The sequence below is a fragment of the Bufo bufo genome, chromosome 7 (assembly GCF_905171765.1).
Source record: "Bufo bufo chromosome 7, aBufBuf1.1, whole genome shotgun sequence".
NCBI lineage: Eukaryota > Metazoa > Chordata > Amphibia > Anura > Bufonidae > Bufo > Bufo bufo.
The window spans coordinates 156,930,662-157,002,750 of record NC_053395.1 but is presented as its reverse complement, the minus strand read 5'-3'; the positions used below and the strand labels follow the sequence as shown (position 1 = coordinate 157,002,750).

General features: G+C 45.2%; 1 protein-coding gene across 1 annotated transcript; it reads left to right on the top strand.

Annotated features, from left to right (window-relative positions):
• Positions 1–28,297: 28,297 nt before the first annotated feature.
• ACADL (acyl-CoA dehydrogenase long chain) lies at positions 28,298–69,502 on the top strand. Its single transcript, XM_040440709.1, has 11 exons — positions 28,298–28,453; positions 52,222–52,392; positions 57,345–57,482; positions 57,559–57,723; positions 57,805–57,871; positions 59,005–59,169; positions 60,477–60,578; positions 62,706–62,819; positions 65,290–65,417; positions 67,900–67,986; positions 69,192–69,502. Exons 1-11 carry the CDS (start codon positions 28,353–28,355, stop codon positions 69,280–69,282), a joined length of 1,329 nt encoding a protein of 442 aa, XP_040296643.1. The 5' UTR covers positions 28,298–28,352; the 3' UTR covers positions 69,283–69,502.
• The last annotated feature ends 2,587 nt before the right edge of the window (positions 69,503–72,089 follow it).

Here is a 72,089-nt window from a genome sequence, read left to right as displayed (position 1 = left end):
CATAGCAAGTTTATTCCATCTGTGACCCTCGCGTTATACGCATTTTTACCAACACCGATTACTGGTTGTCTACCCTTCTCGACCCCCGCTACAAAGAGAACTTCTCATCTCTCATTCCTGTGGTGGAGAGGACTAGCAAAATGGTGCAATACCAGAAGGTCCTTGTGGAAAAATTGCTCCAAAAATTTCCAGCTCACAACGCTGGTGGCAGAGTACGTAGTTCCTTGGGCAACCGAGTAGGGGAGATGAGGGGAACACACAGCAGTTCCAAGAGAGGCAGGGCAACACTATCCAAGGCCTGGGACAGTTTCATAACACCCCGCCAGCACCCTCACCCTGATTCGTGACCTAGTGTCACAAGGAGGGAAAAGTTTTGGAAGATGGTGAAGGAGTACGTAGCAGACCGTGTCAGCGTCCTCAGTGATCCCTTTGTGCCTTACAGCTATTGGGTGTCCAAGCTGGACATGTGGCACGAACTGGCGCTCTACGCCTTGGAGGTGCTGGCCTGCCCTGCCGCCAGCGTTTTGACAGAGCTGCTATTTAGTGCTGCTGGGGGCATAATAACTGATCAGCGTATCCGCCTGTCAACTGAAAATTCTGACAGGTTGACTCTTATTAAAATGAACAAGGCCTGGATTGCCGCTGACTTCTCAACTCCACCAGAGGAAAGCGGCTCAACATAAAGGCACTTTAAATGTGGCTTTTATGGTGCATTGAATACACTGTATTCCCATGCACCCCATCTACCACAAAAAAGGGTATATGGTTCAATCTTCCTTTTCTCGTCCTCCTCCTCCATCATATCAACATGCTTATTAGCGTGCCCTCACTCCTAATGTTTTAGAGGGTCACCAGCAGGCCCTCGCCCATAATGTTTTAGATAGTCAGAACAGCAGCAGGCCCTCGCTCCTAATGTTTTAGATGGTCAGATCAGCAGCAGACACTCGTCCCTAATGTTTTAGAGGGTCAGCTCAGCAGCAGACCCTCACCCCTAATCTCTTAGAGGGTCACCAGCAGGCCCTCGCCCATGTTATAGATGGTCAGATGTGCAGCAGGCCCTCGCCCCTAATGTTTTAGATGGTCAGATCAGCAGCAGACCCTCGCCCCTAATGTTTTAGATGGTCAGATCAGTAGCAGGCCCTCGCCCCTAATGTTTTAGAGGGTCACCAGCAGGCCCTTGCTCCTAATGCTTTTGAGGGTCACCAGCAGGCCAGCAATCATAATTTTTTTAAGGGTGTGTATGATGCCCTCCTTTATGTGTAATAAAGGGTGTATTGGAGTGTCGGTTCCTTGTAATTTTTGGCAGCCCTTTCACTTAGTGCATAGGCTTTATAAGTGTAGGAGTCCCACTACCTGAACAATTCTACCACAATGTGAATGAGGCCCTCCTTTACGTGATATACAGGTTGTATCGGAGTGCCTCTTCCTTGTAATTTTTGGCAGCACTTGCACTTTATATACAAGTAAATATACAGAAAAAGAATGTTTCCTAACAATTTTTCCTCTAAAATCGATTTTATCTTCGGTTTTGTGCGTATTATTGTCAGTCTGTAAAAGTGGCGTACTACTCGGACAACATCGTTCTCAGCAGCGACCTGGGAGTCCAAGATGCATCCATACATTCTCCCCATGCCTTTCCCGAACCATTTCAGTGGGGTTTCCATCAATTTCTGACCTTTTCCTGTGAACCAGAAGCCCTCCCCTCTTCAGAGCAGGGGGTGCCTGGTTTAATGCTTGGGTTCTCCCACTGACTTCCATTGTGCTCTGGTGCTCTGTAGAGCACCCGAGCATACCAAAGTGTTCTACTCGAGCACCCGAGCACTTTGGTGCTCGATAAACACTAGTGCTCACATATGTTTCCTCTGATTCCTAATCTTAGAGACTTGACCTTGCACAGGAGCCCTGTTAGCAAGTCATTAATGGAATGGTCAAAATGTTCAGAAGATCTTTCGGTTTTGGACCATGTCAATGACTTTTGCAATTACAGGTTTGCCAGTCTGCCGGTGACTAAACCATTATTACAACAAGATATTATCGGCTTTCAAATCTTTGTGAATTATGCTATTGGAATGGAGGAACTATATTGCACATACTGTACCATCTCTGCAACTAGAAATCCTATGGTGCAGAGGCTTAAAGAGGACCTTTCACCGATCCTGACATTGTGAACTAAGTATCATGACATATACAGCAGCGCCCAGGGATCTTACTGCACTTACTATTATCCCTGGGCGCCGCTCCGTTCTCCCGTTATGTCCTCCGGTATGTTCGGGGACTTGGTTATAGTAGGTGGAGTCTGCCCTTGTTCTGCGGGCGTCTCCTTCTCCTAGGCTGTAGCGCTGGCCAATCGCAGCGCAGAGCTCACAGCCTGGGAGAAAATAACCTCCCAGGCTGTGAGCTCTGCGCTGCGATTGGCCAGCGCTACAGCCTAGGAGAAGGAGACGCCCACAGAACAAGGGCAGACTCTGCCTACTATAACCAAGTCCCCGAACATACCGGAGGACATAACGGGAGAACGGAGCGGCGCCCAGGGATAATAGTAAGTGCAGTGAGATCCCTGGGCGCCGCTGTATATGTCATGATACTTAGTTCACAATGTCAGGATCGGTGAAAGGTCCTCTTTAAGCTTGTATTACAGTAGCAGATTTTTCAGGCGATTGTCGGGAAGGAAGCGTTCCTTCCTGGCAATCGCCTGCTCATTAGTGGAGGAGACCGCTGCAATTTCATACAGCGATTTCATCCACAGCATGGGGGCGAGTGATCGCTAATGCCATTGCTCATCCCTATACTGACTAGTTGTTTGGGTCTCTTTTTTACTGCTTTGATGGCAATGTGTTCTTGCAGATGTGTTCTTTTCTAATGGAGTCTGTTGCCAGCATCACTATCCCAAAGCCACCTTCTCCCAGAACATGATGAAATGTAAATGTGTCCACAGTCATTGTGGTCTTTTCACCTTCTTCTGTGCTCTCTTTATGAGAGTAATCACTGTCTATAGTAACCCTCTTCCTTGGCTCCAGATTTTCATTTATTTTAATTTTGGATACACTTTCTTTAAAGAATTTTTTTTATTTCCATTTTGGTGCTTCTCTGTTGTTTTCTCCTCTTCAAATGCAATAACAAGCACAGCCACAGTACTATGTACGACGTTGCGCTTGTTAACCACTTCAGCCCCCATAGCTTAAACACCCTTAATGACCAGGCCACTTTTTACACTTCTGACCTACCCTACTTTCACCGTTTATTGCTCGGTCATGCAACTTACCACCCAAATGAATTTTACCTCCTTTTCTTCTCACTAATAGAGCTTTCATTTGGTGGTATTTCATTGCTGCTGACATTTTTACTTTTTTTGTTATTAATCAAAATTTAAAGATTTTTTTTGCAAAAAAATGACATTTTTCACTTTCAGGTGTAAAATTTTGCAAAAAAAACGACATCCATATATAAATTTTTCTCTAAATCTATTGTTCTACATGTCTTTGATTAAAAAAAAATGTTTGGGTAAAAAAAAAAAATGGTTTGGGTAAAAGTTATAGCGTTTACAAAATATGGTACAAAAATGTGAATTTCCGCTTTTTGAAGCAGCTCTGACTTTCTGAGCACCTGTCATGTTTCCTGAGGTTCTACAATGCCCAGACAGTACAAACACCCCACAAATGACCCCATTTCGGAAAGTAGACACCCTAAGGTATTCGCTGATGGGCATAGTGAGTTCATAGAACTTTTTATTTTTTGTCACAAGTTAGCGGAAAATGATGATTTTTTTTTTTTTCTTACAAAGTCTCATATTCCACTAACTTGTGACAAAAAATAAAAACTTCTATGAACTCACTATGCCCATCAGCGAATACCTTGGGGTGTCTTCTTTCCAAAATGGGGTTACTTGTGGGGTAGTTATACTGCCCTGGCATTCTAGGGGCCCTAATGTGTGGTAAGTAGTTTGAAATCAAAATGTGTAAAAAATGGCCGGTGAAATCCGAAAGGTGCTCTTTGGAATGTGGGCCCCTTTGCCCACCTAGGCTGCAAAAAAGTGTCACACATCTGGCATTGCCGTACTCAGGAGAAGTTGGGCAATGTGTTTTGGGGTGTCATTTTACATATACCCATGCTGGGTGAGAGAAATATCTTGGCAAAAGACAACTTTTCCCATTTTTTTATACATAGTTGGCATTTGACCAAGATATTTATCTCACCCAGCAAGGGTATATGTAAAATGACACCACAAAACACATTGCCCAACTTCTCCTGAGTACGGCGATACCACATGTGTGACACTTTTTTGCAGCCTAGGTGGGCAAAGGGGCCCACATTCCAAAGAGCACCTTTAGGATTTCACCGGCCATTTTTTACAGATTCTGATTTCAAACTACTTACCACACATTAGGGCCCCTAGAATGCCAGGGCAGTATAACTACCCCACAAGTGACCCCATTTTGGAAAGAAGACACCCCAAGGTATTCCGTGAGGGGCATGGCGAGTTCCTAGAATTTTTTCTTTTTTGTCACAAGTTAGCGGAAAATGATGATTTTTTTTAATTTATTTTTTCTTACAAAGTCTCATATTCCACTAACTTGTAACAAAAAATAAAAACTTCCATGAACTCACTATGCCCATCAGCGAAATACCTGGGGGTGTCTTCTTTCCAAAATGGGGTCACTTGTGGGGTAGTTATACTGCCCTGGCATTTTAGGGGCCCGAATGCGTGAGAAGTAGTTTGAAATCAAAATCTGTAAAAAATGGCCGGTGAAATCCGAAAGGTGCTCTTTGGAATGTGGGCCCCTTTGACCACCTAGGCTGCAAAAAAGTGTCACACATCTGGCATTGCCGTACTCAGGAGAAGTTGGGCAATGTGTTTTGGGGTGTCATTTTACATATACCCATGCTGGGTGAGAGAAATATCTTGGCAAAAGACAACTTTTCCCATTTTTTTATACATAGTTGGCATTTGACCAAGATATTTATCTCACCCAGCAAGGGTATATGTAAAATGACACCACAAAACACATTGCCCAACTTCTCCTGAGTACGGCGATACCACATGTGTGACACTTTTTTGCAGCCTAGGTGGGCAAAGGGGCCCACATTCCAAAGAGCACCTTTAGGATTTCACCGGCCATTTTTTACAGATTCTGATTTCAAACTACTTACCACACATTAGGGCCCCTAGAATGCCAGGGCAGTATAACTACCCCACAAGTGACCCCATTTTGGAAAGAAGACACCCCAAGGTATTCCGTGAGGGGCATGGCGAGTTCCTAGAATTTTTTCTTTTTTGTCACAAGTTAGCGGAAAATGATGATTTTTTTTAATTTATTTTTTCTTACAAAGTCTCATATTCCACTAACTTGTAACAAAAAATAAAAACTTCCATGAACTCACTATGCCCATCAGCGAAATACCTGGAGGTGTCTTATTTCCAAAATGGGGTCACTTGTGGGGTAGTTATACTGCCCTGGCATTTTAGGGGCCCGAATGCGTGAGAAGTAGTTTGAAATCAAAATCTGTAAAAAATGGCCGGTGAAATCCGAAAGGTGCTCTTTGGAATGTGGGCCCCTTTGCCCACCTAGGCTGCAAAAAAGTGTCACACATCTGGTATTGCCGTACTCAGGAGAAGTTGGGCAATGTGTTTTGGGGTGTCATTTTACATATACCCATGCTGGGTGAGATAAATATCTCGGTCAAATGCCAACTTTGTATAAAAAAATGGGAAAAGTTGTCTTTTGCCAAGATATTTCTCTCACCCAGCATGGGTATATGTAAAAAGACACCCCAAAACACATTGCCCAACTTCTCCTGAGTACGGGGATACCAGATGTGTGACACTTTTTTGCAGCCTAGGTGGGCAAAGGGGCCCACATTCCAAAGAGCACCTTTCGGATTTCACCGGCCATTTTTTTTACAGATTTTGATTTCAAACCACTTCTCACGCATTCGGGCCCCTAAAATGCCAGGGCAGTATAACTACCCCACAAGTGACCCCATTTTGGAAAGAAGACACCCCAAGGTATTTCGAGATGGGCATAGTGAGTTCATGGAAGTTTTTATTTTTTGTCACAAGTTAGTGGAATATGAGACTTTGTAAGAAAAAAAAAAATCATAATTTTCCGCTAATTTGTGACAAAAAATAAAAAATTCTAGGAACTCGCCATGCCCCTCACGGAATACCTTGGGGTGTCTTCTTTTCAAAATGGGGTCACTTGTGGGGTACTTATACTGCCCTGGCATTCTAGGGGCCCTAATGTATGGTAAGTAGGTAAATGTCCTGTGAAATCCTAAAGGTGCACTTTGGAATGTGGGCCCCTTTGCCCACCTAGGCTGCAAAAAAGTGTCACACATGTGGTATCGCCGTATTCAGGAGAAGTTGGGCAATGTGTTTTAGGGTGTCTTTTTACATATACTCATGCTGGGTGAGAGAAATATGTCGGCAAAAGACAACTTTTCCCATTTTTTATACAAAGTTGGCATTTGACCAAAATATTTATCTCACCCAGCATGGGTATATGTAAAATGACACCCCAAAACACATTGCCCAACTTCTCCTGAGTACGGCGATACCAGATGTGTGACACTTTTTTGCAGCCTAGATGCGCAAAGGGGCCCACATTCCTTTTATGAGGGCATTTTTAGACATTTGGATCCCAGACTTCTTCTCACGCTTTAGGGCCCCTAAAATGCCAGGGCAGTATAAATACCCCACATGTGACCCCATTTTGGAAAGAAGACACCCCAAGTTATTCAATGAGGGACATGGCGAGTTCATAGCATTTATTTATTTTTGGCACAAGTTAGCGGAAATTTTTTTTACATTTTTTTTTCTCACAAAGTCTCCCTTTCCGCTAACTTGGGACAAAAATTTCAATCTTTCATGGACTCAATATGCCCCTCACGGAATACAAAATAATAGCAAAGACAGGTGCACGCTGCAATCTTACTAAACCCTACGTCAGTCTTGAGTGGGACTCGCAGACTCCTCCCTCCTCCCACTGCAAGCATGGTTTTATGCTGGAGGTAACTGGTGAGTTGTTTGTGAGTCGGCCTCATGCTCCTGTAATTTGCCCACTGGCTCCTGGTATAGCCCATACAGCTCAGTTATGAGAGTGTTAGGTCCCGGGCTACTTGAGAAACCTTGGCCTTGCCCGGGGTTAGACATGTCCTACACCGTAGGATATGTTGACTAATCTCTCAATTTTAAAATCAGTTTGAGGGTTTAGTAAGATTGCAGCGTGCACCTGTCTTTGCTATTATTTTGTTATATTGTTATATTAATTATCACATCCGCACTTGTTACCTTGTGTAGGATGTCTATTGTGGTACTTGTGGTTCGCCGCGGGCATCCTCCACCGTATGCATTTTGCTGGGGATTGCCATTAGCAACGGGCCACAAGTGCAGGATTTGCTCCCCTATATATACACTGCGTGCAGAATTATTAGGCAAATGAGTATTTTGACCACATCATCCTCTTTATGCATGTTGTCTTACTCCAAGCTGTATAGGCTCGAAAGCCTACTACCAATTAAGCATATTAGGTGATGTGCATCTCTGTAATGAGAAGGGGTGTGGTCTAATGACATCAACACCCTATATTAGGTGTGCATAATTATTAGGCAACTTCCTTTCCTTTGGCAAAATGGGTCAAAAGAAGGACTTGACAGGCTCAGAAAAGTAAAAAATAGTGAGATATCTTGCAGAGGGATGCAGCACTCTTAAAATTGCAAAGCTTCTGAAGCGTGATCATCGAACAATCAAGCGTTTCATTCAAAATAGTCAACAGGGTCACAAGAAGCGTGTGGAAAAACCAAGGCGCAAAATAACTGCCCATGAACTGAGAAAAGTCAAGCGTGCAGCTGCCAAGATGCCACTTGCCACCAGTTTGGCCATATTTCAGAGCTGCAACATCACTGGAGTGCCCAAAAGCACAAGGTGTGCAATACTCAGAGACATGGCCAAGGTAAGAAAGGCTGAAAGACGACCACCACTGAACAAGACACACAAGCTGAAACGTCAAGACTGGGCCAAGAAATATCTCAAGACTGATTTTTCTAAGGTTTTATGGACTGATGAAATGAGAGTGAGTCTTGATGGGCCAGATGGATGGGCCCGTGGCTGGATTGGTAAAGGGCAGAGAGCTCCAGTCCGACTCAGATGCCAGCAAGGTGGAGGTGGAGTACTGGTTTGGGATGGTATCATCAAAGATGAGCTTGTGGGGCCTTTTCGGGTTGAGGATGGAGTCAAGCTCAACTCCCAGTCCTACTGCCAGTTTCTGGAAGACACCTTCTTCAAGCAGTGGTACAGGAAGAAGTCTGCATCCTTCAAGAAAAACATGATTTTCATGCAGGACAATGCTCCATCACACGCGTCCAAGTACTCCACAGCGTGGCTGGCAAGAAAGGGTATAAAAGAAGAAAATCTAATGACATGGCCTCCTTGTTCACCTGATCTGAACCCCATTGAGAACCTGTGGTCCATCATCAAATGTGAGATTTACAAGGAGGGAAAACAGTACACCTCTCTGAACAGTGTCTGGGAGGCTGTGGTTGCTGCTGCACGCAATGTTGATGGTAAACAGATCAAAACACTGACAGAATCCATGGATGGCAGGCTTTTGAGTGTCCTTGCAAAGAAAGGTGGCTATATTGGTCACTGATTTGTTTTGTTTTGTTTTTGAATGTCAGAAATGTATATTTGTGAATGTTGAGATGTTATATTGGTTTCACTGGTAAAAATTAATAATTGAAATGGGTATATATTTGTTTTTTGTTAAGTTGCCTAATAATTATGCACAGTAATAGTCACCTGCAAACACAGATATCCCCCTAAAATAGCTAAAACTAAAAACAAACTAAAAACTACTTCCAAAAATATTCAGCTTTGATATAAATGAGTTTTTTGGGTTCATTGAGAACATGGTTGTTGTTCAATAATAAAATTAATCCTCAAAAATACAACTTGCCTAATAATTCTGCACTCCCTGTATGCACGACTGCATGTGGGTTTGAGCACCTCCTGCTAATACCACGCTAGTCTTTTCAGTTTCCCTCACGGAATACCTTGGGGTGTCTTCTTTCCGAAATGGGGTCACATGTGGGGTATTTATACTGCCCTGGCGTTCTAGGGGCCCTAAAGCGTGAGAAGAAGTCTGGAATATAAATGTCTAAAATTTTTTACGCATTTGGATTCCGTGAGAGGTATGGTGAGTTCATGTGAGATTTTATTTTTTGATACAAGTTAGTGGAATATGAGACTTTGTAAGAAAAAAAAATAATAATTTCCGCTAACTTGGGCCAAAAAAATGTCTGAATGGAGCCTTACAGGGGGGTGATCAATGACAGGGGGGAGATCAATGACAGGGGGGTGATCAATGACAGGGGGGTGATCAGGGAGTCTATATGGGGTGATCACCCCCCTGTCATTGATCACCCCCCTATAAGGCTCCATTCAGATGTCCGTATGTGTTTTGCGGATCCGATCCATGTATCCGTGGATTTGTAAAAATCATACGGACGTCTGAATGGAGCCTTACAGGGGGGTGATCAATGACAGGGGGGTGATCAATCACAGGGGGGTGATCAATCACAGGGGGGTGATCAATCACAGGGGGGTGATCAGGGAGTCTATATGGGTGATCACCCCCCTGTAAGGCTCCATTCAGACGTCCGTATGTGTTTTGCGGATCCGATCCATGTATCCGTGGATCCGTAAAAATCATACGGACGTCTGAATGGAGCCTTACAGGGGGGTGATCAATGACAGGGGGGTTATCAATGACAGGGGGGTGATCAGGGAGTCTATATGGGTGATCACCCCCCTGTAAGGCTCCATTCAGACGTCCGTATGTGTTTTGCGGATCCGATCCATGTATTCGTGGATCCGTAAAAATCATACGGACGTCTGGAGCCTTACAGGGGGGTGATCAATGACAGGGGGTGATCAGGGAGTGTATATGAGGTGATCACCCCCCTGTCATTGATCACCCCCCTGTAAGGCTCCATTCAGATGTCGCAAAGTCGCAATCCTGCGTACAGCGGTCCTGAGGAGGTTAAGGGCTTCTGTCACCCCACTAAACTCAGTTTTTTTTTTTTTGTGTACTTATAATCCCTATCCTGCCATATTGCCATACATTATGCTATTCATAATTTTCGTTCAGTAGATTTAGCAAAAAACTTACTTTTATAAAATGCTAATTACCTGTCTACCAGCAAGTAGGGCGTCTACTTGCTGGTAGCAGCCGCAGAAAACCGCCCCCTCCTCTTGTTGATTGACAGGGCCAGCCGCGATCTTCTCCTCCGGCCAGCCCTGTCAGCATTTAAAAAATCGCGCACCTGTGTTGATTCGGCGCCGGCGCTCTAAGATAAGGAGGCTCGCCTCCTCAGCACTCCCTCAGTGCGCCTGCGCTGATGACGTCACCGAAAGAGAAAAAAAATAGTAGTGTAGAAGCAGCACTATGCGGTCACAGGATAATGCGTCTGTATCAATGCAGCAGCCTAACCGTAGGCCCTTGATCCATCAGGCCAAATAGTATACATATAAGAAAGAAGATGGCTTCGGCAGCATGTCGCAATATCAAAAAGATTCTTTAATCGTACCTCCAGACACAAATGGCAACGTTTCGACTGTACACCAGTCTTTGTCAAGCCTAATGACATACATTCTGGTAGGCATATATATACCCCCCACATAAAATACACACCCCATTACATCATCAGTGCACATCACTGGGTAATAGAATACACATGTTCATACTATAACTCACAGTCAATGACGTGTGCCAGGTCCATGTTGTTCGTCTCGGCGTTCCCCTGTCTGTAATGCGCAGCCGCATCTCGATGTATTTGCATACCGGAAGTATCATGCGTCGCCATGGCTACCGGCGGCGCCCGTGTCTCTAGCCAATGTACTGCAAGAAGCACTCACTGTCGTCATAGCCTGCGCGTCCATCCCGAGACACTCATTCTAGTGCGCGCCTCAGTGCGTCGATAGTATTGGTCACATGGGGTACGCGGCCAATTATAACACTGCGCACACATCGGCGCCATGGCAACGATGACGCCACGGTCACTGCTATTTACTATAAAGCAAATATGTGCAATCCGTATCAAAAAGTGAGCAGGTCTATACACTATAGAACCCCTGCCCACACCGATGATCACCTGTATATATAGGGATATCACTCCGGATTGCACATATTTGCACACATGACAGACATGGAAAAATACCTATCATAATAAGTGTGGTACACAATAGTCACACATAACCATCATCTGGATCGTGTATCCCATATATACATCACATATGGATCATCACCATGGCACTTTGACATATGGATCGGGAACCGATCCACCGGGGATGCGTCACATATAATTTAAAAACATAATGTCACTATACTGATAGGACACAACAGCAACAACTATCAATCGATGGATGCGACATTAAACTCTAGATTCAAGCCAAAAGGTTGAAGGGACCTAAGGGTATGGATCCATTTAAGTTCCTTTTTCCTCAGGATCCCCTTCCTGTCACCACCCCTTCTCAAGTATCCTACGCTATCGATAACTCGAAATCTCAATTGATTGATGGAATGTTTGCAATCTGCGCATTACAGACAGGGGAACGCCGAGACGAACAACATGGACCTGGCACACGTCATTGACTGTGAGTTATAGTATGAACATGTGTATTCTATTACCCAGTGATGTGCACTGATGATGTAATGGGGTGTGTATTTTATGTGGGGGGTATATATATACCTACCAGAATGTATGTCATTAGGCTTGACAAAGACTGGTGTACAGTCGAAACGTTGCCATTTGTGTCTGGAGGTACGATTAAAGAATCTTTTTGATATTGCGACATGCTGCCGAAGCCATCTTCTTTCTTATATGTATACTATTTGGCCTGATGGATCAAGGGCCTACGGTTAGGCTGCTGCATTGATACAGACGCATTATCCTGAGACCGCATAGTGCTGCTTCTACACTACTATTTTGTTTCCATATCTGATCCGAGAGGCGTGCACTAGGGAGTCGGACGCAGTGGTGATTCACATCATGGAGGGTCCCCCAGGTCCAAGTAAGAATATGGATACCTCGCTAAGACACATGTATGTATATACTGATGAGGACATACAGCGACTTATCAATGTAGATGGATGCGATGTGGCCTTTTTAAGTTCACCCTCTGCTGATATCCTGAAACGCAAAGCGGAGCAAGATCTCAAAAGATTAAATACCATGGAACTTCACTTAATTACCTTAAGAGAATATTATAAGCAACAAAGGATACCAAGGGGACTTAGATCTAACCTTCGCCCCAATTTATTCCCTACTAATGGTGATTTTTGTAAAGCCTTTGAAGCAATCAACAATCAATATTCTTTTGAATTAATGCTATTAAACATAGACTTTTTGCAGAAAGAGGTTGACAACCTGAAGAAAACTACAACCGAGTTGGAAATCCAGATCCGGGACCTTGTGAGTGCTGAGGATTTTACAACTTACAAAGAAAAGATCACTCAACATATATCACGACATAAGCTGGAAGTGGAACACATCAAGAGAGATAAGTGGCATAGAGACTTAGATGATTACCAGTCTGGTAAAATATATAACTGGCAGTCATCTCAACCACAAAGATCCAATAGGCGTAGACGCGGTAAACGCTTTGATCAAGGCAAATTTGGCTTTAGCACTGGTGAATCAGATTCCGCTGATGAATCAGGTGCGTCCAATTTTTTAGGCCCAGGCAGAAAAAGAGGGGAGGGCGATATAGAAGGGGCGGTAGGAAACACCACCGATCCAACAAGAACCCTTCCACCAATATCGATAGAGGCCTCCACCCATACTCAGGGGAGAGTAACGAGACGCGGACAGCGGAAATGATGAACTTGGTAGTGAACATCTCCTCTTTTCAGCTTGACAAAGCACAGACCAGTGTGCTAAGCCGTGGCCTGACATTTTGCCCTACTACCATACGGGACTGGTTCGAGTTTGAGCTCGACCTACAAAAGTTCTTTAGACGCCTGAGATTAAAAGCTTTCTTTTCAGCTAGAATTACTGATGTACCTGTCAGTCAGCCTGTGGTATCCACTGATACCTTGATGTGTAAAAACTTCGAATTACGTAATAAAAGTCATTTTGTTCCACCGCAAAACAACCATGTGGTTGAAACTTATATCAGTTTTGTCAGAAAACGTATCGATCAATTGAGGGTGGAGGGAACCCACCAGTTCAAACACAACCTGTCTCAAGATGAAAGACGGGCTGTTCTTGAACTGGAACACAACAAACAATTGACGATCAAGCCAGCTGACAAGGGGGGTGCCGTGGTCGTGATGGACACATGCAAATACGTCCATGAGATCAAAAGACAGGTAGGAGATGATAATGTCTATGAGATGTTGAATAAGGATCCAAGGTGGGATATAGCAGATATCATAGGGGTGTTATTGGATGAGGCTCTCAGCCAAGGAATCATTGATGATGAACTAAATAGCTTTTTGCGCGTGAGCCATCCGATCACCCCTGTGATATATATATTACCAAAGATCCACAAGAGTCTTGTGGATCCCCCTGGCCGACCCATCGTGTCGGGCAGGGGCTCCATCTTTAATCCTGTGTCCATCTTTTTGGACAAAGTATTGCGGATCCACGCGACCACGGCCCCCTCCTATATCAGGGACACTGGCCATTTCTTGACCAAACTGAATTCACTTGTTTTGCCGGCGGAATTTCTACTTGTGAGTTTTGATGTTGTATCCCTGTATACATCCATTGATCACTCCTATGGCTTAAATGTCGTCGATGTGGCCCTGGCCAGCACAGGGCTCTCTCCCGGGGCGCGCCGGCTGATCCTCGCCCTCCTGGAGGTTGTCCTGAGGAGAAATTATTTTCTCTTCGGGGACACCTTCTACCAGCAAAAGCGGGGTGTGGCGATGGGGTCCAATGTGGCCCCCACCTACGCAAACATCTTCATGGCGGAGGTTGAGGATCGGCTGGTGTATCGCTCCATATTTTTTGAGAGAGTTCTGTGCTGGTGGCGCTACATCGACGACATTTTCCTGATTTGGACGGGCACTGTGCCTGAGTTGGATGAGTTTCATGTGCACCTGAATTCTGGGGTCCGGGACCTGCAGTTCACCGTGATGCATTCTGCCCGTGAGCTGCAGTTCCTTGACGTCCGAATTCAGGTGCACAATGGAAGGATCTGTACTGATCTCTTCCAAAAACCTACAGACAGGAATACTTTGTTAATGTATGACAGCAGTCACCCTCAGAACATGGTAAGCTCCCTCCCGTGGAGTCAGCTACTTAGGGTACGTCGTATCGTATCTGACGACACTCTCTTTGGTTTTAGGGTAGATGAGATGTGTAACAAATTTAGCAAGAGAGGTTATCCCACTAAATTGATCAACCGTACCAAGCATAGGATTACATCTATGGAACGTAGTTCCACTCTAGTGAGGAAACCCCAAAAACAGGGGACCCCCCGCATTCCATTTGTATCCATCTTTGGGAGTGATAGCGGCAATATTGCCAACATCCTACGACAGGAATGGCAGATCCTGCAGAAAGGATTGCCTACAGTCACTGAATTTTCAGTTCCCCCAATGATGGCATACAAACGGAGCCCTAACCTACGAGATAGATTGGTGAAGGCGGATATAGGGGGGAAGGATATCGAAAGGCAGAAAAGACTAGCACCACTGAAGAATGGTAATTTCCCTTGCCTTTCCTGTTGCAACTGCGGTGGCATCATGAAAGGTGACGGTTTTACACATCCTTACAGCGGCAAACGGTTCAAGATCAAAGGACACTATACATGTAAATCCACAGATGTGGTTTACATGATACAGTGCCCATGTAGTTTGATCTACGTGGGGGAGACCACGATGGAATTGAGGGAAAGAATTAACAAACACAAAAGCACAATAAGAACAGGTGCTCTTGACAAACCGGTTGCAAAACACTTCATTGATTGCAAACATTCCATCAATCAATTGAGATTTCGAGTTATCGATAGCGTAGGATACTTGAGAAGGGGTGGTGACAGGAAGGGGATCCTGAGGAAAAAGGAACTTAAATGGATCCATACCCTTAGGTCCCTTCAACCTTTTGGCTTGAATCTAGAGTTTAATGTCGCATCCATCGATTGATAGTTGTTGCTGTTGTGTCCTATCAGTATAGTGACATTATGTTTTTAAATTATATGTGACGCATCCCCGGTGGATCGGTTCCCGATCCATATGTCAAAGTGCCATGGTGATGATCCATATGTGATGTATATATGGGATACACGATCCAGATGATGGTTATGTGTGACTATTGTGTACCACACTTATTATGATAGGTATTTTTCCATGTCTGTCATGTGTGCAAATATGTGCAATCCGGAGTGATATCCCTATATATACAGGTGATCATCGGTGTGGGCAGGGGTTCTATAGTGTATAGACCTGCTCACTTTTTGATACGGATTGCACATATTTGCTTTATAGTAAATAGCAGTGACCGTGGCGTCATCGTTGCCATGGCGCCGATGTGTGCGCAGTGTTATCATTGGCCGCGTACCCCATGTGACCAATACTATCGACGCACTGAGGCGCGCACTAGAATGAGTGTCACGGGATGGAGTACATTGGCTAGAGACACGGGCGCTGCCGGTAGCCATGGCGACGCATGATACTTCCGGTATGCAAATACATCGAGATGCGGCTGCGCATTACAGACAGGGGAACGCCGAGACGAACAACATGGACCTGGCACACGTCATTGACTGTGAGTTATAGTATGAACATGTGTATTCTATTACCCAGTGATGTGCACTGATGATGTAATGGGGTGTGTATTTTATGTGGGGGGTATATATATACCTACCAGAATGTATGTCATTAGGCTTGACAAAGACTGGTGTACAGTCGAAACGTTGCCATTTGTGTCTGGAGGTACGATTAAAGAATCTTTTTGATATTGCGACATGCTGCCGAAGCTGTCACCGAAAGAGAAGACGTCATCGGCGCATGGTGCACTGAGGGAGTGCTGAGGAGGCGAGCCTCCTTATCTCAGAGTGCCTGCGCCGAATCAACACAGGCGCACGATTTTTGAAATGCTGACAGGGCTGGCCGGAGGAGGAGATCGCGGCTGGCCCTGTCAATCAACAAGAGGAGAGGGCGGTTTTCTGCGGCTGCTACCAGCAAGTAGACGCCCTACTTGCTGGTAGAAAGGTAATTAGCATATCATAAAAGTAAGTTTTTTGCTAAATCTACTGAACGAAAATTATTAATAACATAATGTATGGCAATATGGCAGGATAGGGATTATAAGTACACAAAAAAAAAAAAAGAGTTTAGTGGGGTGACAGAAGCCCTTTAACAGCCTCCGGACCGCCTTCGGATCGCGTTCCGGAGGCGGCAGCGCTGCGCAGAGTCAAGCATATACGCGTCATCTCGCGAGACGTGAGATTTCCTGTGAACGCGCGCACACAGGCGCGCGCGTTCACAGGATCGGAAGGTAAGCGAGTGGATCTCCAGCCTGCCATCGGCGATCGTTCGCTGGCAGGCTGGAGATGTGATTTTTTTAACCCCTAACAGGTATATTAGACGCTGTTTTGATAACAGCGTCTAATATACCTGCTACCTGGTCCTCTGGTGGTCCCTTTTGCTTGGATCGACCACCAGAGGACACAGGTAGCTCAGTAAAGTAGCACCAAACACCACTACACTACACTACACCCCCCCCTGTCACTTATTAACCCCTTATGAACCCCTGATCACCCCTGATCACCCCATATAGACTCCCTGATCACCCCCCTGTCATTGATCACCCCCCTGTCATTGATCACCCCCCTGTAAGGCTCCATTCAGATGTCCGTATGATTTTTAAGGATCCACTGATACATGGATCGGATCCGCAAAACGCATACGGACGTCTGAATGGAGCCTTACAGGGGGGTGATCAATGACGGGGGTGATCACCCCATATAGACTCCCTGATCACCCCCCTGTCATTGATCACCCCCCTGTCATTGATCACCCCCCTGTAAGGCTGCATTCAGATGTCCGTATGTTTTTTACGGATCCACGGATACATGGATCGGATCCGCAAAACACATACAGGTGTCTGAATGGAGCCTTACAGGGGGGTGATCACCCCATATAGACTCCCTGATCACCCCCCTGTCATTGATCACCCCCTTGTAAGGCTCCATTCAGACGTCCGTATGATTTTTACGGATCCACTGATACATGGATCGGATCCGCAAAACACATACGGATATCTGAATGGAGCCTTATAGGGGGGTGATCAATGACAGGGGGGTGATCACCCCATATTAGACTACCTGATCACCCCCCTGTCATTGATCACCCCCCTTTCATTGATCACCCCCCTGTAAGGCTGCATTTAGATGTCCGTATGATTTTTACGGATCCACTGATACATGGATCGGATCCCGCAAAACACATACGGACATCTGAATGGAGCCTTACAGGGGGGTGATCAATGACAGGGGGGTGATCACCCCATATAGACTCCCTGATCACCCCCCTGTCATTGATCACCCCCCTGTAATGCTGCATTCAGATGTCCGTATGATTTTTACGGATCCACTGATACATGGATCGGATCCGCAAAACACATACGGACATCTGAATGGAGCCTTACAGGGGGGTGATCACCCCATATAGACTCCCTGATCACCCCCCTGTCATTGATCACCCCCCTGTCATTGATCACCCCCCTGTCATTGATCACCCCCCTGTAAGGCTGCATTCAGCTTTCCGTATGATTTTTACGGATCCACTGATACATGGATCGGATCCGCAAAACACATACGGACGTCTGAATGGAGCCTTACAGGGGGGTGATCAATGACAGAGGGGTGATCAGGGAGTCTATATGGGGTGATCACCCCCCTGTCATTGATCACCCCCCTGTAAGGCTCCATTCAGACGTCTGTATGTGTTTTGCGGATCTGATCCATGTATCAGTGGATCCGTAAAAATCATTGATCACCCCCCTGTCACTGATCACCCCCCTGTCATTGATCACCCCCCTGTAAGGCTCCATTCAGACATTTTTTTGGCCCAAGTTAGCGGAAATTATTATTATTTTTCTTACAAAGTCTCATATTCCACTAACTTGTGTCAAAAAATAAAATCTCACATGAACTCACCATACCCCTCACGGAATCCAAATGCGTAAAAATTTTTAGACATTTATATTCCAGACTTCTTCTCACGCTTTAGGGCTCCTAGAATGCCAGGGCAGTATAAATACCCCACATGTGACCCCATTTCGGAAAGAAGAAACCCAAGGTATTCCGTGAGGGGCATATTGAGTCCATGAAAGATTGAAATTTTTGTCCCAAGTTAGCGGAAAGGGAGACTTTGTGAGAAAAATAAATAAATAATCAATTTCCGCTAACTTGTGCCAAAAAAAAAAAAATTATATGAACTCGCCATGCCCCTCATTGAATACCTTGGGGTGTCTTCTTTCCAAAATGGGGTCACATGTGGGGTATTTATACTGCCCTGGCATTCTAGGGGCCCTAAAGCGTGAGAAGAAGTCTGGGATCCAAATGTCTAAAAATGCCCTCATAAAAGGAACGTGGGCCCCTTTGCGCATCTAGGCTGCAAAAAAGTGTCACACATCTGGTATCGCCGTACTCAGGAGAAGTTGGGCAATGTGTTTTGGGGTGTCATTTTACATATACCCATGCTGGGTGAGATAAATATCTTGGTCAAATGCCAACTTTGTATAAAAAATGGGAAAAGTTGTCTTTTGCCAAGATATTTCTCTCACCCAGCATGAGTATATGTAAAAAGACACCCCAAAACACATTTCCCAACTTCTCCTGAATACGGCGATACCACATGTGTGACACTTTTTTGCAGCCTAGGTGGGCAAAGGGGCCCACATTCCAAAGAGCACCTTTCGGATTTCACAGGTCATTTACCTACTTACCACACATTAGGGCCCCTAGAATGCCAGGGCAGTATAACTACCCCACAAGTGACCCCATTTTGGAAAGAAGACACCCCAAGGTATTCCGTGAGGGGCATGGCGAGTTCCTAGAATTTTATATTTTTTGTCACAAGTTAGCGTAAAATGATGATTTTTTATTTATTTTTTTCTTACAAAGTCTCATATTCCACTAACTTGTGACAAAAAATAAAAACTTCCATGAACTCACTATGCCCATCTCGAAATACCTTGGGGTGTCTTCTTTCCAAAATGGGGTCACTTGTGGGGTAGTTATACTGCCCTGGCATTTTAGGGGCCGAATGCGTGAGAAGTGGTTTGAAATCAAAATCTGTAAAAAATGGCCGGTGAAATCCGAAAGGTGCTCTTTGGAATGTAGGCCCCTTTGCCCACCTAGGCTGCAAAAAAGTGTCACACATCTGGTATCCCCGTACTCAGGAGAAGTTGGGCAATGTGTTTTGGGGTGTCTTTTTACATATACCCATGCTGTGTGAGAGAAATATCTTGGCAAAAGACAACTTTTCCCATTTTTTTATACAAAGTTGGCATTTGACCGAGATATTTATCTCACCCAGCATGGGTATATGTAAAATGACACCCCAAAACACATTGCCCAACTTCTCCTGAGTACGGAGATACCACATGTGTGACACTTTTTTGCAGCCTAGGTGGGCAAAGGGGCCCACATTCCAAAGAGCACCTTTAGGATTTCACCGGCCATTTTTTACACATTTTGATTTCAAACTACTTACCACACATTTGGGCCCCTAGAATGCCAGGGCAGTATAACTACCCCACAAGTGACCCAATTTTGGAAAGAAGACACCCCAAGGTATTCGCTGATGGGCATAGTGAGTTCATAGAAGTTTTTATTTTTTGTCACAAGTTAGTGGAATATGAGACTTTGTAAGAAAAAAAAAAATCATTTTCCACTAACTTGTGACAAAAAATAAAAAGTTCTATGAACTCACTATGCCCATCAGCGAATACCTTAGGGTGTCTACTTTCCGAAATGGGGTCATTTGTGGGGTGTTTGTACTGTCTGGGCATTGTAGAACCTCAGGAAACATGACAGGTGCTCAGAAAGTCAGAGCTGCTTCAAAAAGCAGAAATTCACATTTTTGTACCATAGTTTGTAAACGCTATAACTTTTACCCAAAGCATTTTTTTTTTTTACCCAAACATTTTTTTTTTATCAAAGACATGTAGAACAATAAATTTAGAGAAAAATTTATATATGGATGTCGTTTTTTTTGCAAAATTTTACACCTGAAAGTGAAAAATGTCATTTTTTTGCAAAAAAAACGTTAAATTTCGATTAATAACAAAAAAAAGTAAAAATGTCAGCAGCAATGAAATACCACCAAATGAAAGCTCTATTAGTGAGAAGAAAAGGAGGTAAAATTCATTTGGGTGGTAAGTTGCATGACCGAGCAATAAACAGTGAAAGTACTGTAGGTCAGAAGTGTAAAAAGTGGCCTGGTCATTAAGGGTGTTTAAGCTATAGGGGCTGAGGTGGTTAAGCTGCTGGGAGGCTCCCTAAGGGCTCATGCACCAGGCTGTAGCTGTTTTTGTGGTCCGCTAATTGTGGATCTGCAAAACATGGATAATGGCCACGTGTGTTCCGCATTTTGTGGAACGGAATGTCCTGCCCTCTAAAGAACTGTGCTATCCTTGTCCGTAATACAGACAAGAATGGGACGTGTGCTGTCCGCACCTTTGCCGGCCCCATTGAAGTGAATGGGTCTGCATCCGAACCGCAAAAATTGCAGATCGAATGTGAACAAAAACAAGGGTTGCGTGCATGAGCCATAAAGCAGCTGATCGGCGGAGGTGCCAGGACTCAGACCCCAGCAAATATCCTAATGATAACCTATCCTGAGGATAGGCCATCATCACCATTTCCTGGATAAACCCTTTAAGGCATTGTATCCATGCTGCACAATGCACCAATGTTGGTCTGTTGCGCTACTTCATACAGAGACACGCGGTAAACAAATATATATATACCACGCAGTATACTTTTTTTTAAACATGAGAATGTATGGCGCTCCTATTAGCATAGGGGAGATGAAGGTCCCTGTCCTCTCGCACAGGTCACCATCTCTGAGGCTGGGCCACCTCAAGTAAATGGGATGAGTAGTTGTAATTACACACAAAGGAGATGGAGCACAGAAAATCTTTGAAGAGGAAGAAACGCGTGCAGGAGTGCTGGGACCACTTTATAACTGATGATTGTTGGGGACGCTGGGTGTCGGACATCTGCCGATTTGGTATAAAGAACTTATCCTGATGATAGGTCATATACAGTATATTAAGCCACTGCACAACCCCTTTAATTATTACGATGAGACCCTCGCACTGTTATCCACACTACTGGATATAACCCCATTTGGCCTTGACTCAGCTCTGCTTAGCCTATGGCCTCTAGTGATAAGCGTCCTTTGTGGTTAGCGTTGAATCCAAAGGTTTCAGGCAGGTCTAAGTCTAAGAGCTCAGTCATTTCTCTGATAGATCAGATTAGTTGCATTTACATTTTTCAAGGACTTATGCATAACGTTCAACCAACTGTACAGAAATTGTCATTGTAAAAAATGGGTCCAATGTACATATTACTGTGTATGTGACCCAAGCCAGTGTCTCTGTATGAAGTAGCGCAACAGACCAACATTGGTGCATTGTGCAGCATGGATACAATGCCTTAAAGGGTTTATCCAGGAAATGGTGATGATGGCCTATCCTCAGGATAGGTTATCATTAGGATATTTGCTGGGGTCTGAGTCCTGGCACCTCCGCCGATCAGCTGCTTTATGGCTCATGCACGCAACCCTTGTTTTTGTTCACATTCGATCTGCCATTTTTGCGGTTCGGATGCAGACCCATTCACTTCAATAGGGCCGGCAAAGGTGCGGACAGCACACGTCCCATTCTTGTCTGTATTACGGACAAGGATAGCACAGTTCTTTAGAGGGCAGGACATTCCGTTCCACAAAATGCGGAACACACGTGGCCATTATCCATGTTTTACAGATCCACAATTAGCGGACCACAAAAACAGCTACAGCCTGGTGCATGAGCCCTTAGGGAGCCTCCCAGCAGCTTAACCACCTCAGCCCCTATAGCTTAAACACCCTTAATGACCAGGCCACTTTTTACACTTCTGACCTACAGTACTTTCACCGTTTATTGCTCGGTCATGCAACTTACCACCCAAATGAATTTTACCTCCTTTTCTTCTCACTAATAGAGCTTTCATTTGGTGGTATTTCATTGTTGCTGACATTTTTACTTTTTTTTTGTTATTAATCGAAATTTAACGTTTTTTTTGCAAAAAAATGACATTTTTCACTTTCAGGTGTAAAATTTTGCAAAAAAAACGACATCCATATATAAACTTTTCTCTAAATTTATTGTTCTACATGTCTTTGATAAAAAAAAAATAACACTGAACCAGAGGAAATTCTGATACAAAGGACAGATTTACTAATAATGTCCTAAAGATGGACACAATGAAAATAGACTAGACAGACAGAGACTGAGCCAGATTCCTCTCATTGGTGCTCAGTGCTCTGACACCCCTTTCTCTAGACATTTTTCAAAACTGTTGAAGGAGGAGTAAAAAAGTGTTTAAAACTCCTAGGGGAAGATTTATCAAACTGGTGTAATGGAAAACTGGCTTAGGTGCCCATAGCAACCAATCAGATTCCACCTTTAATTTTCCGAAGGAGCAGTGAAAAATGAAAGGTGGAATCTGATTGGTTGCTATGGGCAACTCAGCCCGTTTTACTTTACACCAGTTTTGATAAATCTGCCCCATAATATATTTAGCATACTTTAAATGTACACCACTTTTTTGGCTCAATTTTTGTTCCAGAATTCTGTCCATTTTTTTTAAAGTAAATCTCACCCTATGGGGGAATATGTCACATTGACATTTTTAAAAGTAGTTTTTTTCCAGAGTCTGTATTGCCATAATATGCACCAAAGTTATCGAAAGTTGCATTTTCTTTGATAAATCTGGCACATCTGTACATGGCTGTGTGGTTCCTGCATCTCAGATATGTCACTTAAGGGTGCATTTACATGGGATATCAGTTCACCCAAAAAGACGCAGAGCCATTACATTCAGCTACGCAGTTTTGGATGGATCAGGGGGACGTATCCACGCAACTGGGGACATACTCCAAGAATTCCGCTCTTACTACGAGGAGTTGTATAACCTGAGAGGGAAGTTTGCAGATTTATCCAATGATTCCAAAATCAAGAAGATTAGGGACTATATGGCTGGATAACTCGGCCCTAAATTGTCCTCTGATCATAGAGAGGAATTAGAGTGAGAGATAACGGAATTGGAGGTTCACAAAACGATCAGAGGATTAATAGTTGGTAAAAGTCCAGGCCCAGACGGCTTTACGCCTCGTTTTTACAAACATTTTCTGGAAGAGATAGCCCCTCCTTTTACCAGAATGTGTAACTCCCTAGCAGATGGCTCGTCTTTCCCTCCCCAGGCACTAATGGCCCACATATGTGTTATACCAAAACCGGGGAAAGACCCGTTAGCATGTAGCAATTATCGCCCTATATCCCTGATCAACGTAGATGTGAAGATATACGCAAAAATTCTTGCAGACAGAATGAAACCGTTTATATCATCATTGATTCACGTAGATCAGGCGGGCTTTGTCCCGGGGAGGGAAACACGCGATAACACCATTCGATCTATGGCCATCATTTACAGAGCTAACAGATTGGGGTCTCCTCTGTGTCTCTTATCGATCGACGCAGAGAAAGCGTTCGATCGCGTGGACTGGTCCTTTCTACATGAGTCCCTGAAGGCGTTTGGGTTTGGCCCCGGTATGATTGATAGAATTTTAGCACTTTACCGTGACCCTAGCGCCCAGGTCCGAGTTAATGGATCTCTTTCGACTCCTTTCCGTATCCATAATGGCACCAGACAAGGGTGCCCTCTTTCCCCTCTGTTGTACATTATGGTCATGGAATTTTTAGCTAGAGCTCTCAGGGCTAATGAGTCTATCAAAGGCCTTAAGATGGGAGACCTGGAGTCGAAAATAGCCATATACGCAGATGACCTCCTTATCTACTGCACAGACCCGTTAATTGGCTTCCCAAATATATTGAGGGAGTTCTCGACCTTCGGAGACCTCAGCAATTTTAAAGTTAATCTCCATAAGTCGGAGGTCCTTAATATCACCTTACCCCAAGATCTGGTCAACAACTTACAAACCTCTTTTCCTTTCCGGTGGGCGCGTGGGCATATATCTTACTTGGGCACGGCTATTCCTTCGGACCCGGCAGATTTATTTCTCCTGAACTTTACCCCCCTTATAGAGGACATCAAAAAGGACTTAAGGGGCTGGAAGGGGCTCCCACGATCCTGGTTTGGTAGGATTCACACGCTCAAAATGAATATTCTCCCTCGCATCTTGTACCTCTTCCGCACTATCCCCATACCTCTTCCGGGCACCTTCTTCAGAACCCTTAGATCTATGCTCCTTAAATTTATCTGGGCAGGCCCTTCTCCTAGGATAGGGATGAGATTTTTGGTGAGATGCAGATCAAGGGGGGGCGCGGGGGTCCCAGACCTGCCAAATTACCACAAAGCGTCCATCCTCTCATACATCCTGGATTGGTTTCATAACGGTCAATCTAAGAGGTGGATCCAGTTTGAGAAACACGAGGTTGGGTTCCCAGTCCATAATCTGCTATGGATTTCTCGGTCTAAAAGACCCCCGCGTCTCCCCCTCTTGACCTCGGGTGTTCTGAAGATTTGGGATAAAATTGCAATACCACTTGGCCTTACCCAACTCCCTAGCCCCCTAATCCCTCTTTTTAATAACCCTGATTTCCCTCTGGGCATGAAGAGTAAGTCGTTTCTGGGTTTGGAACGGGCAGGTAATCCTACTTTATCCTCAGTTATGGAGAAGGGAACTTTACGGCCGCTATCCTTCTTTGCGGAGGGTTCGTCGCAAGGGGCGTGGTTTCGGTACAATAGTCTTAAAAATTACATATCCTCTTTAGGCCCCAAGACAGCTCTAGCTAGAGATCTTACCTCTTTTGAATCATTGTGCACTCAAACGTCCCCTCCTACACATTTAGTGTCTCTGACTTTCGGGCTACTCCAGGGGAAAGACGACACCATCTCCACTTTACCCTATGTAAAGGTATGGGAGAGAGAACTGGGGAAGACATTTCCTGCTGACCAGTGGGAGAAGGCATTTGAGCTATCTTATAAGTCTTCTATTAGCTGCGGACTCCAGGAAAAGAATTTTAAAGTGTTATCTAGGTGGTACAGGACCCCGGCCTTGTTGCATTCCTTCCTTCCCACATGCCCCAACACTTGTTGGAGATGTGGTAGTGAGGAGGGCAATATGTCCCATATTTTGTGGTTTTGTAACAGAATTACACCGTTCTGGGAAGCTATCAACGACCTCTATGATTTGGTTTGTGGCAGTTCTACTAGGTGGACGCCTGAGGGTGCTTTACTTTCCATGTTCCCTAGCTCTGTTTCCACCCTGAGAAAAGGCCTATTGAGATTCTTTGTCCAAGCCACTCGCCTGGTCATACCTAGATTCTGGAAATCCACATCCGCTCCTCTCCTTAGGGACTGGCTAATAACCTTTGAGAAAATTTATAGAATGGAGGAACTCTGGGCGGAGGACTTGGGTAATTCCACCAAATTCTTGAAAATTTGGACTCCCTGGATTTTGTTTAAGGGTTCTAGCGAATTTATCAACTGGCTGAATAGAGACGGTGCCAGTCCCTGAGGAGATATCGGCCCCTTCCCTAGATATCCACTATCCTATATCTAGATGTTAATCCCATCTGAACTGGGTATATTTTTATTTTATTCTCTTAGACTGGCTCACTTCAGCTGTAATTTATTTTATTTTATTTTTTCTCTATGTTTGTGGTCAGGAGTCCTCTTCCCCTTCCCCCCTCATTTGTTTCTCTGTTTATGTCCTCGTCTATGTAATTTGTTTCTTTTGTATGTATACATCAGAGCGCTCACTCCTAGGCATCGGATATTCAGACTATGTTGTGCCACTTATCTGTAAGGAATGATTACTGGATTCGCCCTCCTGTGCATCTTATTATTCTTCGTATCTATGACCATCTGATTGTATGCATTTACTTGTACACTGCTAAGACTTGATAACGAGCTGTTTACGTCTCTTGATGTATTGTTCTCTTTTTGGCTCTTTGGAATAAAAGAAATTGAACAACAGCTACTCAGTTTTGCAGGTAATTCGGCTGTCTACTGGGAGACTGAAGCATCCACTTAGCATTCAGTTTCCAGACTGCATAGCAGCCACATCAGTGCCACCCTGGTTGGCTTTACACTCAAGCCAGGTTTACATATTGCAGCTACTGCTTACAGGTTAACTCTGCCCATGCAGGGAGGCTAGAATGGTGGCTGGAGCCTGACCTTAATGGGGGTTATCCTTTTCAAGTGATGGCCTATCCCAAGGTGGGGGTCCGACACCCTCGCCTTGTAGCTGTTCTGCAGTAGCTCCGGCGCTGCAGTAACCAGATCTGTCTAATGCAAAATGGACGGAGCTGTCTAGTTTCAGCTCGCCTTCCAGTGCAGGAGTTACTGCAAAACTGCTGATTGGCAGGGGTGTAGGGTGTCGGACTCTAGCCAATCAGATAGTGATGGCCTATCCTGGAAGTATTTTTGCCTCTTCTGTATTTTTCGCTTGCAAATGTTGACCACGTGTGGCCTAAGGACTTACCACTGAGAAACACATGTGCCAATCATTGGTTTAGTGCAACTAATGAAATCACATCTGCAATAAAAATGAAATCCTCAAGGCATGTCCTGTTAGGGTGACTTGACATGCAGTTTTGATGCAGAAGTGTCTGCAACCGTCTCATTCATGTTTATTACCGTATTTATTTTAAAGGGGTTGTGTCACTTCAGCAAATGGTATTTAACATGTAGACAAAGTTAATACAAGGCACCTACTAATGTATTGTGATTGTCCATATTGCCTCCGTTGCTGGCTTCATTCATTTTTCCATCGCATTATACGCTGCTCATTTCCATGGTTAAACTACTGTAGATTGTAAGCTCTCGTGGGCAGGGTCCTCAATCTTCTGTACCAATTTGTAACTCATCTTGTTCATGCTTATAGCCATTGCTTTGCATGTTATGTATTTACATCTCTTTTCATATGTACAGTGCCACAGAATGAATGGGGGTTTAATAATAAATAATAATAGTATCCAAATCAATACTAGATAAAAATAATAATAAAAGGAAATGAGATTCCTCAGTGGTTGATACATATTAATGGCTAACTAAAAAGATGATGACAAAATTGCAAGCTTTCGAGGTTACTTGGGCCTCCTTGTCAGAGACACTTGATGAAGAGGTCCAAGTAACCTCGAAAGCTTGCCATTTTCAGTTAGGCTACTTTCACACTAGCGTTGTTTGAATCCGGCGTGCAATTCCGTCGCCGGAACTGCCCGCCTGGATCCGGAAAAATGTGTGAAAACTGATTACATTTGAATCCTGATCAGGATTTTGATCACAATGAAAAAATGCATTGGAAAAAACGGATCCGCCATTTATGGACTTTAACTTTTTTTTTCACATTTTTCGGGTTTAACATGCAAAAGCTGGATCCGGTTTAACAGAACACACGGCGCCGGATCCGGCATTAATGCAAGTCAATGGGAAAAAGGCCGGATCCGGCGTTCAGTCAAAGTGTTCCGGATTTTTGGCCGGAAGTAAAAATACAACACAAGACTGAACTGAAGACATCCTGATGCATCCTGAACGGATTGCTCTCCATTCAGAATGCATGGGGATAAAACTGACCAGTTCTTTTCCGGATTTGAGCCCCTAGAACGGAACTCGGCGCCGGAAAAGAAAAACGCTAGTGTGAAAGTACCCTTAGCCATTAATAGGAATCAACCACTGAGGAATCTCATTTCCTTTTTATTTACCTTCTATTTACTAATAGTGTTGAGCGAACTTGTGTTTCAAGTTCGGCATACAAAGTTCGGGTTATTCAAGAATTTTCTTATGGATTCCTCTACCACGAACCATAAGTTATGGTCTGTGGTAGTGGAATCCATAACGGAATTCTTAGATAATTTGAAACACAAGTTCGCTCATCCCTTACACTGTACAAACATACAGTATATATTTTTTACTTTAGCAAATTAATAGTAATAAGAATTGCTGCTGGTAATTGTTACATGCCACTAGAGGGCAGTCTTGTGTTTCAATAAACAAGCTCACTACACAGGCTACAGGACACAGTCATTGATACCACCCATTCTGTTTTTTTTCTTTTTTCTACTTCCTGCTTGTGGCTTCTGCAGTGGGCATCACACACGTCTTTACAATGGCTGCAGGTCTGAGACTCCTTGGGAGATCCCTCCAACAACTTGGCAACATCTCCAATGTCTCCTCCAATGCCAGAGTCCCTGTCTGCGCCAGCATCAGGTAAACCTGCACTAACAGGGCATTGCAATATTGTCAGCTGTGTCTGTGTGGTGTATACCTCTATGAATCCTTTGTTATGTCAGAGGTACATGGTCTAGGACACGCCTGACCTTGAAACATTAAGGTCAATGTTCTTAAATGGACAATGCATGTAATAAATGGTTCATGTTATGTAAATATATATATATCGTTATGTAAACATTTCATAGAACGTCCTATTCCCCTTCATCAATGTTGAAGTCTTTCTATTGGTCACCACAGACGACGTGATATAATTATCTAAACTGCTTTATTATATTAATGTTTAGTTATATAAATCTGTGTATAGTTAAAGGGACAGGAGCAGTCACTCACATTACGCTTTTATCGCTATAGACTGCTATGCTGTATGAAGGTCGAATTGTCTAATGGGTGCACAAAGTGCGTTCCTTTTGTAATTCTGTGAAATAGTATGTTCTATTTTTCTCCAAATGTGACCAATGTCAAAGAAGAGAAAGTAGGTTCTAAAGCCTGTGTACACTATGTCCTGCACGGTGTCTCCTGTGAACTTTGCTCTACTTCTGACTGTAATAAGAGTAGATTTGTAATCGCACCTTAACCCTTTGCCTGCTCTACTTTAAAGGCTCAGGGCAGCAGTCAACACACTATTCATGTACATGTCTTTGAGGACACCTTGATTTTATAACCTACCATTATCTCGGCTTATGTACGTACACCTCAGTAATTAGGCTTTGTTATACATTGGGCTTAGAAACAGAAACATAGAGAGAGATTTACCAAGAGTGGTGCAAAGGAAAACTGGCTTGCTTGCACATAGCAACCAATCAGATTCCACCTTTCGTTTTCAAAAGGAGCTCTGAAAAATGAAAGGTGAAATCTGATTGATTTCTGTAGGAGATAAATCTCCCTCATGATGCCATGAGTACCGTGCAGTCTGCAGTAGACCTGTGGCTAGGCAGGAACTCACAGCACCATAAGTCACTATGATGCTATGAGTTCAGGTCAGAAGAGCAGTGTTCGGTCTGGGAAATGCAGCCGTCACACAGAGCGTTTCCTGGACCATACATGCTCGTGTGAAAGAAGGGTTTGTCCAGTTGGGAAAGCCCTTCAAGTTATAATAGGTGACATGCCATGAAAAATGTGATTAGTAATCTAAGAAACAGGCTTATCTACTTAAATAAAAAGGTGCTTACACATAAATAAATGTGTTATTGCAAAGTTGACCAGCTGCCTCCTTAGAATTGGCACACTATCCTGGTAACGTCAGCCCTTGGTCATTCTTCATTGGTGACCTTGGGGATGCTGCCAGTGCTCAAACAGTGCAGGGAGTCATCACCAAGTTGAATGGGCCTTGGGCATATACAGTATGTTATCATACAGTATGTTGTCGAGCTGAACTTATCACTCATAATACACTGAACAAAAATATAAACGCAACACTTTCGGTTTTGCTCCCATTTTGCATGAGCTGAACTCAAAGATCTGAAGCATTTTGTACATACACAAAAGACCCATTACTCTCAAATATTGTTCACAAATCTGTCTGAATCTGTGTTAGTGAGCACTTCTCCTTTGCCGAGATAATCCATCCCACCTCACAGGTGTGGCATATCAAGGTGCTGATTAGACAGCATGAATATTGCACAGGTGTGCCTTAGACTGCCCACAATAAAAGGCCACTCTGAAATGTGCAGTTTGATCACACAGCACAATGCCACAGATGTTGCAACGTTTGAGTGAGCGTGCAATTGGCATGCTGACTGCAGGAATGTCTACCAGAGCTGTTGCCCGTGCAATGAATGTTCATTTCTCTAGCATAAGCCGCCTCCAAAGGCGTTTCAGAGAATTTGGCATGAGATGAGAGGATTGCCAGCTAGACCGTTGGTCCAAATATAATGCGTTTCGGGCTTATGCCCCTTCTTCAGAAAATGGATTGATTTTCTGAATGGCATAGTCCCGAAACGTGTTACATTTGGCCCACACTGGTTTTATGCTTTTTTGTTTTCGCTATTGTGATTTTACTTCCAATAAAGTGTGTAAAACTTTGGAGGAAGTGCTGGACATAGGTGCTTCTACTGCACTTCTGCTCTGCATCACGTCTACACGGCAGGGTCCAGGAGAATAAGCAGAATACAGCCCTGAAAGGCAAGGTCACTGATGATGTCATCAAGATAGGGAACCAAGATGGTGGAAAATGCCACATGACCATGATGGAGTGCAGGAAAACGGGGCATTACAGATAAACTATCACTATACGTATGTGATAGTATGTGAAAATTGCAAAACTGGAATATGCCTTTAAGACTTTTGGGACTCAAAAAAAACATTCTTGTCCATTTTGCAGACAAGGATAGACATTTCTACAGTAGTTTGAAATAAATGTTGGCATGCACACTGCTAGGATCTGTGTTTTGCGGATCCGCGAGCCCTAATAGTAAGAACAATATACAATACAGATGTCGGACAAGTTAGTGGTAGTGAAGTCCGACCCTCATCCCCTGTAGAAATGGTAGCATTCACAAATTTAACGATAGTGGGGGGGGGGGGGGGATTTAAGTGATTCGCAAAGGTTTTAAGAGATTAAATATAGATTTGTTTTTAGAACGTGTATACAGAAATTACATTTATATATATAAATAGGGTTATTGGTAGCCAAAGGCCACTTTTAAAGGTGTTCTCCGGGCTTTTAATATTGATGACTTATGCTCAGGATAGGTCATCAATATCAGAACGGCGGGGGTCCAACACCTGGCACACCTGCTGATCACCTGTATGAAAGGAAGGGGCTTGCAGTGCGCGTGTGCCGTCTCCCTTCTCTCTTCCTGCTCGCCATAGACATAGCAGCAGTGAGCAGGAAGAAAGAAGGGAGAAGGTACGTGCACGCTTTCCCTTCATACAGCTGATCAACAGGGGTGCTGGGTGTCGGACCACTCTGATCTGATATTGATGACCTATCCTGAGGAAATGTTTCTGGCGCAGGCACAAGTCGCAGCAGAGTAAGGGGGCATGGCAGCAGAAGTTACTTCAAGAGGCCTGAGCTCCCAGTGTCAGCTAGCAGTCGTGTCTTGACCAGCAACCCAGCGGTTCTTGAATGGTTGACTCGGTTACCCACTTCGTCCCAAGTGACATCAGACACCCCCAGCCAAGAGTCAGTGGGTTCATCAGACACAACCCTTAGTTGGCATGGCCCGGGAGCAGCCCCTGTGCCCTCACCTGTCCTCAACCTGCCTCTGTCCTTCTCTGTTTCCTCAGCCAGACAAGTATTATATGCTGTGGGCTCAGCTCCACTATACAGTGAGGACGAGCTACTGGAGGACAGTCAGAAGATACTGCCCAGCCAAGATCTGGAGGAGACATCTGCCGCTTCCTCCGGTAGGCGGGCAAGTAGTGATGAGGAGAGTGGCGTGGAGCTGGTGTTGCAAGCGGTCAGACTCCTGGCTCAGAGACCGTTAAGAAGGACATCAGTGACGTGCAGACAGTACTCAATGATGATGTAGCCTATCGCAATTGGGAGATGGGTGATGAAGGGGCCTCATCATCATCAGGAGGGGAGGGTGGCAGCTTGCCCATGAGCCAGCTGTGGAGCCAGCAAGTGGGTAGCGTGGCCGGGTGGCAGCAGTGGAAGGTTGGGAGCCAAACATGCGTGGGGTAGAACACCCGCTTTGCAGGAGACTATCTGCCCGGAAAGTAGTGGTGCAGGGGTTCACAGAGGCAGCGGCAGTAGCTGTCACGGCAGGGAGTGGGGAAAACCCCCCACCGTGCAAAGGCAGAGACTGCAATGCCAGATAGGAAAGAACAGGGAGCAGGTCACCACCTAGCGCAACCCTGAACTCACCTTAGACTCCTACTGCATGAGCCGCCTCAGAAGGTAAGGGGGCTCATGCTCACCAACCTTTGACCCTACTATCCCTACAAAGCCCTAGGCCTAATGCAGGGCTTGACAAATTTCCTTGGAATCTAGGAGCCAGCTAAAAAAGTTAGGAGCCAGGCGGAGCCGCGTCATAAAATCTATATTGCGATATAATTTTAAGCATGTATATCGCAATATAGCGTTTTCTATATTTGGGGGGGGGGGGGGGGGGGGGTGTTCAAACTTTTTTATTTTTTTTTACTTTATTTAATAACTATTAGCCTCCTTAAGGGCTAGAACCCTTGTCATATTCACCCTAATAGAGCTCTATTAGGGTGAATAGGACTTTACACTCTCCCTGCTGTCCTGTGCTTTGTGCACACAACAGCAGGGAGCTGACCATGGCAGCCAGCCTCTGATCAGCCCCCCTCCAGCCTCTGATCAGCCCCCCTCCAGCCTCTGATCAGCCCCTCCAGCCTCTGATCAGCCCCCCCAGCCTCTGATCAGCCCCCCCCAGCCTCTGATCAGCCCCCCTCCAGCCTCTGATCAGCCCCCCTCCAGCCTCTGATTAGCCCCTCCAGCCTCTGATCAGCCCCCCCCAGCCTCTGATCAGCCCCCCCCCCCAGCCTCTGATCAGCCCCTCCAGCCTCCCTCTTATCAGCCCCTCCAGCCTCCCTCTTATCAGCCCCTCCAGCCTCCCTCTTATCAGCCCCTCCAGCCTCCCTCTTATCAGCCCCTCCAGCCTCTCTCTTATCAGCCCCTCTAGCCTCCCTCTTATCAGCCCCTCCAGCCTCCCTCTTATCAGCCCCTCCAGCCTCCCTCTTATCAGCCCCTCCAGCCTCCCTCTTATCAGCCCCTCCAGCCTCCCTCTTATCAGCCCCTCCAGCCTCCCTCTTATCAGCCCCTCCAGCCTCCCTCTTATCAGCCCCTCCAGCCTCCCTCTTATCAACCCCTCCAGCCTCCCTCTTATCAGCCCCTCCAGCCTCCCTCTTATCAGCCCCCCCCCTCTCTTATCAGCCCCCTCTGGTAACAAACCCACCCTGCCTCCCTCCCCAGTATTAATCATTGGTGGCAGTGGCCACAGGGTCCCCCTCCTCCTCCTCCCCCCATCATTGGTGGCACTGGCAGTGGGCAGTTCCGATCGGAGTCCCAGCAGTGTAATGCTGGGGCTCCGATCGGTTACCATGGCAGCCAGGAGTCACGCTACTGAAGTCCTGGCTGCGATGGTATGTTAGTGAGCAGCATTATACTCACGTGCGCCGTGATCGCCGGGAGCTCCTTCTTCTCATAGGTCTGTGCGGCGCATTGCTAATGCTATAAGCATAGCAATGAGCCGCACAGACAGAAGAAAGAGCGCCCGGCGGCCACGGCGCACGTGAGTATAATGCTGCTCACTAACATACCATCGCAGCCAGGACTTCAGTAGCGTGACTCCTGGCTGCCATGGTAACCGATAGGAGCCCCAGCATTACACTGCTGGGACTCCGATCGGAACTGCCCACTGCCACCAATGCAGAGAGTCGAGACTGAAGAACCCGGCCCCCGGCCTCTGACAGGGCGCTGTGATCCGCGCGGATCACAGTGTGCAGTCATAGGGGCCGGGATATGGCCGGCACATTCATTGGTGGCGCAGTGGCCACAGTCCCTCCCCTCCTCCTCCTCCTACCCTGTTCTTAGTGGCCAGCGGCAGCCGCGCACAGTGGGGAGGGAGGGACTCCTCTCCTCCACTGTGCCGCTCAGGAAACCATGGTGCGCGCCGAGGGCGCATCTTTGAAAACGGGCTGACAAATACCCAAGCGCCAGGACCAAATTCCTGGTCGCCATGGCGACCTGGCGCCCGGGATTTGTCGAGCCCTGGCCTAATGGCAGGGCAGAGACCAACCATTCATCCAACACCACGGATGAATGGTGTCTCAAACGGCCCAGTGGCAAGCAGGAAAAGAAGGCCATGGGCTAAACAGTACAGCAGGTAAGTTACACAGTAACATAACTATGCAATCCTCACTTACCTGCCGTAGCCATGGCTGGAGGTGGCTCCAAGCTGGAAACGCCCACAGGCGAGTCTTCGCTTAACCACCTCAGCCCCCAGTGCTTAAACACCCTGAAAGACCAGGCCACTTTTTACACTTCTGACCTACACTACTTTCACCGTTTATTGCTCGGTCATGCAACTTACCACCCAAATGAATTTTACCTCCTTTTCTTCTCACTAATAGAGCTTTCATTTGGTGGTATTTCATTGCTGCTGACATTTTTACTTTTTTTGTTATTAATCGAAATTTAACGATTTTTTTGCAAAAAAATGACATTTTTCACTTTCAGTTGTAAAATTTTGCAAAAAAAACGACATCCATATAGAAATTTTGCTCTAAATTTATAGTTCTACATGTCTTTGATAAAAAAAAAATGTTTGGGTAAAAAAAAAATGGTTTGGGTAAAAGTTATAGCGTTTACAAACTATGGTACAAAAATGTGAATTTCCGCTTTTTGAAGCAGCTCTGACTTTCTGAGCACCTGTCATGTTTCCTAAGGTTCTACAATGCCCAGACAGTACAAACACCCCACAAATGACCCCATTTCTGAAAGTACACACCCTAAGGTATTCGCTGATGGGCATAGTGAGTTCATAGAACTTTTTATTTTTTGTCACAAGTTAGCGGAAAATTATGATTTTTTTTTTTTTTTTTTTTTTCTTACAAAGTCTCATATTCCACTAACTTGTGACAAAAAATAAAAAGTTCTATGAACTCACTATGCCCATCAGCGAATACCTTGGGGTCTCTTCTTTCCAAAATGGGGTCACTTGTGGGGTAGTTATACTGCCCTGGCATTCTAGGGGCCCAAATGTGTGGTAAGGAGTTTGAAATCAAATTCTGTAAAAAATGACCAGTGAAATCCGAAAGGTGCTCTTTGGAATATGGGCCCCTTTGCCCACCTAGGCTGCAAAAAAGTGTCACACATCTGGTATCTCCGTACTCAGGAGAAGGTGGGGAATGTGTTTTGGGGTGTCATTTTATATATACCCATGCTGGGTGAGAGAAATATCTTGGCAAAAGACAACTTTTCCCATTTTTTTATACAAAGTTGTCATTTGACCAAGATATTTATCTCACCCAGCATGGGTATATGTAAAAAGACACCCCAAAACACATTCCTCAACTTCTCCTGAGTACGGGGATACCAGATGTGTGACACTTTTTTGCAGCCTAGGTGGGCAAAGGGGCCCATATTCCAAAGAGCACCTTTCGGATTTCACTCCTCATTTTTTCCTGAATTTGATTTCAAACTCCTTACCACACATTTGGGCCCCTAGAATACCAGGGCAGTATAACTACCCCACAAGTGACCCCATTTTGGAAAGAAGACACCCCAAGGTATTCCGTGAGGGGCATGGCGAGTTCCTAGAATTTTTTATTTTTTGTCACAAGTTAGTGGAAAATTATGATTTTTTTTTTTTTTTTTTTTTTCATACAAAGTCTCATATTCCACAAACTTGTGACAAAAAATAAAAACTTCCATGAACTCACTATGCCCATCAGCGAATACCTTGGGGTCTCTTCTTTCCAAAATGGGGTCACTTGTGGGGTAGTTATACTGCCCTGGCATTCTAGGGGCCCAAATGTGTGGTAAGTAGGTAAATGACCTGTGAAATCCGAAAGGTGCTCTTTGGAATGTGGGCCCCTTTGCCCACCTAGGCTGCAAAAAAGTGTCACACATCTGGTATCTCTGTATTCAGGAGAAGTTGAGGAATGTGTTTTGGGGTGTCTTTTTACATATACCCATGCTGGGTGAGATAAATATCTTGGTCAAATGCCAACTTTGTATAAAAAAATGGGAAAAGTTGTCTTTTGCCAAGATATTTCTCTCACCCAGCATGGGTATATGTAAAATGACACCCCAAAACACATTCCCCAACTTCTCCCGATTACGGAGATACCAGATGTGTGACACTTTTTTGCAGCCTAGGTGGGCAAAGGGGCCCATATTCAAAAGAGCACCTTTCGGATTTCACAGGTCATTTTTTACAGAATTTGATTTCAAACTCCTTACCACACATTTGGGCCCCTAGAATGCCAGGGCAGTATAACTACCCCACAAGTGACCCCATTTTGGAAAGAAGAGACCCCAAGGTATTCGCTGATGGGCATAGTGAGTTCATGGAACTTTTTATTTTTTGTCACAAGTTAGTGGAATATGAGACTTTGTATGAAAAAAAAAATCATCATTTTCCACTAACTTGTGACAAAAAATAAAAAATTCTAGGAACTCGCCATGCCCCTCACGGAATACCTTGGGGTGTCTTCTTTCCAAAATGGGGTCACTTGTGGGGTAGTTATACTGCCCTGGCATTTTCCAGGGGCCCTAATGTGTGGTAAGTAGGTAAATGACCTGTGAAATCCTAAAGGTGCTCTTTGGAATATGGGCCCCTTTGCCCACCTAGGCTGCAAAAAAGTGTCACACATGTGGTATCGCCGTATTCAGGAGAAGTTGGGGAATGTGTTTTGGGGTGTCATTTTACATATACCCATGCTGGGTGAGAGAAATATCTTGGCAAAAGACAACTTTTCCCATTTTTTTATACAAAGTTGGCATTTGACCAAGATATTTCTCTCACCCAGCATGGGTATATGTAAAATGACACCCCAAAACACATTCCCCAACTTCTCCTGAGTACGGCGATACCAGATGTGTGACACTTTTTTGCAGCCTAGATGCGCAAAGGTGCCCAAATTCCTTTTAGGAGGGCATTTTTAGACATTTGGATACCAGACTTCTTCTCACGCTTTGGGGCCCCTAGAATGCCAGAGCAGTATAAATACCCCACATGTGACCCCATTTTGGAAAGAAGACCCCCCAAGGTATTCAATGAGGGGCATGGCGAGTTCATAGAAATTTTTTTTTTTTGGCACAAGTTAGCGGAAATTGATATTTTTAATTTTTTTCTCACAAAGTCTCCCGTTCCGCTAACTTGGGACAAAAGTTTCAATCTTTCATGGACTCAATATGCCCCTCACGGAATACCTGGGGGTGTCTTCTTTCCGAAATGGGGTCACATGTGGGGTATTTATACTGCCCTGGCATTCTAGGGGCCCTAAAGCGTGAGAAGAAGTCTGGAATATAAATGTCTAAAAAATTTTACGCATTTGGATTCCGTGAGGGGTAGGGTGAGTTCATGTGAGATTTTATTTTTTGACACAAGTTAGTGGAATATGAGACTTTGTAAGAAAAAAATAAAATAATTCTGCTAACTTGGGCCAAAAAAATATCTGAATGGAGCCTTACAGAGGGGTGATCAATGACAGGGGGGTGATCAATGACAGGGGGGTGATCAATGACAGGGGGGTTGATCAATGACAGGGGGGTTGATCAATGACAGGGGGGTTGATCAATGACAGGGGGGTTGATCAGGGAGTCTATATGGGGTGATCACCACAGTCATTGATCATGCCCCTGTAAGGCTTCATTCAGACGTCCGGATGCGTTTTGCGGATCCGATCCATCTATCAGTGCATCCGTAAAAATCATGCGGACATCTGAATGGAGCTTTACAGGGGGGTAATCAATGACAGGGGGGTAATCAATGACAGGGGGGTGATCAGGGAGTCTATATGGGGTGATCACCACAGTCATTGATCACTCCCCTGTAAGGCTTCATTCAGACGTCCGGATGCGTTTTGCGGATCCGATCCATCTATCAGTGGATCCGTAAAAATCATGCGGACATCTGAATGGAGCTTTACAGGGGGGTAATCAATGACAGGGGGGTGATCAGGGAGTCTATATGGGGTGATCACCACAGTCATTGATCACTCCCCTGTAAGGCTTCATTCAGACGTCCGGATGCGTTTTGCGGATCCGATCCATCTATCAGTGGATCCGTAAAAATCATGCGGACATCTGAATGGAGCTTTACAGGGGGGTGATCAATGACAGGGGGGTGATCAGGGAGTCTATATGGGGTGATCACCACAGTCATTGATCATGCCCCTGTAAGGCTTCATTCAGACGTCCGGATGCGTTTTGCGGATCGGATCCATCTATCAGTGCATCCGTAAAAATCATGCGGACATCTGAATGGAGCTTTACAGGGGGGTGATCAGGGAGTCTATATGGGGTGATCACCACAGTCATTGATCACGCCCCTGTAAGGCTTCATTCAGACGTCCGGATGCGTTTTGCGGATCCGATCTATCTATCAGTGGATCCGTAAAAATCATGCGGACGTCTGAATGGAGCATGGAGCTTTACAGGGGGTTGATCAATGACAGGGGTGTAATCAATGACAGGGGGGGTGATCAGGGAGTCTATATGGGGTGATAACCACAGTCATTGATCACGCCCCTGTAAGGCTTCATTCAGACGTCCGGATGCGTTTTGCGGATCCGATCCATCTATCAGTGGATCCGTAAAAATCATGCGGACATCTGAATGGAGCTTTACAGGGGGGTAATCAATGACAGGGGGGTGATCAATGACAGGGGGGTGATCAGGGAGTCTATATGGGGTGATCAGGGGCTAATAAGGGGTTAATAAGTGACGGGGGGGGGGGTGTAGTGTAGTGTAGTGGTGCTTGGTGGGACTTTACTGAGCTACCTGTGTCCTCTGGTGGTCGATCCAAACAAATGGGACCACCAGAGGACCAGGTAGCAGGTATATTAGACGCTGTTATCAAAACAGCGTCTAATATACCTGTTAGGGGTTAAAAAAAACACATCTCCAGCCTGCCAGCGAACGATCGCCGCTGGCAGGCTGGAGATCAACTCTCTTACCTTCCGTTCCTGTGAGCGCGCGCGCCTGTGTGCGCGCGTTCACAGGAAATCTCGCCCATCGCGAGATGACGCATATATGCGTGACTCTGCGCAGGGCTGCCACCTCCGGAACGCGATCCTGCGTTAGGCGGTCCGGAGGTGGTTAAACCCCTCCGGGAAAGCCCGCCCCTTTCGGAGCCTCATACAACAATCAAACCTCCAAGCAAAACCCGCACCATAACTACATACACCAGGTGGGGGGAGGAATGACAGAAACACACCAGAGGGGACAACAGACAAAATAAAGAAATACAAAATAACAAATAAGGATAGCTCACACAGACAGTATCATTCAGCCCAGGAGCAGAGCTCCACACCAAGCTAACAAACAACCAAACAGACACTCAGGCTCCAATACACAAACATATAGGAGGCCTGAGGTCACACCCACCACACCTACCAAGCACACCTTAACCCCGTGCACACCAAAACAGGGAAAGGAAACATCCTAAAAGGGAAAACGCACACACATGCATAAAAACAAGTTGCCACCGGCAACCAGCATGCGCGTCAAAAATGTTGCGGCACACACCGAGGCCGTGACAGTAGCAGTCAGTCAGTGTGGAGTGTTGGGGGTAAAATAACCTACTCGGCGGTGTGGCAGTTTTAAGTTAAGCCGCCAGAGGAGGTGAAAATGGCCATTTGCAGAATCTGTGGGCAGAAGGTGAAGCATGGCCAGGGTGCCAATGTTGACACCACCGCTCTACGTCAACATATGCAGCATCTCCATAAAGTGGCATGGGAGAACCGTTGCTCCAATGTGGTGGTCCAGCCTGCCGCAGCAACTGCTGCATCACGCAGTGGCATGCACCCGATTTCAGGCAGTCAAGGCTCCAATACCTCAGCTGAAGGGAGCCGTCTGTCCTTCCCATCATCTACCAGTCCTGATGCTCCAGCTCCTCGCCCTCCTACTCCTCGTCAGTCATTCCGTCAACAATCGATCACCGAACCGATTGGCAAGAGACAACAGTATGCGTGCACTCATCCAACGGTGAAGAAGCTGAACGTGCTCCTGGCCGAGTTGCTGGTGCTTCAGTCCCTCCCTTTCCAAGTGGTGGACTCTGCACCTTTCAGAGAACTGATGGCTTGTGCCGAGCAGAGGTGGAGAGTCCCAAGCTGTCATTTCTTTGCCAAAAAGGCAGTACCAGCCCTGCACAAATATTTAGAACCAGAAGGTGGGCCAGTCCTTGAGCCTGTCGGTATCTGCCAAAGTGCACGGCAGAGCCGACGTGTGGAGTAGTGTTGATCGCGAATATTCTAATCGCTAATTTTTATTGCGAATATTAAAACCGAGAATTCTCGAATATCTAGAATATAGTGCTATATCTTTGTAATCGTGAACATTCTAGATTTTTTTTTTTTATCAGTACCCATGATCCATCACTGCTTCTTGTTTGTGGGCCAATGAGAAGGCTGCAACATCTTTGACTTTAGGAGTAGTTTTGATCGCAAATTTTTGTATCGCGAATCATCATATTGCTAATTTTTATTGCCAATTTTCCGATTGCCGATTTTTGCAATCAAAAAAATAATGACGAGATCATAAAATCTCGTATTTGCAAATAAATATTCGTGAAATATTGCGAATTCGAATATTGCCCCTGCCGCTCATCTCTGGTGTGGAGCTGTAACTACGGTCAAGGACAATATATGTCCTTTACGGCCCACTGAGTAAATGTGGTTCCTGCCCAGCCAAACCAGCAACTTTGCCAGGTGACGCCGCTTCTGCCTCCACGTTCTCACGCCCTTGTTCTTGTGAAAATGTCCTCCTCTGCCTCCTCATCCTCCACCGTGTCCTCAGCCTCCACTGCAGGGACAATTCACAGTGCTCCTCCAGCATACCACATGTGAAGGGCACAGCGGTGTCACGCTGTTCTGCACCTCGTTTGCCTGGGCTAACGGAGTCACACAGGGGAGGAATTGCTCTATGTCCTTCATCAAGGAATCGAATCGTGACTTTCTACGCGACAACTCAAAATCGGAACCATGGTGACCGACAACGGGAAGAACATGGTATCGGCGCTGTGTCAAGGAGGGCTGAGCCATGTGCCCTGCATGACGCATGTGTTCAATCTGGTTGTCAAGCGGTTCCTGAAGTCTTACATCCCATCTGCAAGACATCCTAAAAATGGCCAGGAAACTTTGCATGCACTTCAGCCACTCGTACACCGCCAAGCACACCCTCCTTGAGCTGCAGAGGCAGAACGGGGTCATCCAGTCAGTGGCAGCTCATGTGTGACACCTGCCGTTTCCTCAGGCTTTTTGAGGATGCCATGTTATTTGTCAGTCGCCAGGACTACGGGATGAACAACGTCATTCCACTGCTTCATATCCTGGAACAAAGATTATTATTGGTGATTTCTTAATACACACGCGTATTGTATGCTGCAAGATCCTATCTGGAGTTATATCCCAGTCCTCCCTATAGAAAGCAAAAGAAAAAAAGGAGCGGATCTGCGCAAACTAGACAAGTGGTAAAGGTGAAACAATCAAAAGTGCAGTCTGTCAGTATATGCTCAACAAAGCTAACAAAGTCTGCGTGCTGTCTCTTAGCCCATGGGTGTTCGCACTTCTCTTGTTACAGCAATATACTTCAGTGCTGAATGCAGGTACCGCATCCTGGAACAGATGCTGGTACATCTGGCTGGTCAGGGGACTGGAGACTTGGCGCCTATATCTCACGGCCACATAAGCCCTGTGGGGGCTGAACTGGAGGAGGAGGACATTGGAGCACAAGCAATGTGTAGAAAATGGGTGGTTTTCTACACAGGTGACAGGAGAGAAGGAGCAGGAGCAGCCAGAGGAGCAGACGGTAGATGAGGAAGACGAGGCAGAGGACCCGGGCACACCGTGGCAGTATGCAGTGGAGATGGAGGCAGGGAGTCCCTCCGAGTAACTTGCGCAAATCGCCCGCTGCATGCTCACTTGCTTGGGTAGTGACAGCCGAATGGTTGGACCCTCGCTACCGGTCGAAAATAAGGGCCTTTATGCACCCTCTGAGAGGGATGACAAACTGAACTACTATAGTGACATCCTATGTAGTCAGTTGTCCACGCCATCGTCCATCCTCTTGCAGGTCTGACCGGGGTGCCCCTCTGCGCTCTCATTCCACTGCCATGGCTGCTGTGGGGGTGGGGGGGTAGGAGCAGTACCAGCTCCATCATCAGCAGCTTGAGTCTAGTCAGGTGGTGGCATACTTGGACACAGGGGCGTAGCTAAAGGCTCATGGACCCTGGTGCAAGAGTTCAGCTTTGCCCCCCCCCCCCCCTTCACTCAGCACTGGTGCACCTAGCTTTTCTGCTGCCCGAAGCAAAAGTTTAAACACCCCCCACCCCATGCCAAATTCTCACAAATTCTCAACCTAACCCCTTCCCTCCAGTCCTACTGTTAAAGCGGTTGTCCTCTTTTTACTACTGATGACCTATCCTCAGGATAGGTCATCAATATCAGATCGGCAGGGTTCCCAAGCACCCCAGCCAATCAGCTGTTTGAAGAGAGGGCAGCGCTTATATGAGAGCTGCTTTCTCTGCTCTGTTCACCTGCTCGCCGTAGCATTTGCAGTGATAAGCAGGTAAACAGAGCAGAAAAAAACCCTTTAAAGACATACTTGGAAAACATTACATACAGCGCTATAAAACATACAGGGTAATACAGCGCCACATATGTAACTCTTACATCCAGTGAAGTCTCTTCTCTGATGTAGATATTCTCTTTCCTCTTCTTCTCCTGTCAGACCAGACCGGCATGGTGACTTCTTTCAGCCGCTCCTCGTCTCTGCAGAGTTTAACAAACAGACATCTTACTTTCCTACTCTTCCATCATCCTCCTCACCTTCTCAACACCCCATCCTGCCACTCCCAATACTGTGCCCATTGTGCTCCCCAATACTATCCTGCAGAAACAGTCCCACTGAAAATACTGGTACCACACAGAGCATCAGTACAAAAACTGCGCCAATACAAAAAATACAATACTGCGCCAATACAAAAAATACCCCTTTCAGATTAGACCCCCATATAAAACCCTAAATCAAACCCCCCCATCTTAGACCGAACCCTTTTTAGACCTCTATGTCAGACCCCAGTTTTAGACCTCAAATCAGGGGGATTAGACCTCCATGTAAGACTCCGACCCAATATTAGATCTCAGATAAGACCCCCATTAGACCTCTAGACCCCCAATCAGACATCTATACCCCCATTAGACCTCTCCAGACCCCCAGTCAGACCTCTAGACCCCCATTTGACCTCTCCAGACCCCCAATCAGATGTCTACACCCCCATTAGACCTCTCCAGACCCCCAGTCAGACCTCCAGACCCCCCATAAGACCTCTCCAGACCCCCAGTCAGACCTTTAGACCCCCCATTAGACCTCTTCAGACCTCCAGTCCCCCCAGTGAGACCACTCCAGACCCCCAGTCAGACCACTTCAGACTCCCCATTAAACCTCTCCAGACCCCCAATAAGACCTCCATATCAGACCTCAGATCAGACTGTAAAATAATAACATAACTTACCTCTCCTGTCTCCTGCCGCCACTCTCCCTCTCCTGGTTCTCTTCTAAGAGCCTGTGCTGCACAGTCACCTGACCTCCTGCAGAGTCAGGTCAGAGTGCACTCTGTAAGTCCTGGCGCTGAGAAGAGTAAGCAGGAGGAGGGGTAAGTACATTATTGCAGCGCTCACTAGTATTCCTTTTATAAGATGCACTGCATCTTATAAAGGGAAAAGTACAGTACCCTCTGGGCCCCCCTGGCTTAGGGGTCCGGTCGCAACTGTGAACGCTGCGACCCCTATAGCTACGCCACTGCTTGGACAGAACCCTGCCATCCCACATTGAAGATCCGCTGATTACTGGGCAGCCAAACTGGATTTGTGGCCGCAACTGGCCGAGTTTGCCCTGGAAAAGCTGTCCTGCCCATCCTGTAGTGTGTGGGGAAATGTGGAGAGATTGACCTTTGTCAAGATGAATCAGGCGTGGATCAGCCAGGATTTCCACACACCAATGCCTAATGCATCAGATTAGATCATCCATGCTGCCTCACCCAAACCTTGACAAAAGAGACCGGTTTCTTCTGGCTACCTGCCTGAGCTCTGATGCCAAGTGCTCCTTCTTACACCCACCATCGTCAGCCGGTACTGTTATTGCCACCCAGCTCCCCACTCTGTCACCGGGTCACTCTGTGGCGTCCTCATGCTGCTGCTAACTCAACACTATGTCACCTTGCCACTCTGTGGCCTCCTCATGCTGCTGCTGCCAACTCCACACTATGTCACCTTGCCACTCTGTGGTCTCCCCATGCTGCTGCTGCTAAATCAACACTATGTCACCTTGCCACTCTGTGGTCTCCTCATGCTGCTGCTACCTCAACACTATGTCATTGGGCCACTCTGTGGTCTCATGCTGCTGCTACCTCAACACTATGTCACTGGGCCACTCTGTGGCCTCCTTATGCTGCTGCTAACTCAACACTATGTCACCTTGCCACTCTGTGGCCTCCTAATGCTGCTGCTGCCAACTCCACACTATGTCGCCTTGCCACTCTGTGGTCTCCCCATGCTGCTGCTGCTAAATCAACACTATGTCACTGGGCCACTCTGTGGTCTCCTCATGCTGCTGCTACCTCAACACTATGTCATTGGGCCACTCTGTGGACTTCTTAAGCTGTTCTCCCATCCTCCCCAATCCATGATTGGGCCACTATTTTCCCTTTTTGGCGTGGTTGACATAATCATTTAGGGTACTTTCACACTAGCGTTATTCTTTTCCGGCATTGAGTTCCATCCTAGGGGCTCAATACCGGAAAAGAACTGATCAGTTTTTTCCTAATGCATTCTGAATGGAGAGCAATCAGTTCAGGATGCATCAGGAAGTCTTCAGTTCAGTCTTTTTGCCTTTTCAGGACGGAGATAATACCGCAGCATGCTGCGGTTTTATCTCTGTCCAAAATTCCGGAACACTTGCCGGATGCGGCAATTTTTCCCATTGAAATAAATTAATGCCGGATCCGGCCCCGAGTGTTCCGGCAAAACGGATCCGGAATTGCGGCCTGTGCATGCTCAGACCGCAAAAAATGAGAAAAAAATTAATGCCGGATCCGTTTTTCCAAGTGACACCGGAGAGACGGATCAGGCATTTAAATGCATTTCTCATACGGATCAGGATCCTGATCGTCTGACAAATGCCATCAGTTTGCATACGTTTTGACGGATCTGGCAGGCAGTTCCGGCGACAGAACTGCCTACCGGAATCCTCTGCCGCAAGTGTGAAAGTACCCTTATTTGACCCTTCTTCTGATCTGTCAGGAAGGAAAAATGAGACGTACAACGGATCCTGTCTGTGCAGCAGCAGTAAGGCCTGTATGGTCCCATCAGAATTGGCTTGTGATTTGGTAGCCAAAAGCAGGAGTGGGTACAAAACACAGAAGACATGCAAATATTCCATTCACGTGTCATCTATGTTTTGGATCCACTCCTTTTTTTTTTGGGCTTTAGCAATACCGATGGATTACTGACCAAATGCTGACCGAGTGAATGCGTATGCTCCACAGACAGGATCCGTTTTTTGGGGGGTTGTTGTTCTGAAGGATCAGAGGAAGGGCAAATTAATCAGTGACATCAACACAAACTTACTGCTGACACCCCCAAAACAATTTTTTTATTTTTGGGCTTGTTAAAATCCTTATTGAACGACTATTCCCTATATAGGGCTCTTACCTTGGTCTGTGGCTTCGTTCCATTAAAAATCGATCTTTTAAAATATGCAAATGACTTCACTACCAGCAAGTAGGGCGTCTAGTTGCTGGTAGCCGCCGCAAAAAACGCCCCCTCCTCCTGTTGATTGACAGGGCCAGCAAGCGCTCTCCTCCTCCGGCTGGCCCTGTCAGTATTTCAAATCCCGCGCCTGTCTTCATTCGGTGCAGGCGCTCTGAGAGAAGGACGCTCTCCTCCTCAGCACTCCCTCAGTGCGCCTGCGCCGATGACGTCTTCTCTTTCGGTGACGTCATCGGCGCAGGCGCGTTGAGGGAGTGCTGAGGAGGCTCTGTAAATATTGTGGGGTTTTCGCTCTGATAGATAGGGTAAGCGGGCGCAGTACAGAGGCAAAATACAAGCTCTTAACTCAAAACGTCAGTGTTTATTCACACTTGAGGCAATTGCACAAAACAGCACGTAACTTTGCAGTATTGGTGTTAATTCACACACAATGGAAAGTTCATATAACATAAATCACCTTGTTGGCAGTTCTATCTCCAGCGCTCCACAGCAGGCTTTAGGGGGCTGGAGGGCTGCGCCGATGACGTCTTCTCTTTCGGTGACGTCATCGGCGCAGGCGCACTGAGGGAGTGCTGAGGAGGCGAGCGTCCTTCTCTCAGAGCGCCTGCGCCGAATGAAGACAGGCGCAGGATTTTAAATGCTGACAGGGCCAGCCGGGGGAGGAGAGCGCTCGCTGGCCCTGTCAATCAACAGGAGGAGGAGGCATTTTTTGCGGCGGCTACCAGCAAGTAGACGCTCTACTTGCTGGTAGTGAAGTCATTTGCATATTTTAAAAGATCGATTTTTAATGAAACGAAACCACAGACCAAGGTAAGAGCCCTATATAGGGAACAGTCGTTCAATAAGGATTTTAACAAGCCCAAAAATGAAAAATATGTTTTGGGGGTGACAGAAGCCCTTTAATAGAACAGGTTCTGTAAATATTGTGGGGTTTCGCTCTGGTAGATAGGGTAAGCGGGCGCAGTACAGAGGCAAAATACAAGCTCTTAACTCAAAACGTTAGTGTTTATTCACACTTGAGGCAATTGCACAAAACAGCACGAAACTTTGCAGTATTGGTGGTAATTCACACACAATGGAAAGTTCATATAAAATAAATCACCTTGTTGGCAGTTCTATATCCAGCGCTCCACAGCAGGCTTTAGGGGGCCTTTTTCCCCAGCGTGCGGCTCTCAGCCCTCCAGCACGGCACAAAGCCTCAAATCCCCAAAAAAGAGACATCTCTGCTGAGCCCAGCTGCCTATTTAAGGACAGCCAGGTGCTGCCAAAACCCGGACCGGCACTTAAACTCCAGTCCGGTATTAGACCTCACCTGGCTGGAAACCAGCCCAGCCGCACATGCTGGGAGGAAAATACCTGCCTTGCCAGACACAACCCCTCACTGTGTCACAATATCTATGTGGAATCAGCTGGCGACGGTGTAAAAGGAATGCGCTCTTTCGCGCTACAGTAGGATCTTGGGCCTCTGCGCGGTTCTTTATACTTGGCGCTAACATTGACCTGTAAGGCTGAGTTCACACTTGAGTTATTTGGTCAGTTTTGGCCCTGTGACTGCCCTAATAAGTGAAGTGTACAGTGATTCTAAGAGCGACGCCTGTCCTCTGCATGTCATACTGACTCACAGTATTATTTCACTACCAAAGCAGACTCCCTATGCGTGTTACTTCAAGGCACAGTGTTCTACACCACTATACAGGCTCTCTGCAGCCAGGAAATAGCAGTTTTTTTACGCAATTCACCGCAAATGAATTTGGATCAAATCTTTTCGGAAAATTCTGCGAACCGGCCGAATCAAATTTTGGAGAAATCCACTCATCACCACTAATCAGTACAAACATCCTCTGAGTAATGGCTGCATTTCCCAGACCGAACACTGCTCCTCTAACTCGAACTCACAGCAACATAATGATCTACAGTATAATGCTGCGAGCTCAGCCTACTGGATGCTTTTCGATTTTGATTTTGTAAGGGGTGGCAAAGTATTAAAGGGGATGTCCAGGACTAGAAATAAAAGATCATCTTCTAATCTAAAAATGGCATCATCCTTGTCCTAGTGATTGAGGCAGAACTGCAATTACCCGATACAGCCAGAGAACAGATGTGGCCCCGTATCTGTAATCCTGGAAGTGTCTTTTAAAGGGGTATTCCAACAAAACAAAACTCTAGCAATGATGTAAAAATGATCAGCCGCTGCAGCAGTTGCACTGGTGCCCAGGTCCCTGCTGCAGGAAATGGCTGGAAATACTGGTCATCACTGCAGCCAGTGATTGACTCTGGGTCATTCACAGCCGTTTCCTGCCATGTTGGGACGGGAGCAGCAGGGACCCGGGCACCATTGGAACTGCTACAGAGAGGGTTCAGTTAGGTGAGTATAAGGGTGCATTCACACAACCATATGTATTTTGCGGTCCTCAAATCCGTAAAAAATACTGAAGATGTACAGTCATGTGAAAAAATTAGGACACCCTTTGAAAGCATGTGGTTTTTTGTAACATTTTTAATAAATGGTTATTTCATCTCCGTTTCAACAATACAGAGAGATTAAAGTAATCCAACTAAACAAAGAAAACTGAAGAAAAGTCTTTTCAAGATCTTCTGTAAATGTCATTCTACAAAAATGCCTATTCTAACTGCGGAAAAAGATAGGACACCCTCACATGTATTCCCTCTTAAATTGGCTCAGATCTCACACAGGTATATCACACCAGGTGCACATAATTAGTAGATCGTTACTCTGCATGTTGAATGAGGCTTGCCCTATTTAAACCTCAGACATTTAGTTTGGTGTGCTCCTGACTGTTGAAGTGAGAGTGAGCACCATGGTGAGAGCAAAAGAGCTGTCAGAGGACTTCAGAAAAAAGATTGTAGCAGCCTATGAGTCTGGGAAGGGATTTAAAAAGATCTCAAAAGATTTTGAAATCAGCCATTCCACTGTCCGGAAGATAGTCTACAAGTGGAGGGCTTTCAAAACAACTGCCAACATGCCCAGGACTGGTCGCCCCAGCAAGTTCACCCCAAGAGCAGACCGCAAGATGCTAAAAGAGGTATCCAAAAACCCTAAAGTGTCATCTCGAGAACTACAGCAGGCTCTGGCTACTGTTGATGTAGAAGTACATGCCTCTACAATCAGAAAGAGACTGTACAAGTTTAACTTGCATGGGAGGTGTGCAAGGAGGAAACCTTTGCTTTCCAAGAGAAACATCGAGGCCAGACTGACATTTGCCAGCGATAAAGTTGACAAAGACCAGGACTTCTGGAATAATGTTCTTTGGACAGATGAGTCCAAAATTGAATTATTTGGACACAACAGCAGAGGACATGTTTGGCGTAAACCAAACACAGCATTCCAAGAAAAGAACCTCATACCAACTGTGAAGCATGGAGGTGGAAGTGTCATGGTTTGGGGCTGCTTTGCTGCAGCAGGACCTGGTCAGCTCACCATCATAGAATCCACGATGAATTCTACTGTGTATCAGAAGGTGCTTGAAGAACATGTGAGACCATCAGTTAGAAAATTAAAGCTGAAGCGGAACTGGACCATGCAACATGACAATGACCCAAAACATACTAGTAAATCAACCAAAGATTGGCTGAAAAAGAAGAAATGGAGAGTCCTGGAATGGCCAAGTCAAAGTCCAGATTTGAATCCCATTGAGATGCTGTGGGGTGACTTGAAAAGGGCTGTACGTGCAAGAAACCCCTCAAACATCTCACAGCTGAAAAAGTTCTGCATTGAGGAGTGGGGTAAAATTTCCTCAGACCGATGTCGAAGACTGGTAGATGGCTACAAGAACTGTCTCACTGCAGTTATTTCAGCCAAAGGAGGTAACACTCGCTATTAGGGGCAAGGGTGTCCTATCTTTTTCCTCAGTTAGAATAGGCATTTTTGTAGAATGACATTTACAGAAGATCTTGAAAAGACTTTTCTTCAGTTTTCTTTGTTTAGTCGGATTACTTTAATCTCTCTGTATTGTTGAAACGGAGATGAAATAACCATTTATTAAAAATGTTACAAAAAACCACATGCTTTCAAAGGGTGTCCTAATTTTTTCACAAGACTGTACATGTGACGTCAGTGTTGCATCGGTTTTCTTAGAAACATAGAAACATAGAATGTGTCGGCAGATAAGAACCATTTGGCCCATCCAGTCTGCCCAATATACTGAATACTATGGATAGCCCCTGGCCCTATCTTATATGAAGGATAGCCTTATGCCTATCCCATGCATGCTTAAACTCCTTCACTGTATTTGCAGCTACCACTTCTGCAGGAAGGCTATTCCATGCATCCACTACTCTCTCAGTAAAGTAATACTTCCTGATATTACTTTTAAACCTTTGCCCCTCTAATTTAAAACTATGTCCTCTTGTAGCAGTTTTTCTTCTTTTAAATATTCTCTCCTCTTTTACCTTGTTGATTCCCTTTATGTATTTAAAAGTTTCTATCATATCCCCTCTGTCTCGTCTTTCTTCCAAGCTATACATGTTAAGGTCCTTTAATCTTTCCTGGTAAGTTTTATCCTGCAATCCATGTACCAGTTTAGTAGCTCTTCTCTGTACTCTCTCCAAAATATCAATATCCTTCTGGAGATATGGTCTCCAGTACTGAGCACAATACTCCAAATGAGGTCTCACTAGTGCTCTGTATGGCGGCATGAGCACCTCCCTCTTTCTACTGGTAATTCCTCTCCCTATACACCCAAGCATTCTGCTAGCATTTCCTGCTGCTCTAGGACATTGTCTGCCTACCTTTAAGTCTTCTGAAATAATGACCCCTAAATCCCTTTCCTCAGATACTGAGGTTAGGACTGTATCCCTGATTTTATATTCTGCTCTTGGGTTTTTACGCCCCAGGTGCATTATTTTGCACTTATCCACATAAAATTTTAGTTGCCAGATTTTTGACCATTCCTCTAGTTTTCCTAAATCCTTTTCCATTTGGTGTATCCCTCCAGGAACATCAACCCTGTTACAAATCTTTGTGTCATCAGCAAAAAGACACACCTTACCATCGAGGCCTTCTGCAATTTCGCTGATAAAGATATTAAACAATATGGGTCCCAGAACAGATCCCTGAGGTACCCCACTGGTAACAAGACCATGGTCTGAATATACTCCATTGACTACAACCCTCTGTTGTCTGTCCCTCAGCCACTGCCTAATCCATTCAACAATATGGGAGTCCAAGCCCAAAGACTGCAATTTATTGATAAGCCTTCTGTGTGGGACAGTATCAAAAGCCTTACTAAAGTCTAGATAAGCGATGTCTACTGTAACGCCTCCATCTATTGTTTTAGTCACCCAATCAAAAAAATCAATAAGATTAGTTTGACATGATCTCCCTGAAGTAAACCCATGCTGTTTTTCATCTTTCAATCCATGGGATTTTAGATGTTCCACAATCCTCTCCTTAAGTATGGTTTCCATTAATTTCCCCACTATTGATGTCAGGCTTACTGGCCTATAGTTGTCCGATTCCTCCCTACTACCTTTCTTGTGAATGGGCACAACATTTGCTAATTTCCAATCTTCTGGGACGACTCCTGTTGCCAGTGATTGGTTAAATAAATCTGTTAATGGTTTTGCTAGTTCACCGCTGAGCTCTTTTAATAGCTTTGGGTGTATCCCATCAGGCCCCTGTGACTTATTTGTATTGATTTTAGACAGCTGACTTAGAACCTCTTCCTCTGTAAAGACACATGCATCAAAAGATTCATTAGTCTTCATTCCTAACTGAGGTCCTTTTCCTTCATTTTCCTTCGTAAAGACTGAACAAAAGTATTTATTGAGGCAGTCAGCTAGTTCTTTATCTTCTTCCATATACCTTCCTTCTTTTGTTTTTAATTTTGTAATTCGTTGTTTTAGTTTCCTTCTTTCATTTATGTATTCTTGCGGACCCGTTGTAACAATGCCTATTCTTGTCCACAAGACAGACAAGAATAGGACATGTTCTATCTTTTTTGTGGGGCCGCGGAACAGACATACAAATGCAGACAGCACACAGTGTGTTGTCCACATTTCTTGTGTCCATTGAAATGAATGGGTCTGCATCGACCCGCAAAAAAAGGGATCAGATGCGGAGCAAAAATACAGTCCTGTGATTGGGGCCTAACTTGGTTTATTTTTTACTCCTTTGCAAAACTTTTTTTTATTTTGCTGGAATCCCCTTTTTAGGTACATTTTTCCTTGTGATAAATTTAGACCATTTCTGAGGACAACCTCCTCCACTTTGCTAACTGAATCTTGACAATCAATTATGGAACCCATTTTTATATAAGCTTGGATTACTTTTTATAAAGAATTCAAATGATGTTTGTGTTTCCTTCCTGATTTTCTAGATGCCAGCACTCTCAGCCCAGCTCCCAAGACGAGAGACCACGACTAGAAACGAGCCAGGCCAAGAGCTTATTGGACATTGGCACAAGACCCATATTCAACGCCGACCATGACATTTTCAGAGAGAGCGTCAGGAAGTTTTTCCAACAAGAGGTGGCCCCTTACCATGCAGAGTAAGTAGCACTGACACGCAGGTCTATCTCTATGTCACCGCCGATCACTAGAGCGAGGGGTCAGAAGCGCTCAGTCGAGTGAAGCTTCTCTTCGCTGCTGAGCGCAAGATTGTAGACGAGCTCATAGACATTTTCTATGCACTGTCCAGAAACATGGTGGTAAAGAAAGTCCCTTCTTTAAGAAGCATTGCTATAGTAAACAATTAACTTAAAATACCCCATAATATAATTCATAATAATTAAAGAGACTGGCCACAGGATAGGTCATCAATATCAGATCGGTGGGGTTCTGATTCTCGGCACCTCCGTCGATCTGCTGTTTGAAGAGGCCGTGGCCCTTGTGCTGGCGCTGCGTCCTCTTCAGTGTTTTCCCGCACGCCATCAGGATTGCCGTGGCAGTGTAGTCAGCTGTTATCATGCTGCACCTCCACTACAATCTAGACTCTATATGACACAGGCAAAAGTTAGAGTGCCCTAACAGCGGGCTTTCTGAATAGACAGCTCTGGGGTTCTTTCTAGATCTCTAGGGGTGACTGCAGTGGAGCCCCCAGTCTGATCTAGTAACCAGGAAACTCAGTGACCCGATTGAAGGGCCTGATCCCCTTTGATCAGATCATGAGCACAAGTGGTCAAATGGTTAAACAGTCATGCATACACATATCTTCTGTACTTATACTTACATTAGTCTTCAACACTGTAATGTTAATCCCCAACTGTTAAAATTGTAATATGTTCAATAAAAAGATTACTGAATAGAAATCCTTTTCACTACAGCCACTAGAGGGCAGCAGAATCAAACGCTTTACACAAAAGCGGGAATACAAAGTGTTATATGTAATAAATCATAGACTGTGATCATGTCTGCTTTAGGCTAGGTTTACACCACGTCTTTGGCATGTGTTTTCTTACTAGTTACTGCAAAGGGAAAAAAAGCATACTATTTAAAATAGGATACATCTATATACAGTGCTGCCCATAATTATTCATACCCCTGGCAAATTTTGACTTAAAGTTACTTTTATTCAACCAGCAAGTAATTTTTTGATGGGAAATGACATAGTTGTCTCCCAAAAGATAATAAGACGATGTACAAGAGGCATTATTGTGTAAAAAAAAAAAACATTTCTCAGCATTTGAGCAAAAAGTGTCCAGTCCAAAATTATTTATACCCTTCTCAATAATCAATAGAAAAGCCTTTATTGGCTATTACAGCAATCAAACGCTTCCTGTAATTGCAGACCAGCCTTTTGCATGTCTCCACAGGTATTTTTGGCCATTCATCTTTAGCAATGAGCTCCAAATCTTTCAGGTTGGAGGGTCTTCTTGCCATCACCCTGATCTTTAGCTCCCTCCACAGATTCTTAATTGGATTCAAGTCTGGACTCTGGCTGGGCCACTCCAAAACGTTAATGTCGTCTGCATTTCTTCACCACATTTGCTGTGTGTTTTGGGTCATTGTCATGCTGAAATGTCCACTGGTGCCCAAGGCCAAGTTTCTCTGCAGACTGCCTGATGTTGTCGTTGAGAATCCTCATGTATTGCTCTTTTTTCATTGTGCCGTTTACTGTGATTAGGTTCCCGGGTCAATTGGCTGAAAAACACCCCAAAGCATTAGGTTCCCACCACCATGTTTGACAGTGGGGATGGTGTTCTTTGGGTTGAAGGCTTCTCCTTTTTTACGCCAAATGAAGGAAACATCATTGTGACCAAACAATTCAATTTTGTGTTTCATCTGACCATAACACAGAAGACCAGAAGTCTTCTTCTTTGTCCAAGCGAGCTTTTGTGTGCCTAAGGTCTCATGCACACGGGTTCCGTAGTTCCGTGATCCGTGTCCGTTTTTTCTTCCGTGGGTCTTCCTTGATTTTTGGAGGATCCACGGACATGAAGGAAAAAGTCGTTTTGGTGTCCGCCTGGCCGTGCGGAGCCAAACGGATCCGTCCCCATTGACTTGCATTGTAAGTCAGGACGGATCCGTTTGGCTCCGCACGGCCAGGCGGACACCAAAACGGATCCGTTTGACATTGACACAATATGGTGCAATTGCAAACGGATCCGTCCCCCATTGACTTTCAATGTAAAGTCAGGAGTCCCTATTAATATACCATCGGATCGGAGTTTTCTCCAATCCGATGGTATATTTTAACTTGAAGCGTCCCCATCACCATGGGAACGCCTCTATGTTAGAATATACCATCGGATTTGAGTTATATCGTCAAAACTCAGATCCGACAGTATATTCTAACACAGAGGCGTTCCCATAGTGATGGGGACGCTTCAAGTTAGAATATACTAAGAACTGTGTACATGACTGCCCCCTGCTGCCTGGCAGCACCCGATCTCTTACCTGAGGGGTTAATTGTGCATATCATAGCCCCCTGTAAGAGATCAGGTGCTGCCAGGCAGCAGGGGGCAGACCCCCCTCCCTCCCCAGTTTTAAATTCATTGGTGGCCAGTGCGGCCCCCCCTCCCTCCCCAGTTTTAAATTCATTGGTGGCCAGTGCGGCCCCCCTCCCTCCCTCCCCAGTATTAAATTCATTGGTGGCAAGTGCGGCCTCCCCCCCCCCCCAATTAAAATCACCCCCCCCCCATCATTGGTGGCAGCGGAGAGTTCCGATCGGAGTCCCAGTTTAATCGCTGGGGTTCCGATCGGTTACCATGGAAACCAGGACACTACTGCAGTCCTGGCTGCCATGGTTACTTAGCAATTTTAGAAGCATTATACTTACCTGCGCTGTCTGTGACCGGCCGGACGCTCCTCCTTCTGGTAAGTGACAGGTCTGTGCTATAAGCAATGCGCCGCACAGACCTGTCACTGGTTGCCATGGTAACCGATCGGAGCCCCAGCGATTAAACTGGGACTCCGATCGGAACTCTCCGCTGCGACCAATGATGGGGGGGGGGGATTTTAATTAGGGGCGGGGGGCGCACTGACCACCAATGAATTTAATACAGGGGAGGGAGGGGGGGGCCCGCACTGGCCACCAATGAATTTAATACACGGGAGGGAGGGAGGGGGGTCTGCCCCCTGCTGCCTGGCAGCACCTGATCTCTTACAGGGGGCTATGGTACGCACAATTAACCCCTCAGGTGCTGCACCTGAGGGGTTAATTGTGCGGATCACAGCCCCCTGTAAGAGATCGGGTGCTGCCAGGCAGCAGGGGGCAGTCATGTACACAGTTCTTAGTATATTCTAACTTGAAGCGTCCCCATCACCATGGGAACGCCTCTGTGTTAGAATATACTGTCGGATCTGAGTTTTCACGATGTGAAAACTCAGATCTGAAAAAGCTCTATGCAGACGGATCTGCGGACCCGTCTGTGCGAAAGTAGCCTACGGACACGGATCACGGACGCGGATGACAATCTTGTGTGCATCCGTGTTTTTTCACGGACCCATTGACTTGAATGGGTCCGCGAACCGTTGTCCGTCCAAAAAATAGGACAGGTCATATTTTTTTGACGGACAGGAAACACGGATCACGGACGCGGATGAACAACGGTGCATTTTCCGAGTATTCAACGGACCCATTGAAAGTCAATGGGTCCGCAGAAAATCACTGAACAACGGACACGGATGCACACAACGGTCGTGTGCATGAGGCCTCATCTGGAGAAGTGGCGTCCTCCTTGGTCTGCATTGTGCAGTGTCCGTTGGATTGTCTGCCTTAAGGCCCTATTCAAACGTCCGCAATTTCGTTCCGCATTTTGCAGAACGGAATTGCGGACCCATTCATTTCTATGGGACAGCACGATGTGCTGCCCGGATACGGAATTGCAGACCCACACTTCCGGGTCCGCAATTCAGTTCAGGAAAAAAATAAAACATGTCCTATTCTTGTCCGCAATTGCGGACATGTTTAGGCATATTCTTATTCCACAATAATGCCTCTTGTACATCGTCTTATTATCTTTTGGGAGACACCTATGTCATTTCCCGTCAAAAAATTACTTGCTGGTTGAATAAAAGTAACTTTAAGTCAAAATTTGCCAAGGGTATGAATAATTATGGGCAGCACTGTAGATATAAAGATATATAAAGATATATCTATAAAAACATATCCTGTTGCCATTGACCATTATTCTGTTAAAAAAGTAATAAGTATACACTTGTATGATACGTATCCTGTTTCAGCAGTGTACATTGTCTACAGTAGCAGGAGAAAATATATGGCTGTTTATCAAAAAACATGGTCTGAACCTTGCCTTAAATGGGTATTCTCATCTTATAAAGTGATAGCCTATTACTAGAATATGTCATGATTGATAGGGGGCTGACCTCTGAAACCACCACTGATCTTGAAAATTAAGGAGATAAAGCACATTACTGTTTTTGCCCTGCATGATCTCATTTGATTGTGTAGAGTCATCTGCAGTTCCCCCACAACCGGGTGGTCAGAGGACTGAGGCCTGTACGTTACATAAAAATTCATTAGGAGATTTACTAAGATTAGCTTTTTCTACGCTACTAGTAAAGTGCACTGGTAGTAAAAAGTGCTCTGGAATAGGCTGCACCATATTTATTAAGAGACACTGGCTTCCTAATAAATTTGGCGTTTCTTCTGGTTTTCCATGCACCAGAAACTGAAATCTATTCCAGCTAGAAGCTACAATTTACTCCAGTTTCTGACGTAGATTACACTAAATCCGGAAGGCCGCAGTGCCCTTTTTCCCCACCGGATTTTAAAAATGTTGAGAAGCTCAAAAAGTATGCTGTGATTTGCAACTTTTGTATGCAACTATTGTAGCATTGAAATATTGATAAATCTCCACCACTGTCCCTTTCTAGTGCTGCTTGATGCCATCCTAATTCTAACCTTTCAGTACCAGGGTTGCCAACCATCCCGAAATTTCTGGAAAGTCCATAAAAATAGGCAATTTTTTCAGAGACAACATGTGATGAGCATTCACATTATATTGAACCACACTAATATGTATTTTGAACTTTTCAGATGGGAGAAAGCTGGACAGGTGAGCCGGGAAATCTGGGAGAAGGCTGGTCAGCAGGGACTTCTAGGTCCTACCATCCCAGAAGAACATGGCGGCATTGGTGGTGATATCTTGTCTTCTGCCATCGTGTGGGAGGAACAGTAAGCTCTGTAGTAACTGATGCTTGAGCAATTGGTTTATACAGTACTTTGTGTAACTTCTATCTCTGGTCTACAGGATGTACGTAAATTGCACAGGTCCAGGATTCAGTCTTCACTCTGACATAGTGATGCCTTACATCTCAAGATATGGTAGTAAGAGCCAAATACAGAAATATATCCCTCAGATGGCCGCTGGCAATTGCATTGGGGCCATTGCAATGACTGAGCCAGGAGCTGGAAGGTAGGTTGTGCAGATTTAGAACTGTCCATCTTGTGCCTAGTGGTTTATAGTGCTGATGTGCTTATTCATTCTTCCTTTTAGTGATCTGCAGGGAGTGCGTACAAATGCAAAGAAAGATGGAAGTGATTGGATCCTAAATGGCAGTAAGGTGGGTTGTAAGTTGACCTATTTGAACAGGGTAAAAGGGTTATCCTACAAAAAGTAGAAAAAGTATTTGCCATTTATAGGTGATAAATATCAGAGGGTGGTGGTCCAGCTGCTGGGGCCCCAAGCGATCCAAAGGACAAAAGGTCCCCTCTCTCAGTGGAGTGGACATGTTGGTCCACTGCACCATTCACTTCTGTGGGGCTGACGGAGCACCATCTACATCAGTCTCATATGAATGAATGGAGCGGTAGACCAATACCCATCACCACTCGTTCTCTCAATCACTGTGGGTCCCATTGGTCGGAGCTCCCTTTGATCTGATATTCCTGGAGATAAGTGGTAGATACTTTTTGTGGGATAACCTCTTTAACCTCTCGGTGCTAGAATAGAAGGTCCTGCTGAGTTCTAAGCTCTGAATTTCTAAGTTAGTTTTTTTAACCTTAAACGTCTGCTTCAAAGAAGAGGGTATGGTGGCCTCTAATGCCACCAGATGTAAGGTAGCTATCCTATAAGTTAGTCTTTGACCTTTTAAACCAGCCTTGAGATATACAGTAGATAATAAATAAGCCAGGACCTCATCTGCAGACAGGCGCAGAGCTCACAGCCTGGGAGTTTTTTTTTCTCCCAGGCTGTGAGCTCTGCGATGCGATTGGCCACCGCTACAGCCTAGGAGAAGGAGACGCCCGTAGAACAAGGGCAGACTCTGCCTACTATAACCAAGTCCCCGAACATACCGGAGGACATAACGGGAGAACGGAGCGTTGCCCAGGGATAATAGTAAGTGCAGTGAGATCCCCGGGCGCCGCTGTATATGTCATGATACTTAGTTCACAATGTCAGGATCGGTGAAAGCTCCTCTTTAACTGGGGCCAAGGTCAGGGACTACTATACTGTATCTCCTTTTGGAGAGCACCTTATCGGCAAAATGCATTATCAAGGAATTCCTGAATTATTTGGTATTTGTGGCCTCATGTAGGTGGCGCAAATTACCATTAAAGAATGTCAATCTTCAGCCAAATCTATTTTCAGTGTGACCTCCCGCACAACATATGTTACAGCTGTTGTCTAAGTTGTACACACTCTGCTCACTGGAATCCAGTTTACAATAACATTGTGCAAAATTCTTTTTTCTAGGTATTTATTACGAATGGATGGATGAGTGACGTGGTTATTGTGGTGGCAGTGACTAACCGCGAAGCCCGAACTCCGGCTCATGGCATTAGCCTCTTCCTCGTGGACAATGGCACTAAAGGTTTCGTCAAGGGAAGAAAACTAGAGAAAATTGGTCTGAAGGCACAGGTAAATGACACGACAGACATACGCTGATTGTCTTATAGGCACTTGGACTTTCCTCATGCACACAGTTGTATTACTGTGGAGGAGGCATAGATTTAGAGGCAATGATGTGATCTGATCATTCAATAAATACTAGTTCAGGAAAACAGCTGTTTTTAAAAGACGTTTTCCTGGAGTTCAGCATTGATGGCCTATATTCAGGATAGGTCATCGGTATCTCAATTGTGGGGGTCCGACTCATGGCACCCCCACGATCAGCTGTTTGAAGAGGCTGCAGCCTCTTCTTAGGCCATTGACATCACATGGCCATTTGGCCTATTTGCAACTCAGTACTATTCAAGTGAATGAGTCTCGGCTGCAATACCAATCACATCCACGATACATCACTGTACAGTGCTGTGCTTGGTATGCTGTGAGGAGGTCCCAACTAGGGATGAGCCAATCGACTTCGGATGAAACATCCGAAGTCGATTCGCATAAAACTTCGCTCTAATACTGTACGGAGCAGGAGCTCCGTACAGTATTAGAATGTATTGGCTCTGATGGGCCAAAGTTATTACTTTGCGAAGTCTTGCGAGACTACGCGTAATAACTTCATAAATGAATTTGTACTGTAAAAAAAACATTTCCCGAAATCTGGTTTGGTTCCAAGTGTTCTTGACATCCTTAAAGGGAATGTGTCATCAGAAAAAGACCTATTGTTTAAATCAAATTTTTGTGTTTAACATATTTTTTAAGTTATTTTTCATTTTCCATGTCAATATCTATAATTAAACAAAAACCATAAAATCCTGCAGTTTTCGCTCTGGTCACTAAGACTAATAATAGGCGCCACTTCTTGGTCTGTACAGCTCACTTCACTGCAGTTACCTGCTTATCTGTCATTCTAACCCTGCCTGTCATGATATCACCTCTGTCTATAGATAAGACAGGATCCACCATTCACAATAGGTGATTGTCAGAGCTTATCTGTTCTTACCTCTGCACAGGTCACAGAGCATGCCGAGGACGTCCCATAGACGTCAATGAGGTCCCCTTCTGACCATTGTGTCTATGGCCCATGTGATTGCCGTAAAGCAATTCTCTTAATGCTTTTTAAATACTGTTAACAACAGCTCAGACAAGATGGCCGCCCCAATAATTATGTTCAGGAAATAGAATCCGGCAGATAAAAATGTCCTTTTAACAAGCTCATCTCCAGCAGTTTGTAAAGCGTTTTGTAGAACATAAAGGCTTTTTTCTCTGACTGGTGATGCAGGATTGCATTCTCTTTGTTGTCATGTACATAAAGGCCTCTGCTTTCGTTCTAGGACACCGCCGAATTGTTCTTTGAAGATGTCAGGCTCCCCGCCGATGCTCTGCTGGGAGAGGAAAATAAAGGCTTCTACTACTTGATGGCAGAACTTCCCCAGGTGGGTTATGTAACAGGTGCCATGATGTAAGAGGCACAGAAGAAGAGGGACACTTTTTAAAGCATAGTAGGAAGAAGAACATTTAGGGTCTACCCACGTGAGTTGGATTTTCCATAAGAAAATTCTCGTTTTGTCACCAATTTTGCTGCAGATTTCCCTGTAGATTGCAAAGGGTGGGTGAAGTCTGCACTGCAAGTCCACACGGTAAATTGTGGGTTTAAAACTTGCTTCAAGAGTCCGATTTTTTCAGAGATTTGATCTCATCTGCTTTGATGGTACTGTAATATGCAGTTCTATGGCAGAAAATCTGCAGTGTATCCACCACCTGTGAGCGTGCCCTCCAATAGTATCCGGGATGGGTTTGTACTAGTATATTAATAAAGTTAATACAAGGCATTTACGAATGTATTGTGATTGTCCATGTTGCCTCCTTCACTGGCTTGATTCATTTTTCCATCACATTATACACTGCTCGTTTCCATGGTTACGACCACCCTGCAATCCAGCAGTGGTGGCCGTGCTTGCACAATATAGGAAAAAGCGCAGGTCTCTCTGATGGCCAGGACTGCGGGAGTGCACATAGTCCAGCACTTTTTTCTGCACGGTGGTCGTAACCATGGAAATGAAGAGTGTATAATGTGTTGGAAAAATAAATCCAGCCAGCAAAGGAGGCAATATGTACAATCACAATACATTGGTAAGTGCCTTGTATTAACTTTTTGCTGAAGTGAGACAACCCCTTTAACCTTTAAAAGGTTTGGTGTTTAAAAGTGGACATGCACTTTAAAGGCTATGGACACCTTTGGACATTTTTATTATTGCATTTTACTCCTTTTTGGGCTAAAAATCTTTTTTCAATTGGTCTTTATTAAAAATGTTCAACCCTTTTTTCTTCTGCAGCTTTCACGTTAAGTGCATTTGCAGACTAGCAGCATGTTGTATAATATATATGAGGCAGATCCACAGCATAATACAGTTCCAGCAAAGTCCAGCTGTTGTGTATATTTTCCATGCCTTATCTGATCTCGGATGTGGATTTTGGAATCTGCAGTGTGTCATTTTCTGATGCGTGATTGACACAGGCTTCTTGCGGACTTTCCCCGTTGAGTTCAGTAGTGCAGTGAATGTCTGAAACAAACCCCCAACTTCTGTGGATTTCCTGTGAGTCCACAGCAAGTCCTAAATTTAACAAAAAGTTCAAATAAAATAAATAAATAGAAGACTCACCTCCCCTTTTTCTTCCCTGGTCCCATGCCAGTCACTGTACAACCCAACATCCTGCGATGATGTCTCATCCCATGTTACCACTGAAGCCAGTCACAGACTGCAGTGGTCACCTGGGATGAGACCTCATTGGCGGAGGCTGGGTTGTACATTGACCGGTATGGGACCAAGAAAGAAACAGGGGAGGCGGATATTCCTATTTTCTCTGTTCGCCTGTTTTCCGCAGGTAAAATCTGTAAGAAAATTTGCACCAAAATCCACACGATTTGCCACTACAAGTCTGTGAATTCTTATGGAATTGCTGTGAAATTTTCTGTGTGTTGCCTCAAGAAGGTCCCTTCTGAAAACGAGAACAGATCCCAGAAGAGGAATCTTTAACAAAGGGCGTTTTTGTAAATTTCTTCCCTCTTCTAAAATGTTCATGTGGTGTTCCCACCAAGGACTCTTATGGCATATCTATAGCGGGGCCAATTGTGGTGAAGGAAGCGTTCCTTCCCAACAGTTGGCTGCTCGCTCAGTGAAGGAGGCCTCTGCAGGATCCCTCATACAGAATCATGGTTTCTGAGCAGCAGATCTTTGTCTAGACAGCACTATCTGCTGCGCAGAAGCCATGGTCGGTGGTGTCTGCGTAAACTACAGGATCTTTTGATGTACAAGTGTTTTGCTCATTCATCGGGTGATCGGTGGCACGTGGCCAGATTGTCGGGAACGACCGTTCGCAGGACCGTGTTCTCAGGCCATGTAAATGCACCTTTATAGGGAGTCTGACCTTTTGGACCCCAGCAATAACCAGGGTGCTCAGCCTTCCATACCTGGTACAGAATTTGCTGTGTCTGTGGAATGGTGAGAGTCTAGTCGGTTGAATGAGAAGCCATAATATATTTTTTGGTTTTCACATTTTAGGAGAGGCTTCTGATCGCAGACATGGCGCTTGCTAGCTGTGAATTCATGTTCGAAGAAACCAGGAATTATGTGAAGCAGAGGAAAGCCTTCGGAAAAACGATTGCGCACTTACAGGTAACAATGAGACACCCACACGTATTAATGAATCGTAACGTATTGTATAATGGTGGCAGCACATTCTCTCTTCTACTCCCTTATCTACAGTATTAGCCAGAGATAAGGGTGTCTATAAAGAGTCTCTCGCTTTATGGGACCTTGCATTTCACGGACAGCCCAATAAATTTAGTAGGAACTGTGTAATGTTTCATTTCTCCTGCAGTGGTGATGTGGGACAATTAAATGGTCACTAACTTTTCACATAACTTTGCATAAATCAATAGTACAAGCGACCACAAGAAACTTTGTATTATGCCTTATTTTGCCTTTGTATTATTGCTTTTCACTTTAAAAGGTGCCATAATCCCATCCAAGATGGATCTGCTCCACACTACCCTACAAAAGCAAGTATATGGAAAGGGGAGGGGGAGTGAGCAGGAGCACACACAGACAAGCAGACTGGTAGAGCTACATGGGCTGAGATATAAACTTCCTAAGTACTTTATTCACAACCATACAAGTCAGTTCCTCTCTGTTATGTACTTCATGATCCTGGGGCTGATTGTGAGCGCACAAGAGAAGATTAGGAAGCAGATTCTCCTCTATTTTCTTTGTGCAGTGGATGGCAGCTTTTCTCCACCCACCATGTCTCAGAGAACTGCAAACTAGACATTCACTATGAAAACTGCTAGGTATGTCAAATGGAAGTGATATAATGGACAGAAATTGTGTTATTCCTCGTGTACATACACTGTACTTCTGATTAATGCCACGTTTGTTCAAAAGGTTCGTGGCTCTTTGCTGCTGGGTTCCCTCCTTGATAGCTAGAGTCCTCAGCAGGAGGACAACCTGTTATTAGTTTATTTCAGGAGACCCTTCAAACCAAAAAGAGATTATACAAATTTCGCCCCTTCAATTACATGGTAAAATGTTGAGCAAATGCAAAAAAAAGCTCATCAGATGTATTAAGATGCATAGATGCACCTAATAAGATCATAATAGTGCTAAGGGTGTAGCCTTTGGGGGTGCAGAGATAGTAGTTGCACCTAAAGGTCCCCCTGCCACACAAGAAGTATTATAAATGGCACTTGTAGGTGTTTGGCTATGTTACAGATTTTTCATTGGGACCCAAAAGCTTCAGGTCACGGCTTGCCTTTGATTTACTTTTATAGAACTCACTAGGTAGACCGCACAGGTCACCTGCTTCATTATACTGATTTGTACTTTATAAATTCTCCCAGGATTGTACCGCACTTTGTTGCATTTGTCTGTCATCTCTTTTGTATATCTTTTAAATCATGCATTTAATAAAACAATATTTTTATAGCTTAATAGCTCTCAGTGTCCGTTTATAGGTTTTGTAGACCGCACCTAGTATAGTGTGTTCAGTTTTGGGGGCCTACCTCTGGATCTTCACTGTATTGTGTAGCTCAGGGTGTGTGTCCTTTCTCAGGAAGCATATACTTTTAGCTTCTTTTTGTATTTTAAGGATGGAACTGAGCATGTCTGACCACATCAGTGAGGCGGACAGAGAAATAATGAAAAGCGCAAAACCAGCAGGTGGCGCTATGCAGATAGCTTTTACTGAGTATATCTGTGGCTATATGAAATTTTTAGTTACATGCAGTTACAAGGGTATTCAGGTGCTGATTTGAAAAATGTAGACTTTGACAACTGTACCCTTATGTGTGCAATTCCCTAATGTCTTTATAGCAAACTCATGGCTGCTGTAAGTGAGTGCAGGCTAAACGGACTGTAAAACAAATCGCCTCGCCGCTGGTTGATAAACTAGAGTTATTGAGAACACAATAGAAGAATACAAATCTGAAGATTTTGGGGGAGATTCATTATCTCCCTTGTGTGTTTGTGACTTTTCAAAAAGTGCCTCTTTTTACATCCTGTCGCCGCTTCTCCAAAAGGAGGCGTGACTGGGATGGAAAAAGGGCGTGACCAACAGCCGCGGCAAATTTATCTTCATGTACACCGGTTTTCTGGTGCAAATGAAGCCAGACTTTCTACGGCAGCTCAGAGCTATCGGAGATTTCTGTTTAAGCGCACAGGCTGCCAGAGGATGAGCCTACTATATAACGAGGCCCGCGCCTCATTATAAATTCGGCGCATCCTCTGGCAGAGCAGGTGATCTGAAGAGCAGCGAAGAAAGCACCTGTCTTGATAAATCTCTTCCTTAGGGCTCATTCAGACGGCCGTATGCTGTCCGCAAAAATGCGGATTGCATTCCTTTTTTTTGCTGATCCATAGACTTCAATAGGGCCATGTCCTGATTCTCACTGACAAGTATAGGACATGTTTCATTTTTTTGCTGGGCTGTGCAATGGACGAAAAGGGCCCCATAGAAGTGAATAGGAGAGCATCTTATCCGCTAAAAAACGTATCCGCATTTTTGGCCGTCTGAATGAGCCCTAAATATGTGCATAGTATTAGGCAGCTTCTTTATTACTTTGTACCTTTTTCTTTTCTCCCCACTTAGACCGTGCAACACAAGCTGGCAGAAATGAAAACCCAGATCTGTGTGGGTCGCACCTTCGTGGACAACTGCCTCCAGCTTCATGCACAAAGATGTTTGGACTCTTCAACTGCTTCCATGGCAAAATATTGGTATGCATGAGAAAGACGCTCTCCGCAGCTACTTGCACTGATACGCACGCTCTTGCTTTATTACATGTTAGTCTTGCATGTTCTTTTTTTAAATGTTAAACGCATACCCGGAATCCTTACCATGTGCACCTGAATTTTATATATATTTTTTTTACTTGTGGAATCTGGTTTCTCAGCATTTCCAAGGTCTACCCTGCTCTTCTAATACCGGGTTGATCATGCTGACTGCAGTCCCGGTCTCCATGGAGCTGTCCTTTCAGCTCTTTCACAAGTCTGGCATTTGTTTTCACTTGATCTTTTCACGTCATTGTCTGGTTAACGGGAAGCAGGCATTAAATTGCCCTTTTTACAAGCACATAAAGTGCACGGCCATCTAACACTAGAGGTATGTCTGCTGACAAATTGGTCTGCAAACTCTTTCATGGCTCTCTTTTGACTACTAGGCTCATGGTAGTCACCACGTCTACCTATACTTTTCTGACGTAAGAATTTAGATGTTTTTCTTTCTGTTTTGCTAACAATAGGCTTTTTGTTTCTTGGCCTAAATGGTTTGTTTAACCAGTTCAGCACTGGGGCTTTTACCCCCCTTTCTGACCAGGCACATTTTCCATTTTTTAGTTCTTTGAAACCCACAACTTTTTTTTCTGTTCAGTTTTCCTTATTTCAGTGATATATTGGGTTTTATTTTTGTCATTTTTATTTTAGTATTTTTTTTTTATTTTAATAATAATTTATATAACCAGGAAAATGTAAAAAAAATAAAAATAAAAAAGGGGGGAAAAACACGGTCGTCTGTTTTCTCCTTTTTTTTTGTTAATCGCACAACATGCAATTAGGATATTTTTTTCTTAAGGGGTTTTCTAGGATCTACTGTATATATTTTGATGGCCAATGCTCAGGATACGTCATCAATATCTGATCGTTGGCGGTCCGACTCCTGGGACCCCTGGTGATCAGCTGTAAGAAGAGGCCGTGGCACTCTGTGAGCACATTGGCCTCTTCCTAGGCCCTGTGACGTCACGTTCATCAGTCAAGTGAATGAGGCTGAGCTGCGATTCCTAGCACACCCGCTGTCAAATGGACAGTGCTGTGTTTGCTAAGCCGTGAGGAGGCTTAGGATGGGTCATCAATATTTAAACCTTTCCATAAGGGCTCATTCACACGACCGTGTGAAGCCTGTGTCCGTGCTGTGGACCACCAATTTCGGTCCGCAATGCACAGGCACCATCCGTGGGGCAGGCGCATGGGGATCGCAGACCCATTCACTTCTGTTCCGCAAAAAGATAGAGCAAGTTCTATCTTTTTGCGGTGCGGAAGCACGGAAAGGAATCCCAGAAAGCATTCCACAGTGCTTCCGTAGTGTTCCGTTCTGTTGTTCCATTCCGTTCCGCATCTCCGGATTTGTGGACCCATTGAAATGAATGGGTCCACATCCGTGATGCGGAATGGCCACGGAACGTTGCCCGTGTATTGCGGATCTGAAAATGCGGTCCGCAATATGGCAACGGGCATCACACGTTCGTGTGAACGAGCCCTAACAGTCATTTTGATTTATGGGATGCATTGGTTATGGTCTCCGCAGGTCGAGCTAGAAGCTGTGGGGTGGTGTTTTTTTACTTTTTGCTTTATTTTATTTTTTTGTGACCTCTCTATAAGGTCAGAGAAAACATTCGGGGGACATTTAACATTTTAGTTTTTTGCTGAGTTCTCCTGTAACTGAGGTTGGCATAGTAACCCCAGCGACAGGGGAGCACAACCCTCAGCTGGTCTCGCATCTCGCGCAGACTCCTGCTCCCTGGCAATCACACGATCGCTAGGACCGGAGCAGGAATCTGCATATGCAGTGATGGGGAAGGCAGGGACAGTAAATAACCGTCCCTGCCTTCTGTATGGGGAGCAGTGCTGTCCCGGACAGTGGGCTCCCTGCTCCCACATGATTAGCACGCAGCTGCCATCTCTACAAGGATGTTTAGAAACGCCCATGCAGAGATATATGCAAACCTCTTAGATGTATATAGTCAACGGTTGGTCGGCAAGTGGTTCATGGATTGTTTAATCTGAAGCCCTGTACACAATATTGTGCAGTTTCAATGAAGATAGTCATAGGGTAACTTTCCCTTGGCTAGACAAGTGCTGGTGTACATATGCAGTTTAAAGGGAGTCTATCACATCCAAAATCAGTTACAAAGTAAGAATACCGCCATGTAGGGTAGGTACCTCAAAACGTAATCATATCTTTATTATATTGTTAGTGCTCACTTCCAGTGCCCTGCTTGGCGGGATGTGGGACCTTGGTAGTCAAATGTTGGCCTTAATGGTTTAACAATTTTTTATATAGTGTAACATAACTTCATCTTACAGCAGTGGTGCAATATACAATAAGCCTGAATGCCAGTTTTGCATGGGGTTAGAGCTATGCATGTTATGCTCATCTGCCTTGGACTAAAGAAATTATTGAATTGGGTTCAATGTTATTTTGCAGGGCATCTGACCTCCAGAATACAGTGGCTACTCAAGGTGTTCAGCTTCATGGAGGATGGGGCTACATGTGGGAATACCCCATTGCAAAGTAAGTACGGTAGCATCTTAAAGGCTATGTACATCTTTTGGGACATTTTTTATTATTGCATTTTACTCGTTTTGGGATAAAAAAATATATTTTTTTAGTTGGTCTTTATTAAAATTGTTCAGCTGTTTCTGAGATACAGGGTTAAAAATCAATCTATTTGCAAGATGTTACAGTCTGTTTTCTTTGAATCCTGTCAGCGGAGGGCTCGTATTGCTCTTATGTCTGATCACCCGACCTCATAAACACTTAAGATATATTCTTATCAGTTTGATAAGAATTGAGCTATAATGAGTCCCCAGCAGGGGTCTGCAAATTAGTTTTTGATGTTTCCATCCTTACATAAGCAAGAAAAAGGAGCTGCAGTGAGCCTCCAAGGAGCCAGTGCATCGGATGGGAGTGGTAGAGTCTCTGAGATGTTGTGTCATGGTAAACTTCCTCGGGCTGTCAAATGAAGAATCAGGCCAGACGTAAACATATAAAAGTCTCTGTTTACTCTGTGTAAACTATAACTCGTGGCACATCCAGCAGCAATAAGTGCTAAGTGCAATTTCTCTGGCACCTGATGAGGAGGTACTGTATGGTGGCTGGTTGGATGGAAATAGGTTGGCACAAGAAAGTACCTGTGGATTTAGGTGTCCACTAGAGTACAGGCTTGCTGTAAGTCTGGCCTAGCAATGGTTTAGGTAGGTGGTGGTGTCTGAGCTGTTGTCCCTCAACTTGCAGCATTGAATGTAAAGCTGTGTTTCACTGATTACTCTGCTGTCTTGTCTCTCAAGTGTTGTCTTGAGGCAGGATTAAGTTGTCCTCACAGGAAAAGAATACCTGGTTCCTGAGTTTCCCTCAAAGAGGAATAAGATACGGCTCCTGGGATCGGGAACTGTAACATGTCCTTCCTCACTCTCCCATTATCAGAATAGAAACCGCCCCCTGGCAGGACCAGCCCACGCCTACCAAGAGGGGAGGAACAGGGTGGTTAGCCCTGTTCCTTGCCAACCATTGCCATCCACATCCTTTCTGGAACAAACAGCCATAAACATACAAAATACATAAGAATATATAATAATACAAACTATACTCAATGTTAGTACCTCCAGGTCTGGGGTACTACAGCAGGCGCGTCCTAGAGAATAGCACTTTTGTGATACAGCTTTCTCCATCTTTCACGTGCATACAGTAATTTTTTTCTCTCTCCCTTTTCTATACAGGGCCTATGTAGACTCTCGTGTTCAGCCCATCTATGGTGGTACAAATGAGATTATGAAGGAACTCATTGCAAGAGATATTGTAAAAGACTAGTGATGGTCTTCTGATGATGACCCCAAGTGCCTGTAATTTACAATATGTTACCTCCTAAGGATTAATATTTGATACTGACTTATTTGACACTTGAAAAGTGTGACCTGTTATAAGCTCAAGTTAACCATGAAGCATCGTCTGGCTGGTTTGTTGTCAATTTTGTCTTTTGAAAGTCAAATAAAAGATTTAATAAGAGGCCCGCTAAGGAGCACACATGTGACCACCCTGTCTCCATGCAGTCTGCTTGTCAGCTCTATTGCTAATTTGAATTTGCTTTTCAATTACTGTATATACGTATAGTGTATATGCTAGGCTTGTATGAAGGTGGTTTGATTACAGATAGACCTAAGAAATTGGGGGGGACGGGGGGGGGGGGGGACTTTCTGGGAAGATGCATATTCTTGGTTACATGATCACTAGAGATGAGCGAATTTCATATTTTGAAATTCGTTCACACTTTGTTTGTTGGTTAAAGATGAATTGCGTTATGGATTCCGTTACCATGGACCATAACGCAATTCTGTGACCGTTATTCATTCCGTTATAATAGAAGTCTATGGGCTGCAAAACGGATCCGTCCCGTTTCCGTTATGCAGCCGCATGTGGATCGTGGACCCATTCATTTGAATTGGGTCCGCGATCCACATCCGACGGCCAGAAACACCACGGAAGCACTCCGCAGTGCTACCGTGGGGTTCCGATACATGCTTCAGCACCGCATCTCCGGGTTTGCAGACCCATTCAAGTGAATGTGCCTGTGTATTGCAGACCTGCTGTATGCGGGCCGCAATACGGCCACGGCGGGCCAACGGCCGTGTGCATGAGCCCTTACTGTGTGAAGAACCACCAAACAACTTTTCTGATATCGGCTTCCTGGCCCCCTGTATGTGGAAAAGAGTGCGATATTGGGGAGATCTATAATCATATCTGAAGTCTTTGGTTTTCTTACCACCCTAGTTTCACACTAGTGCTTAAAGGGAACCTGTCACGGGGATTTTGTGTATAGAGCTGAGGACATGGGTTGCTAGATGGCCGCTAGCACATCCGCAATACCCAGTCCCCATAACTCTGTGTGCTTTTATTGTGTAAAAAAACCCGATTAGAGCGCTTCTCTAGTCATGCTTGAAGTCAATGGGGCAGCGGCCTCCTTGCTTCAAGTCACGGTAACCGCGCCCCCTTCCCTGCCCCTTCGCTGTGACTGACAGCGCTTATGCAGAGAGTTCGGCAAAGCCAGCCAAACAGCCGGCTGTCAGTCACAGCGAAGGGGGTGCGGTTACCGTGACTTGAAGCAAGGAGGCCGCTGCCCCATTGACCTCAAGCATGACTAGAGAAGCGCGCATCGGCAGGGGATAAAACAACGTTTTTAGTACTTTTGCTGCATCTGTCTTCAGAAAGAAAGGCATCATCAGAAACACACTGCTGGCTACACGCAGCTACTGTGGTTTTGGGAGGTGACAGGTTCCCTTTAAAGGTCATCAATGATACCTAAATATCAACCCCCTAAAAATATTGAGATTCACACAGTCAGTGTTCGGTCAGTGATTTTTATCAGTTGTTGTGAGCTAAAACCAGCTGCGGGTCAAAAACACAGAAGAGGTGCAGACCTTTCCATTATATCTTATCTCTGTTCAGGATCCACTCCTGGTTTTAGCCCCAAATTACTGATGGAAATCACTGACCAAACACTGAGGGCTCATGCACACGACCATATTACGGACAAGAATAGGACAGTTCTATGATGGGCCGGACGTTTTGTACCACAAAATTGCAGAATGCACACGGCCAGTATCTCTGTTTTGCCGATTGCAATTTGCGGACCACAAAACAGGCTACGTCATATGCATGAGCCCTGACTGTGTGACAGCGGTCTCAGGGTGAGTTCACCTCTGCATTGGAGGCTCCGTTTGGGCCTCCACTGCACATTACTATAAAAAACTGAATGAAAAAGTCTGGCATCCATAGGGTTGCCACCTGGTTGGTATCTCACCGGCAAGGCCAGTATTTTAGTGACCCTGCCGCCACCGGTAATTTTTTTACCCCCCTCCCCCCAGTGTTAATAAAAAAAATGAAAAAAATCACTCACCTCCTCCATTTGTTCGCGCTGCTGACTGGAGGACCGAACCTGCGAGATGTCATCACGCTGAAGCGCAGGTCCTGTGCTGAGCTTCCAATCAGCAGGAGGCGTTCACAGCGGCGCGAGAAAATTGAGGAGGTGATTTTTTTTTTTGCAGAAACAGAGAAGGGGCACTAATGGGGGCATTATTCTAACTGGGAAACACTAATGGGGGGCATTATTCTAACTGGGGGCTTTAATGGGGGGGCATTATTCTAACTGGGGGTACTATTCTAACTGGGGGCACTAGTGGGGGGCATTATTCTAACTGGGGGAACTAGTGGGGGCATTATTCTAACTGGGGGTACTAGTGGCGGCATCATTCTAACTGGGGCACTAGTCGGGGGCATCATTCTAACTGGGGGCACTAGTCGGGGTGCATTATTCTAACTGGGGGCACTAATGGGGTGCATTATTTTAACTGGGGGCAGTAATGGGGGCAAAATATTCTAACAGGGGCATTATTCTTGCGGGGACATTCTGGAGTGCACTAATTGGGGGCATTATTCTTACTGGGGGGCACTAATGGAGGCATTCATTTTACTGGGGGGCACTAATGGGCCTATTACTCTTACTAGTGGCACTAGTGGGGGGCATTAATTCTGGGGTGCACCTATGGGGGTATTACTATTACTGGGGGGCACTAATAGGGGCATTAATATTACTGGAGGGCACTAATGTTGACAGTATTAAT

Coding starts and splice junctions, on each gene's coding strand:
- ACADL (XM_040440709.1), top strand. CDS start 28,353: ATGGCTGCAGGTCTGAGACTCCTTGGGAGATCCCTCCAACAACTTGGC. Junction 57,483..57,558: donor GCCATCGTGTGGGAGGAACA/GTAAGCTCTGTA, acceptor TCTGGTCTACAG/GATGTACGTAAATTGCACAG. Junction 57,872..59,004: donor GGATCCTAAATGGCAGTAAG/GTGGGTTGTAAG, acceptor TCTTTTTTCTAG/GTATTTATTACGAATGGATG.